The 72089-nt window shown below is 40.7% G+C and overlaps 1 protein-coding gene across 1 annotated transcript; it reads left to right on the top strand.

Moving 5' to 3' along the window:
- Nucleotides 1–24169: 24169 nt before the first annotated feature.
- On the top strand, nucleotides 24170–60764 carry ELOVL4 (ELOVL fatty acid elongase 4). Its single transcript, XM_005153153.3, has 6 exons — nucleotides 24170–24377; nucleotides 43809–43996; nucleotides 47296–47376; nucleotides 52884–53055; nucleotides 55293–55420; nucleotides 55901–60764. The coding sequence occupies exons 1-6, from the start codon at nucleotides 24230–24232 to the stop codon at nucleotides 56174–56176; spliced, it is 993 nt and encodes a 330-aa protein (XP_005153210.2). The 5' UTR covers nucleotides 24170–24229; the 3' UTR covers nucleotides 56177–60764.
- The last annotated feature ends 11325 nt before the right edge of the window (nucleotides 60765–72089 follow it).

Genomic DNA, 72089 nt, shown 5'->3' with positions numbered 1-72089 from the left:
AATTGCGATTCAAGATGACACAATGAAGCAAAGCTGGTGGAAACTGTTACTTAGGCAGGTTGCCCAGAAGGGAGCCTCGGGAGATACTTAGAAGAAAAAAGGGATCTAAGCCTGCCAAACATGAGGTGAATTTTAAGATCTTATAACTCGGAATAAATATGTAACTGATTTTTATCATAGCTGTAAATAGCAGCACAAGAGCCAAAAGATCCACCTCAGGACATCCTCTTTAGAGTTCTTAATTTTAGCTCATCATGAATTAGCTAACCTGGTTATTGAAAGCAGTCCAAGAGGAGCAACAGAGAATAATGTGGGCTCCCATAAATTCCTGAGCACTGTTGCACTGAGAAGCCATGCTGTATTCTGCACAGTTCTTCATGCTTCCACTGTTGCTTCTGGTACTCAAAAAGCAACTTTTAAGGAATAACTGTGATATATAGTATATTACAGACTACTGCCTGATACAAGGTATTGCTTGCTCCGTAAGAATTTGACTTTAATTTAAGAGATGATCATGATTTTGTACAGAGCCATAGTCTGTATTCTGTCCTGACAGGTTTGCAAGAAGGTTGATAATGAAAAATCAAGTTACCACCCAGGAATCAGATCTTGCATGCTGAGCTGCAGTCCTCTCTATTTGATGGGGTAAGAAAGCCATAGAAAATTAGGAAAAGAAACATGGCTTGGGTAGCAAACTGTACTAGTATTAACTTACTGCAGCAGCACCTCCTCCCAAGGTTTCTCAAGGAAGGAAGTTACTCAGAAAGTAACCCATAAATTAGTGGCACAAAAGACCCAACCACCAAGAGTGATTTAATCAAAGGTATGAGAACTGAAATTAGCACTTAGCAAATATCCAGACAAATGATATTGATAAAAAGAGATTAGAAGGCTTTGTCCACCCTGCTTTCCATTGGGTGTGTCAGCAGCATAAATAGACATGCACATGTTACTTTAATCCAGTAAGCAGAGGTAACATAGCAGTCAAGACATAGCAGCATGTGGGCCAGTAACCAATTTATTCTGTATTTATTGTAAGGCTCTGGCTACTGCTGATGTCGTGATTATCAGCGCTGTTGTTAACTGAGCTACGCAGATTACAGCCCACATAGTGGTAATTACCAATGCTGTTGCTGTGTATCCCATCTGTAGATGGATGTGTGGAGAGGCCAGTGGAGACAGTGCGGTATGCTACCCAGAGGGCTAAACTTGGCAAGGCAACTCCAGACTCAGTGGAAGGGCTGATCTACTTGCTGGAGTCCTGCAGTAACCCTTGTTTTCACAGTGCATGAAATAGGTACCCAGAGGTAAGACAAACAAATCTATTTGAAAGGAAAGATATGAGGATAACCAGTTATTCCATACTTGAAGTGTATCACAGAGCACTTGTCCCCAGGGAGAAAAATAGAATAAAACAAGGGGAGTCATCATGGCAGTGCACATTTCTGATGCTGTCTAGGGAAGAAGCCACAGCAGTTGTCCAGTTTATTACCTTATTCCTTTGGAAAGTTTGAATTCAAAGTTGATGACACCTTAGATGACCTTAATACCACTGTTGTGAGCAAATGATCTTAATATTGCTGATATTAAATCCTGCAAAACTGAAGGACAGTCACAGGCAGGCAAAAGTTTTGACATTTCAACCCTACCTGTGCTAACATTTCATATAAAGTAGGAAAATTTTACTATTAGCTACAGTAATCACTTGGCAGGACCTTGGCACTTTCAGCCTCATTCTCAGCGAAGAGGTTCCTTATGCTCATATAGCCGAAGGGTGCTCCGGTGTATGCTTCTGTACACTCTCTGTCAAAACTGGTTTGAAATACAGTATCTTGATTGCCAAAAAGCTATTAATACATTAATACCTGAAGGATTTCAGGTATTAATAAATGTATGAAGTACTAAAGATGTTGAAGATGGCCTGAGCATTAAGCAAAGTAGCAGCAAAGATCAAGGACTGAGCATGCATAAAGGAGAAGTATGAAGAGATGACTAGGATATATTTGAATTAGCAATTAATCTGACCTATTAATGAGCAATGCAAAGGAAGACTACCCTACAGATGTTGACAGTGGTTTCAGCAGATTATCATTTCTGTAAAGAGAACAGAGATAAAGCCTGCATCCGAGTGTTTGCAGGTATTCCTACCTACCCAGCCACTAATACAGACATGTCTTATTTCTCAGTACAGTACTTTCATGCAAAAATGTAAAATAATACTTTCAAGAAGACTTAGAAAAGAAGATTACAAATAAAAGTTGTTTATTCAACAGTGTTATTCCTTCCAAAAATAAATCGTAACTTAAGGTAATAGATACTAAATTTTTAAAACTGATCAGAGCAGGAGTAGTGAATTGTTCACTGTAGCAATGCAAATCTGACATAATCAAAGTGGATAAGGAGGAAAATCTGCCGAGTTTTCAGCTAATGTTAGACATAGGAAAATTTTCTCACATACCAAACTGTTACACTCCATGTTGACTGTTTCACTGGAATCTGACTTCCCATGTCTAAAAATCCCACAGTGTTTTATACTAGGAGGCCTGAAGACTGGCAGAGCAACCAGTAACACCACATGTGGTTTTGCCCTAGCCTTTATCTTACATGTCTTCTGAGAAGAAACCATGTGTGGTCTCATATTAATACCAGTAAACTGCAGAGATAAATGCATCAGCCATTAACTGCAGGCTAAAGTAGGGTATGAAATTACAATGCATCAGGTCTCCCGTAATTGCCAGTGTTACCATGGTTTAATCTCCACAGAATGTGGCAAATAGATCACCCCTCACTGAACTCACTTTTACCACAAGGTGAGAATAGGCAGATACTCATTAGTGGCTGACATGTGGGGACTTCAGATCCCTAGATTACTGCCTAGCAGTCTGTCTACTTGCTGTTCTCCTAAGTCTTATTGCTTATGGGGCAGGAACAGTAATTGCACTTGAGAGGAGTAATTATTTTCATTCAGAAAACCTGCAGAATGTACCTTGAAACAGGAAGGTGCATTTCAAGACTCATCCACAAAGCAAAACCCTTCCCTGTTTATTTACAGAGATAGCATATTAGCCTGTGATTTTATAAATGTAGCTACATATTAATGATTGCAGAATCAAATGACTTTAAATGAAATACTTTCTAACACTATCTATGGAAAGATTTTCAGGTTGATCTTTTTATATAAAGTACACTTTTTCTGGGAAAATGTGTTACAGGATGCTGTGGAAAAGCCAGCAAAGACATGTTCTTGGAGTGCTTGGATGTTTGCAGAGATAATAATTCTATTTTCTCTTTTTTTGGCTATGCAAGACTTCCTTAACCCATCAGGTCTACCAAGTAGTAGTTCTATAAGTAGTTTTGCAACTTGGAAGCAGGATCAAGATATTGCCAGTTTTTCACTGCCCAACCAAGGACACAAATGTAAAAACCAAGAGAATACAGGAATCTTTCTGAAAATTTATGCCCTGATATGGCCACACTGTTGGTTTGACCTGGTGTCATGGTTTAAACCAAGTCCCCCAACTCCCGGAGAGTTAGGAAGGAGAATCCAAGGAATGTAGCCCTCACAGATTGAGATAAGAACGGTTTAATAGCTAAGGCATAACACAATAATAATGATACAGCCAATAACAAGCGAAAAGAATACAACACCCCACCAGCCACCGACCCATAACTCACTCCACCCTGCCCGGCCGAGCACCGCGTGCTCCCTCCTCCATTTCCCTCCAGAGCTCCACCCCTCCAGCCCTCTCTTTCCCGGTATGCATCCTGGGCATCACGTGCTATGGTATGGAATACCTCATTGGCTAGCCTGGGTCAGGTGTCCTGTCTCTCCTTCCTCCCGGACTCCCCTCCTCCACCTGGCTGGAAAAAACCTTGCACAAAAACACCCTCAAAACATGCTCAAACCATGACACCTGGATAAAAATGGAAAACCAAGCCAAGAAATTAAATTTCAGTATATGGAAAAAAATCTAAAATCACAGAATCATAGAATCATAGAATAGTTAGGATTGGAAAGGACCTCAAGATCATCTAGTTCCAACCCCCCTGACATGGGCAGGGACTCCCCACAGTAAACCATATCACCCAAGGCTTCATCCAACCTGGTCTTGAACACTGCCAGGGATGGAGCATTCACTACCTCCCTGGGCAACCCATTCCAGTACCTCACCACCCTCACAGTAAAGAATTTCTTCCTTATATCCAGTCTAAACCTCTGCTGTTTAAGTTTCAACCCGTTACCCCTTGTCCTATCACTGACCCTAATGTGTCCTATTCACAGTCCCTAATGAATAGTCCCTCCCCAGCATCCCTGTAGGTCCCCTTCAGATACTGGAAGGCTGCTATGAGGTCTCCACGCAGCCTTCTCCAGGCTAAACAGCCCCAACTTTCTCAGCCTGTCTTCATACAGGAGGTGCTCCAGTCCCCCGATCATCCTCGTGGCCCTCCTCTGGACTTGTTCTAACAGTTCTATGTCCTTTTTATGTTGAGGACACCAGAACTGTACACAATACTCCAAGTGAGGACTCAAGAGAGCAGAGTAGAGGGGCAGGATCACCTCCTTTGACCTTCTGGTCACGCTCCTTTTGATGCAGCCCAGAATACAATTGGCTTTCTGGGCTGCGAGTGCACACTGAAGCTGGCTCATGTTAATTTTCTCATTGACCAACACCCCCAAGTCCTTCTCTGCAGGGCTGCTCTGAATTTCCTTTTTGCCCAACCTATAGCTGTACCTGGGATTGCTCCGACCCAGGTGTAGGACCTTGCACTTGGCATGGTTAAACTTCATGAGGTTGGCATCAGTCCACCTCACAAGCATGTCAAGGTCCCTCTGAATGGCATTCCTTCCCTCTAGCGTATCAACAGAACCACACAGCTTGGTGTCACCGGCAAACTTGCTGAGGGCACACTCAATTCCATTGTCCATGTCACTGACAAAGATATTAAACAAGGCCGGTCCCAACACCGATCCCTGAGGGACACCACTCGTTACTGATCTCCAGCTAGACATTGAACCGTTGACCACAACTCTTTGAGTGCAGCCATCCAGCCAGTTCTTTATCCACTGAGTGGTCCACCTATCAAATTGATGTCTCTCCAATTTAGAGACAAGGATGTCATGTGGGACAGTGTTGAACGCTTTGCACAAGTCCAAGTAGATGACGTCAACTGCTCCACCCCTGTCCATCACTTTTATATCCCCGTCATAGAAGGCCACCCAATTGGTCAGGCAGGATTTTCCCCTTAGTGAAGCCATGCTGGCTGTCACCAAGCACCTTGTTGTTTTTCATGTGCTCTAGCATGCCTTCCAGAAGAATCTGCTCCCAGATTTTTCCAGGCACAGAGGTGAGACTGACTGATCTGTAATTTCCCGGGTCATCCATTTTCCCCTTCTTGAAAATGGGGGTTATATTTCCCTTTTTCCAGTCATCAGGAACTTCACATGACCGCCATGATTTTTCAAATATGATGGCCAGTGGCTTTGCAACTTCATTCGCCAGCTCCTTCAGGACCCGCGGATGGATTTCATCAGGTCCCATGGACTTGTGTACATTCAGGTTCTTAAGATGGTCTCGAACCAGATCCTCTCCTACAGTGGGCCCAAGGTCTAGGTTTTCGCAGTCCCTGCGTCCGCCTTCCAAGACTTGGGTGCTGTGGTCAGAGCCTTTGCCAGTGAAGACCGAGGCAAAGAAGCCATTCAGAACCTCAAGTATTTAAAGCTATTGAAGGTAGTGGCATACCAAAGAACAGAGAAAATAATTAGGTTTATGAGGTACTTGCTTCACTAGACCCCAAGGAGTACTAATGTATTGTACTGTAGAGAGACAGCCATGCTAACCTGGAGCTGCACTAACAAACATGGTAGCAGCAGAACCACTTGGCCCTGACACCATTCATAACCCCCTTTACAACCAAGTTACAGCTCATCACTATTCATTTGCCCACAGCTTCCCACTGGCAAGTCAGACGAATCTGAAATAGGTTGGACTTTTCATATTTTTATTTCAAAATGTGGTTATCTGTGAATTTTAAGTGTAAGTGTGCAGTTTATAAATAATGTGTCTAGTGCCTCACGGCATTATTGTGAAGCTGCAGTGTCTTACTGAAATGCCAGCAATAATCAGCTGTCCTCAATAACACCAAGACTCAATAACACAGGAAGAATGGCTGAAACATCTTGAGTGAATACATTTTGTTTCCTACATGATTCAAATAGGCAAATTTCTTCAATGAAGAGGTCCTTTCCTGTAAAAATATTTTCCAGCTGGCTGGTTCTCAGCACTTGTGGATGCAGTCCATCAGGTCCTGAGCTTATGTCCAGTTTATTTAATTAGTCCCTACATGATCCTCGTCCACCAATGGAAAGTATTCCTTGCCCCAGAACCTTGATGTATCTTGGAAATCTCCAAGATTTATACGTATTTTAAGGACAGCAAATGTAAAAATATTGCATAAGAAAATTATTCCATCCTTGTGTATAAAAAGCAGGTAATTAGTAAGTAGAAGCTGCAAGGCAATTTTATTTTCAGATATGGTTCTGGTGAGTCTCATATTAGTCAACAGCGAAGAATCCTCATTTTAAAAAGTGAGTCATTAACATGCACAAAAGAGCCACACTGGACATATCTGAACTGGAGACAGCATAGTGCCGCGGAAAGGACTCAGTCAGAGACCAATATGATCAGACAAAAAGCCATTTATTGCAAAGCATTAACCCCTTATATACTATTGCTTACACACACCTACAGCAATTTGGCATATCATGATTGGATACTTGTCTTGAAGACCCTTAGTAACTAACATATAATTGGTTAAGCACAGGTGTGAGAACTCGACCTCGAACGCTTGCCAAAAGTCCACAGTTCTCATAAGTCAGTGAATTATAGCTTCTTCTTATCTTGCTTGCTTAGGCTTCCTCGGGCCTCCCACGGCCTTGCTGTATCCCTCGGAGTTATTCAGAGCTCATGTACCAAATATCCATTCTCCTGTGAGAACACTGTCTCCACAGCATAGCGCTGAGCATAACTACTGAAATAAAGCTTTAAAGGGGTTTTATGAATAACCATCTTTGAATCAAATTTGTTTCTTTCTAAAAGAAAGATTTTGTCAAAAATGGCTCAGTAAAAAGTTAATGCAGTGAAATGCAGTGAGTCGTGATATTTCAGCACAGATGTGTATTTTACAATCCTGTCTAACTTAAAAGGCTATGAAATAATTAATTTCAGAGGTCCCGGCAGTGAGTTTGAAAGCCAAAAGCAGTTTAGGTTTCAAAACGTACTGTCTGTGCTGATTAGTTGATGTTGTACACCTCAGGAATGGCAGTCAGGCTTAAGTATCTAATTGCTGTAGAGGCACAAACAGCACAGTTAGATGGGAATTCAAAATATGCAGTGCATGAAAGATAGACGGGGGGGAATCTAGTAAAACGTGTGTTCACTTTATCAAAAGAGATCCCACTAAACATTGAACATTTTGAAACGCCTACTCAACAGTGTTTCAATCAGATTTTTGTACTAACAAAGATACCATGGAACTATGTCAATTTTTTGTCATTGTTGGCTGGTTATTTGTGCATGTACATTTGTCCTGGTTTGAGCAGTAGCAGTCACTTTTCTCCTTCTTGATAGCTGGTGCAGTGCTGTGTTTTGACTTTCGGGCTGAGAACGGTTGCTGATAGCAAGTACGTTTTGAGTTACTGCTCAAATGCTTGGTTTGTCCAAGGCCTTTTCTGAGCTCATGCTCTGCCAGGGAGGAGGGAGGCCAGGAGGAAGGAGAGACAGGACACCTGACCCAGGCTAGCCAAAGAGGTATTCCATACCATAGCACGTCATACCCAGGATGTAACTGGGAGAGACCCGGAAGGGCTGGAGTTCTGTGGGGATGGAGGAGGTATCGGTCGGTGCTCGGTCGGGCAGGGTGGGGTGAGTTATGGGTTGGTGGCTGGTGAGATGTTGTATTCTCTTCACTTGTTATTGGCTGTATCATTATTATTTGTAGTAGTAGTAGCAGTAGTGATTTGTGTTATACCTTAGAAATTAAACTGTGCTTACCTCAACCCGTGGGGGCTACATTCTTTGGATTCTCCTTCCTAACTCTCCAGAAGCCGGGGGAGCAAAGGGGGAGTGAGTGAACGAGCTGTGTGTGGACTTGGTTTAAACCATGACAACATTACTCTGCATTCTTAACAATGTAGATGGACTATGAGTCTTATTTTGTTCTAAATAAATTTTTCAGAACTATAAAATGCATTGTCATGTTTATTAGCTTTTTTTTTTTGCTTCCTAAACTACTTGCCATATGCTGTATAGGGACTGTAATTCATATGACCCTAATATTTTGGGGAAACAGTCCTGTTTCTACCACTATGCACCTTAGTCCTATCTCTTCTCTAGTCTGTTTGTTGAAATGATGAATTTGCTAAAGACAACTTTAAAATGAGACCGTTTTCTCGTAAGCATCCATTCAGTTGAACAGTTAATGTATAATTGTTGCAAGACCTACACAAAATTTTGTATCATAAGGAGCAAAACCAAAGAATAAACTAAGCTATGTTACAAAATTACTCAAAGAGCTTGAAGAACTCCAGAATAGTTCTAAATGAATAAACTGCATATTCAGCTATAGTTCCCTTTTAATGTATTTCTAAGAAAGGTAGTTGTATTGCACTCGTAGAAGAGTAATAGAATGGTTTGGGTTGGAAGGGACCTTAAAAATCATCCATTTCCACCCCCGCTTCCATGGACAGGGACACTTCCAGTAGACCAGGTTGCTCCAAGCCCTATCCAACCCGGTCTTGAACACATCTGGGGATGGGACAGCCACAGCTTCTCTGGGTAACCTGTGCCAGGGCCTCAGCACCCTCACAGAGAAGTGCTTCTTAAAAAGCTACAGTTCAGCTTTACCCATGCCTTACCTCTTTGATGACAGAACAGCTCAAAAGGGCACAGCTCTGGTGAGTGGTGAATAACGCTGAAGAGACTCAACATCAGAGACATATATGCAAATGGTTTTGGTTGTTTAACAAGATTCTGAAAGTTATAATAATGGAAGTGTAATAGCATACCTTTTTCCTTCCTTCAGGAAAACAACGTGTACTTCTCTGTAACAACACTTGTTATCCTGGTGCCTGGTCCAATAACTTCCCCACCAGTTAACCTTTTTTTCCTTTTTTCATACTAAATTCTCATCAGTTTTCCACGCACACTCTTACCTGATGCCTCTATCTCTTGGCATTATTTTGATAATATTCATAATCTTCTTGAACAATCCCATCCTCTTTGGGAGAATTCCTTCCCAGTTCCACATAGCAAAATTATTTTTGTCTTCACATAATTTTTCCCAAACAGAAGGTCCATCCATTTCCTCACCTGCATCAAGGTGCAGCTCTTGGCCACATGCATCACTCCTCTTCCCTTTCCTAATGAATTTGTGAGAGCAGCACCATACAAAGTCAGGCACTGAAATGACACCTCTGGGTTATAGGACAACTCTTCAAATATCCCTGAAATAGCAGCTGTCTGTAAGTGGATTTACCAAGTGTCAGTAGTCATCAGTGGTACTCAAATGCACATTATTTGCCCATCATATGAACACATGGAAAATGAATTTCTGAGGCTACTATTCCATTAGTCTCAAGTGGTACTCAACATGTGTATGTGTTTATATAGGAAGTAGCAGCAAAGATATATTGCCACATGGTTGAAGAGATGTTTACCTTTTGGGACAACAGAGACTTTACTCTCTTACTGACAAAGTAATCAATAATGCATGTGACTTCACTGTTGGAATCCCATTGACCTGCTCCTATCACGATGTGAAATCTAATGATTGCAGGATGATGGAAGAACGTGCAGGCTACAGTGAAATTGTCACTGTATGGAGAACACCAGGATGCAGCCCTGGCCATGTCTCTGTAGTATGCCGCAGTTTACGTAGTGAACATTTACATACTTTTTATGTTATCATCTCATTATCTGAGAAGATAATGGCAGGCTCTGCTCGCATACATTATCCCAGTACACACTCAGCTTGTAAATCTGACATGCACAGACAGAAATCCTATCTCCTCCCTTTGAGGCTAATGGGAGGCAACCTGGGAAAATGAGGAATTCCTCCCGCTCCCACATCTCTTATTGCAGGGTGATATGGCTTAGGAATGAAGGAATGCCAGGTGACCAGGGGTCATGCTGTGTGTTGTGTACTGTTGTGCTATGCATATCCATATCCTGTTATGGACTGATATGATGTCGTGTAACAAAGACTTTTGGTTTTACAGAATTTTAAAAGACTCTACTGACAATAAAAGTTGTGGGTGAAACAGCATGTTTCACCTTCATTTTCTAAGAATATAACCCCATTTTTAGGGTACTCTGCCAATATAACAATGAAATCAGATATATGTGCAAGAACAAAAGTACATGAAGAACAACTGAAAATATTTTTAACAGAAGACGGAAATAATGTCCTCCTCTTGTCTAGTCAAAAATTAAAGCCTGGTTAGGATTTGTTATCAACATGACATGCTTTTATTCCCATCTGAAATAGTGAGCATTTGGAAGTCTTTAAAGCTAAAGTAATCTGGGCCAAAATAAACAGAAACTATGTTAAGAATTTATTTTTCTTTATTAACTAGTAAAAATGTTTAGTAACTGGGAAACTGAAGGAGAATTAACTAGGGAAAATAGTAATACAACATAGTATGTCATCATGATCTTGTTACCAGAAATCGTTTCACTATTTCTTCATCCTCGTGATGAATGGTCCTGGAATACATTACTATTGGAGACTGAAAAAAAAAGACAAACTATGGAAAGATAAGCATAATTCCACCTATTAATGCCAAGGATATTTCTTCATTACTTGGTGACTCAACAGCTTATTATCAACTGTAACACTGAAAACATGAACTCGTTGACCACCTGCAATTCCACCCATATGAAGTGTTCTGAGGTGTTGCTTGCTAACTAAAGGGAAAATTCAGGTAAACATGAAAAGAAACTGAACTATAAGAGGAATTCCAACAAGCAAATTGTATCATACACCTTTCTCCATCCTGTCAGTCAGAAAAAGCTTGCTAAGAAATTACATGATCCAAAGACTGTAACTGTACTGGGTTCTTCAATCCATTCATTTGGGACAATTTTTCAGTGTTAGTTAATCTGTCTCAGCTTACTGCTAGGATAGAGCTACAGAAATACTGGAAGAGATGGGTACCCTTCCTTACTACAGCTGCATCTCTTGTATCTCTGCAAATTGCAAAAACAATTTAAAAGAGGCCTTAGTTGTATGTTTAAACCACTTCCCTTCCATCCTCTGTAGATTACCAGATTAAGGTAAAAAAGAAGTGTTGCAAGAGAAATACTTATTTCTCACATCTTTACACAATGCCAAATACAATTCCTAGCTGTAAAACAGTAATAAATCCAGTGCATAAAGCTGGATACTGGAGTCAAATTCAGGAGTCTCTTCCTGTTTTGTGACAATTCACCCATGACAAGAGTAAAAAGGATCCATGGACCTTCTTCTGGCCACAGATCATTCTCCAAGATATGTCCACAGCTTTTACTTTGTCCAGCATTTGCAGCATTCAGCAGAACACCTTCCAGTGCAGCCACTTCCAGAGGCTGACCTTGAGACCCATGGTCATTGTGTTCTGTTCTCCTCCCTCTTTGCCCTTAACATGCTACCTCTCAGTTACTTTCACCTGTCTCTTCCAGGAAAAGGGTGAGAAAACTTCTGTTCATAGTTATGTCACCGTAGGTGATGGTGGCTGAAGGAGTTGGCTGTTAGTTGCTCACACCAGCAGTTAACTCAAACCATAGCATGGCCCACATAGCAGCAGAAAAGTGACCTGGCATTTTGTTGGCTGTCATATTAGCAATGAACTGTGTAGGAGATGGGGAGGGCCATATGGAGATGGAGAGTGAAACATCATACAAATTGACAACACATCAGGAAGTTATTCATCCATGGGAGAGTGACAAGAAAAAGGAGAGAGAATAGAAGCATAAAAGGAATTGTGTGAATAATACTTTGAGATTACTTCAGCAGCATTTGAAGTATCCATGTGTTTGCTGCTTCCATATGGCAAAGCAGGGAGGTAACCTCACCACACGATCTGTCCTGCAGCTCTGGCAATGCACACAATGATGATAGTAGGTTTAGACATGAAACCTACTCATGGTGTGAACAAAACCTGGCATCAGTAGAAGCCTACTTGCCCACTAATAAATTGGCATCAGGGAATGTTCCACAATGCTGAACTGAAATAATCTATACTAGCAAGCTTCTAAAATGTTCCCTGTCCTACTTTCAGCCTGAACCAACTAACCTTCCCAGCTGTTGTCCAGGGTGTAGGACCTCAACACTCTAAGCCCTTCTTCATAGCAGAGGTGCTCCAGCCAGGTGCTCTGGTCATCTTCGTGACCCTCCTCTGGACTCACTCCAACAGATCCATGTGCCTCTTGTGTTGGGGGCCCCAGAGCTGGGTGCAGTACTGCAGGTAGGGTCTCACGAGAGCAGAGTAGAGGGGAGAATTACCTCCCTTGACCTGCTGGTCACACTCCTTTTGATGCAGCCCAGCATATGGTTGGCTTTCTGGGCTGCAAGAGCACTTGCCAGATCATGTCCAATATTTCGTCCACCAGCACTCCCAAGTCCTTCTCCACACGGTTTCCCTCAGACTGTGATTCTTTGCTGAAAGGTTGGATTCTGTAGAATCAAAATACATGAATCGTACAGACAAATGTCTCAGGTATGTAGAAAAGGTATTCGATCTTGCCCTGCTGTTCTGTCCTTAGTCTAGCCTATGTCTGTACCAAGTTTAATGTACAACTGATGTGAACACATTGGGAATTACCCTGTGCACACCATACCTCAGCCTATTTACTTTGAATAAGGTGGCAGCAAGCACCATATTGATTTGGGAGCCACACCTTATGATTACCTTATCTTTGGGCTACAACAGTAAGGCAGCCTCTGGTATTTACATTTATGTGGCTGATTTTCTGTGCAACCTGGGACAACTTATTTAAGCATGCTAAAACTGCATTTCTTTATCTCTAAATAGGGCACAATTCTTTCCTCAGGGGATTGTTAAGAAGTCACATTCATTAATGGTTATAAGAAGAGGAGATCCGGGGGTGAATGAGATGGATACATGAAAAGCATTCTTATTATTCATAATAGGACAGCACATTCTGTTTATATGTATGCAGAGAATATACACACTGGCTCAAAACAGATGAAGTTTACCTAAACTATATATAGGGTGGGATTAATATTCTTCAGTCATTTAACACTTAGATATTTCACCTAGTCACTGTTTTAGGCTCTTTGTATTATCGGTAGAGACAGAAAACCTCAGGCAATGCCTTGTTTTATCTAAGGGTGTTCGGATGTGTCTTCCTCTCCAAGTGTCTATATTCCTCCCCACTGGTGATGAAACCTAAAGCAGTTCATAGAAGACATGCAGGTGCACAAAGTAGTGAGATTAAGCACAGATTTACCATTTTGCTCAATCAACTGCTGCTATGTATTATTTATTCATAAGAATGTTAAGGCTAAAATATCAGACATATAAGATTATAATATACGTTGTACACATCATATCCTTTAAGTTGGACAGCCAGATAACAAAAGTTCTGTAAGCTATTATTGCCCATGTGGGTTGTTATTACACTGTGCTATTAGAGTACAGATACAACACAGGAGAACCACCTGGAAACTCCAAGTCCTGCAGGCATGAGCTCATGTTTCTTCATTGAAGGCATGGCAAGCCTTAACCACAGAAATCGAATACGCAGCAAGAATCTATTTAAACTTAACATCAAAACTGAGCTCATGTTTGCAAAAAGGAAAGGAGAAGTAGGAAGAGGTAAAAAAGGTGGAATCACCTCAGATACCTATTTAAACAGCAGTAAGATCAACGTTTCATTATTACAGATCACTGTACCTACACAGGAATATTTTCTTGGCAGTCTCTATGTATAACATGGACCAGATGCCATTTTCTCTAGCCTCACCTCTCATGTAAATGGAAGTTCAGCTACTTCTTGACATGATAACAAGTAGGTCTAAGGACCATGTCCTCTGTGCTGCAGGCACTGAACAGTTATGGGCTGGCATTGTGTTATGCATGGACCTGCACCTTGGCAAAATTATCTGGTGTTCTCCCTTACCCCTGCATCAACAAAAGAGAGGAGACAGCCTTTGTAATAAGATACTGTCCTAAGGGGCATTGTTCTTTAGATAACAATACTGTACTGTGTACTACCATTACTGTGTTGTGTAAAATTGTAAAAAAATTAGAAATATGATTTCCTTTCTGCAGTTAAATAGCCCCTGTGGCATTTGAATACACCCTGGAGCTAGACCTATACCTACAGGTACCCTTTCTAGACCATGGTGGTAGAATGAATGCTACTATATACCACATGTACCTCTATTAACTTTTGGTTATATGATAGCCATTTTCATGTTCAGAGTTAACTCTTCATTATTACTAGGTATTTTTTCTTACCCAGTATCTGATGTATGTTGTTATATTGCATTATATCAACTTCTTTTTCTTTCTTTAAAACACTTTAACAACTGATCTTTTAGAAAGATTGTAGAAAATACAGATAAACTGAGTCATCTGTAGTTTCTCTGACATACTAAAAATTTTGAATATCAAAGAAACTATTTTTCTTCCCCAGAATGTTATGCCTGTAAGTAGCTACAGTCTGAAAATATTCCACACTTTTTTTAATTCCCTTTTTAATGTTTCAGACAGGGTTCTTTGGTGCTGAAACAGGCAGATTGTTCTGTCATTTGGGGAGTGCCCCTAAAACTCATTTAAATGATAGATCAAATGGTCACAGATTTCTAGCAGCTAGGGAAGTCTATTGGAGAATTACCAGTCATTGGCTTCTCCTGTTGTTACTTTCTGTTCTGCTGTTGATTTCTATCAGACACAGACTACCTTTTCTTGAACATTTTCACATTCTTACAATAAATACAATGTTTAATCTTGTTCCAGGAGGTGCAGATTCCATTCCCTTTCATTAGCTGTAAATCTAAATGGGACATACAGGCAGTTTATTTAGAACAGAGTAGAATGGAATAGAATAGAGTAGAAGAATCTTCTCCCTTGTCCTTCTGGCTACACTCTTGCTATCACAGCTCAGTATGTATTTGACCACCTTTGCTGCAAAGGCACACTGCTGACTCATATCCAGCTTGCTGTGCAGAACGACCCCCAGGCCTATTTTTGCAAAGCTGCTTTCTGGCTCAGTCCCCACCCTGTACTGTGACATTCCATCACAGATGCAGGACTGCATTTTCCCCTGTTGAATTTCATAGAATGTTTGCCAGCCCATTCCTCTAGCTTGTCAAGGTAACTCCAACGGCAGCCGTATCATCCAGCACAATGACTTCTCCCCCAGACTGGGTGTCATCTGTGAATCTGTGCAGGGCACATGCTGTTCCACTGTCAAAGCCATGAATAGAGATGTTAAACAATATTGGTCCCAATAAGAATGCCAAATGAATACCACCTACAAACAGCACCATGACACTTCCAGCCTGTTATTCCAGCCTTTGTTTTACTCACTTTGTAATTCATGAAGCTAGTCTCTATCTCTCCAAAGATGCCGCAAGAGCCAGAGTAAAAAGCTTGCAAAAGTGAAGGTAAATGACATCCACTGCTCTGCCCTAATCTTCAAATCCAGTCATTACATTGTAGAAGGCAATTAGGTTTTGGTCAAGCACAATTTGCACTTGTCGTTTTTTCCTCTATCACTTTCTTCTCTCTCATGTGCCTGAATATGGTTTACAGAAGGATTTACTTCATAATCTTCACAAGGACTGAAGAAAATTGGCCTGTATTTCCGCAGCTTTTCTCCCTTGGCTTTCTGAAAGATGGGTGTGACATTTGCTTCTGCAGCCATTGGGAACTTCTGATCATTGCAATCTTTTGAACAGATAAAGATCAGCTTTGCAGGGATATCAGCCATGCACTTTGCTTGGCTATGTGTTCAGATTGCTTAAGTAACCCCTTAAGTCTTCCTCTTGGTTGTATTCCTTGGTTGTATTCCTCCAAACACATGGGAAGCCTGAGAACAGACCTAGCAACAAAAGACTGGAGCACGGAGACCTCAGCCTATCTCCTTCATCATTAGGTCACTTGTCCACTTGGCCTTAGTCTTCCTCTTGCTGCTTTTTTTCCAATAGAAGTCCTTCTTGTACCCCTTCATGTCCTTCATCAGATTTTACTGTGGCTAAGCTTTTTCTTTCCTAGTTTAACCTCTGCATGCCTGTGCATTCCTTCCTTATTCTCTTGAGCAGCCTATTCCTGCTTCTATCTCCTGTAGGCTTCCTTTTTCCACCTAAACCCAGTCAAAAGTTCCCCATTCAGCTAGTTTGGTCTCCTCATACCTCCACCATGCCCTGCATACAGAAGTGGATGCTTCTCACGCTTACAGGAAGTTATCCCTAAATATCAATAAATACACCCACTCTCTCCCAGGCTCCTTTGTCTTTGAAAGCAGCAGCTCCTGGGAACCAGAGTACCACGAGTCTCCCTGAAGTACTCTCTGTTTAGGCTCAGAGTCATTATTGCCACTCTTCTCTTTTGGTTTTGATCTTTAAACCCTATGGCTTTTAGTAGGACTACAGCAAAGAAGACCAGTTCTTTTATTGTTAGAATCAGCTAGGCAGAAATAAAAGAAAAAAATGATTATTCAACAAGTTTATTAAAAAAATTAAAGATTGTTTTCATGTTGACATTTATTAATAAATTTATCCTTAATAATAATTATTAATAATTATTAAGTTAATATAATATTAATTAATATAATTATGAATATTTTATTGTGCTCTTTTAGGGCAACATCTTTTTCTTCCCTCTCATTTTCAGTTGCTACTTTCTCAATGCAAAGGCAAGTATTATATTTCTGTTAGTGTTTCTGCCTGCAAATGGCATAAAATAGGTGTCTATAAAGACTCCATGGAAGTCCAAAGACTTCTGTTCATTTATACTGAGCTGAGGGTCTTTTCAGACTGTAGCTTCATGAATTGTTGACATAATACAGATATAGAACTATTGTTCTGTGTCCATGAAAGCCTCCATTCCTATGATTTTCGGACAGGTATTACAGTACCTGGTTGGGGTTTGTCATTCAGGCATACTTTAATATTGCCTCTAATAGATCTTCCAGTGTCAAGGCTTCTCAGGTTTTGGTTTTAAGAATCCTGTTCCATTATATAGATAAGACCTAAAATTTTTAGACGAGAACTGAGGCAAAATAAGGACTTGTGGCTAGCTTGGGGTTGATGAAATGTGCATGGCAGAAAAAATGTGCATATTTTGTGCACCTACTCATATGCAATAGCTGCCTTTTAAAAAGGACAACAGTTTAGGGTGTCACCTTCCCTTCTGGGAGTCCATTCAGCTGCCATGTAGATCTGTGACTCCTACCTGGATGACAGGTACCTTCATTCCCACTGGAGCTTTGCAATCCTGGCAAAAATCTTGAGTATTAATTGCCTCTTACAGTAAGAATGGATGTCTCACAGGCTAACACCAAGCCCAGCATCACAACACCCTGCAATGGGCAGTGCAAACCCCAGCAGGAAGCACAGTGCACCTGTACAGCAGCCCTCCCTGGGGATTTCCCTGCCTTTTCCAAGTCTGGAGAGAGGGATTTATGGCAACTTGGCCTGAGTATGGACAGGAGCTTGTAGAAGACAGTTTCAAAGTCCTTTACAACATAATGGCTGTTTTTCTGATTTCAACATATTCTTGGTATCAGCTTCTTCTCTAGTTCTGTTCTTTTAAATCACCATTGTGTTATACACACACAACTACTACAAAATTTTCTGTTGAGAACCCTGTCAAGTAAAAAGCTTTGAAGCAGCCACTGACTGCAAATGTACAAGAAAACTCCCATGCATTTTGTGAGAAATTTGGAGTTTCACTGTTCCCAGTGTAGGAAATGTTATTTTTTAGAAGTAGTATCTGTCTTGCTTACAACTCCCTAGTGGATCTTCAGATTCTTTCCAAGTAGGGTCCCGAGGATTCTGCCTTAGCTAGTCATGCCTGAATATGGCACTGGAAAGATCAGTGAATGAAGGGTTTATACCAGTGAGTGGACAAGACTTGGTTAACTTAACGGAGATCCCAACACTTCTCTATTCCATTCCAGAGAGCTGGAACTGGCATTGCATTTCTCTAGGCTTGATTTCACGATACATAAAATGAACTGAATAATACCCATTTATCTCAGCAGGGTGTTATTATGGCTAACCTGTTGTGTATAAATATATAACTCTGTGGCAAATTCTTCCACACGATCTTCTGAGGACAGGACAACATGAGCTTCTTGTAAGGACTGGCACTCAGGCCCTGTCCATAGAGGGCATCCAGATCTACAGAATATCCCACTGGCAGAGCGAAAGGCAGTGTGTGGCTGAAAGGCTCACACTGTTTCAGAGGCTCAGAAAGTTACACAGCCTTTATGTAACTCCTTTACCACAGTTTTGTCCTCCACACATCACACAGATAAAGGGTATGCCCAGCACCATTGTTACCACCCATACTTGCACAGTTACAGCCGGAGACAGCATAATAGCACAGAGCTTGCAAAATCAATGCCCTTCCACCTTACTATATTGCTATAAGTGGCTTCTGCAGGGGACAATGCCCTACATTTCAGGCCATTACTAGCGCAGAAGCAAAGGTGCAAAATCATCCCTACAAACAGCTACACGCCTTCTGGAGGCTGACACACCCAGTGAAGTGGGTGCAGTAGCAGTGACACACACCTATGGAAAAGGCTGGATTTGGTAGTTAGCGACATGCTGCAGATCTGACTATACATGTTGCTGTCATTTCAACATAGTGCCCTCAAAACATCAGCTGATAGTTTGGCATAGCTGTTCTCCAAGAATGTACACATATGAAGCCCTCATTGCAAAAGCGTGCTTACCACACCTCACAAATGATAGATGCTGTGACAGATATCACTGCAGATAAAAATCTTAGCTGTGTAAAAGCATGAGAAACCATGTAAGAAAAGTATCAGTAAAGCAGAATGAGATAGTATGCATACAGGTTTTTATCATCCTTGTGTCCACGAAATGCTCATTTTTAGAAGGAAGGTGAAACACAGATAAAGCTATGAATGTGTACCTGCTGGGTACACAACACATCTCATATACTGCATATACACATCAGCTTCTTGCTTAGGGTGAAACCTCCCACAGAGGAATTACTTATAAATGAGTGGGGCTGGGAAGCACAGGATTAATGGCTCCTCTTCTGGACCACCACAGAACAGCAGCAGCTTAAGTTGGATGCAGCCCTGCACTGCAGGCCAACACTGCCTCCAGTTGCCGTCCAGATTTGCAGTAAATGGGGATAGTTCTACAGTTTAAAACCTGTAAACAAAATGATCTGGAGTCAAATCATAGTTATATTTACTTGGGAATAAAACAATGTAGTCTGGGAGGAAGTGGTCTACCACTCCTCTGGTCTTCTTCTCAGGACCAAATTTTGGGGTAGAAAGATGGAGAGGAAATGTGAATATGTATGTAGAGTCCTGTGGAAACAGAAGTTGTGTTTACTTCACTAGGAATTCTCTCTGCTGGACCTCTCTCCCTTGAGCATTTAAACTCAAGGGATCTTAAATATATTTTAATTCTCGTATTTCAGATAAAACCACAGCAAAAATGGCTGATGTTCAAAACATGAAGTTGGTACAGACCAGAAATCAAATTCAGTGCTGGTGCTGGCAGATTCAAGTGAAGTAACACCTAGTGGGAACTTACAGCAAAGGTATGTTTTGGCTAAAGCCTGCACTGGCTATTAACATCTCTGAATACTTTCTGATGCACCATTTGGTGCACTTGCATTTGCAACTATTATGTTTGGTTTGGAAAAAAACTGTTTCAATGCAGTTGAATGTATGAAAGGACAGATGGCATCTAGCAGATGGTTTAGAAGACAAAAGAGCTGGATCTGTTTCAGATCCTAAGGAAGCCTCCCTGTGCAAAAGCTGTGTAATCCCTGTGTGCCTGAGTTACCCCACCTCAAATTATGGAGTTAACAACATGTTACGTAATAAACAAAAAAAAAAATTAATCAGTGCTGAAAGACACATTGTTGGTTGCAATGTTATTATTTTTAGAAAATTATGGTTGAAAACAGCTTCTTTTAAGCATGTATGGTATAAGGATGTCTTAAACCACTCTCTGTACTGAAGCAGACAGCATCTGTACTATTGCATATGCATACACTTAAGCCTGTACTTGTTGATTCAAAGATCAGACAGGCTTCTTTGGCACAGCCAGCAGTCTTTATAAAGCATATCAGCTAGAAAGCTTCAGTGCAAGGAGGATATAAATTTGACAAGCTGTGAAAGAAAATCCCATGCGCTGCAAATTGATGTAACTTATTTCATCATTTTCCCTCTTCAAACATTAATGGAACAAAATGAAAAAAAAAAGTTAAAGTAATAAAAATATTTCTAAAGTTAAGTGCTACTGAACAGTCTAGATTTGGTCATGCTTAATGCATGTATGTAATACTTTGTATGCCTTCTTTACTGGTAAGTGAACAGGTTGCCCTTTACCAAAGGGCACCTTTTTTTACCACAAAAAGTGGTAACCAACACCTTTTTGCATGGTTTAACATTAACAACTTCTGTCAAACACACTTTACGGTTTCCCACCAGCAAAGTGTCTGGTTGTGGTGATTCTCTTTGTAGCAAGGCAAAGTTCTTTTACTGCTGTTTTTGTCTTATAGTGAGCTGCCTGGAGGGATCACTGGTGGCAGGATACAGACTCAAGCAGCTCAGACTGCTTTCTTTCTACCACACTTCACAGGTATTATCCAACATACCCATATTTCATTTTTCCCCTCAGAACAATCTCATTATTAACCTGAAGCAAAACCTGAGTGGGAATATTTTCAATTAGTGCAGAAGCATCTGCTTATTCATCAAACATTATAGCAGAAAATGCTTCACCAAAATTCATTAACTAATGATTTTTCACATGCATCACTAAATGCACTGATCATTTGGATTTTGTAACATTTCTATTGCTATTTATTTGTGTCATGAAGAAGTAGGAAATGGCTTCAGAAATAGTTCTGAAATGAGATATCTCACTGTTGTTTGGTTTGTTGTTTTTTTTTAAGAAACATCTGAAAGGAATACGAAGAGATAGTATCTGGAATGGGAACTGGGAGGAGACCTTCTTTGGGGCAGACTGCCCACAGCTTCCTGTTACCTTCTGCACCTTTCCTGAAGCACACAGACTTGCCTGCTGCCAGCACAAGCACCTTGGAGCACCAGAATGGCCAGAGCACAGCTGGGAAGTTATGGGTTCCTCTGGTATCACTGCCTTTTCCAAGCAGGAATTTGCCTATCTGAGATGGCCAGGTGTTAGAAACATGGAGATTACCAAGCAGAAGATGACAACATTAGCTAATTAATGACATTTAAGCATCATATTTTTCTGACTATTATGCTGCAGATTTCCTTGGAGGCTGCATCAGTGGATGCCTTCCACCTGCTCTCTTTAAGCAGAAGACATGGGTTTCAGCTTCCCTAGAGCCAGCACATCCTGCTGCATGCACAGACATAGCAAATTCTTGAGATGTCTTTGGAAGCCTGCAGACAAGGACCTAATTTTAAAAGCACGTCTGCATACTTGCAGGCTGAAAGTTAAACTAATGACAATAGTTTGTCATAAACTTCAGATTTTTTAAAGCCAGTATCAAAGTACAGATGTTACTCTGGTTAGATTGTTCATCTTCTCCCTGTTCTCCAAGTTTGCAGCTTTGCTGCGGCTCATTTCAAGCATTAATTGCTTTGTAAAATTATCTGTGTACAATCATATTGCCAATATAAAGGAATTAATTGCAATCAAGAAAAGTTATCTAATCTGAAATAGATGAAAGAGTAAACCTGCTCATACATATATTTTATAAACCAGAATTGTTGGTGTTAATTGTTCAAAAAATAATTCCATAGAATAAATAAATAATAATTTTAATAAAGTAGTAAGCATATCTAGGCTATAATATAAATGATTATTATGAATATGTGTTAATATTGCTAATATGTCTTGTTCCTTTTGCTCTTTGGTAGACTATGGCTCTTTACTCCTTGGGTTGACAATACTTTGCTTATCTCACATCTTGCCTGACTTCAGGGATGGCAGGGTAGTGAGATCCTTTGTCGCACTGATTCATTCAGGACCCCATTCCATTTCAAATAGGTGGCTATGGAAAACAGACATATACTAGTTTGAGGACTATGGCTTATTCTTCTGGTTTCCTTTTGATTTAAGTGATAATGTTGAAGTTCGGAAGCTGTGCTTTAGAAATGACAACCACGCAGCAAGTTTCTAACTGCCCAACAATATGCTGTCACGGTTTCATCCAAAGGAGGCACAGGAACCACAGGTAACACTATGCTGTCTGCCTGCAAACCTTGGGAAGGAAGTTGGTGTTTGCCTTGCCATACCCAGCGACAGATTGTGTCAGAGCTCTCACCAGACCTCCCCCCATGATCAGTGCCATTGAAATAAAATGTAATTCAAATCTATAATTCATGCAGAGTTCTGATTGATTCTTCTCTTGCGAGAGTAGAAGCTGTCCACACATCAGCCTGTGGTAACCTTGCTTCAGCTCTGACTTTCAGGTAGCTTTGGAATAATTTGGGCTTTTCTGTCCATCCAGGCCTCCAGAGGTTGACATAGCTCCTCTTCCTTTTCCCAGTGGAGATGATCCTTCCTCTGGAATACCTGCTGGTTTCCAAGCACCAGATGCAGCATCTCTGCTCACTGCAGAGTAACTATCAATGGCCAGCGTGCCTCTCATGTTCATAGGGCTGGGATCGCAGCAGCCAGGACAGTCCAGGAGCTGAATGGAGGGCAACACCCAGGAGCTGTGATCACGAAGACCAAGTGACAACAGGCGACACAGGTGCTGGTGCACTGTGGGAGGGAGAGGTAGGTACTGTCTGATCTGCTGTCTGCAGGAAGAAAGCCTACATCCATGTGGAGCAGCTCCCCTCCTGTCCCTCAGTGGCAAAACTGATCCCAAGAGTGTCTGCAGCCATCCACACTATGTGGATCATGGGCAGGGATGAGAGACAGGCTGGCAGGAGGAGATAAGAGGCAAAGGGTGTGAGGAGCAGCTGGTGCACCTGCATCAGGCAGAGGGTTTACTGGGGTTGAAAGGGAGGGTGCAGAATGGTTGAGCCAGAACTGCACCAAAGGCCCTGCTAGCCATTGCCACAGAACCCACTTCCCCTGCAACCCCCAGCAACAGCCTGGGTGGGCGAACCTCCCTGCTTCATGAAGAGATCATAAAGGCTTTGGCCCAGGAGGTGGAGGGGATAGTGTGCGAAAGACACCTTGGTGGCACCGGGAGAAGGCTGGGTAAGTTGCTGGTGAGGGAAACGCCACCATCCGTTTCTGGTGGGGTTGGGAGACTGCGAGATCCCGTTGCCATTGCGGGTTTTATCAGTGGTGAGAGGGGATTTTAGCAGGGAGTCAGCTGAAGGGCCGACACCTCAGCAGGACCGCTTAAGGTAAAGTGAGCGCTACTCACGCCGGTGCCTCGGCCGGTCCACCAAGGGGGAGTGACAGGGGGAGCAGAGAAGAAGAAAAATACAAGCTGCTAAGAAGAGGAAAGGAATAAAGGAAATAAAAGATGACTGAAATTTTTATCCCCCGCCCGGTAAAAACATATCTCCTTTAAAGCAAAAGGCACACTAAGACATTAAGCACCTCTTTCCCACCCCAGCCGCCCACTGAGGGAGGAGAAAGCTCTCCCAGCGAGCGCCCGAAGCCTCCCCGCACCTGCTTCCCTCGCCCTCCCGCACTGCGCCTGCGCGGTCTCGCCGGGCCACGCGCACCCGGCGGGCAGCTGCCGGCGGGCAGCGAGGGGGCAGTCACGTGACGCGAGCGCACCGCACCGGACCGCGCACAGTGCTGCGGAGCCGCGGCCGCTGCCTCCTGCCTTTCTTTCCCTCCCTCCATCCATCCATCCATCCCTCCCTTCCCCGCCTCCGCGCCCTCCTCCCTGCCCGCGGGGCGCGGGAGCCGGTGACGGGAGCGAGGCGGAGTCTGGAGGGAAGATACCGAGAGATAGAGATTTAAATCACATCCCCAGCTGTAGAAGGGCAGCAGCAGCAGCAGCCCCGGCGCAGAGGCACGGACGCACGCGCCAATGACAGGTCTGCCGGCTTCGCCGCTGCTGCTGCTGCTCACCATGGGTGCCGGTGCCGCCGCCGCAGAACCCCCCCGCGCCATCGGCCTGATGTCCAGCGTAGTGAACGACACCCTCGAGTTCTACCGCTGGACCTGGAGCATCCGAGGTAACGCGCCAGTGCGGCCTCGCCGTCATCGCCATCGCCGTACCTGGCGCCCCCCACCCCGCTGTCACTGAGGCGCTGCGGTTCAAAATGGCTCCGTCTCCCGGGAGACGCGGCGCGCTCCGAGGGGGGCTGAGGCGGCGGGCGGGCCCCGGCCCGGGGCTGCGGCGGGCGCCCGGGCCCCTTCGGGCCGGCCTCTCGTCCTTGTGGTAGTGCTCTGGTGCTTTGTGTGTTTTATCTCCTTAATCCCGTGTAACGGCCCGGGGTGCTCGGGGCATCTCTTCATGGCAAGGTGAGGGTGTCCCCTCGGGCCCCTGCGGGCTGGACTTGGCGAAGTCGGCTTCCCGCAGCCGTCGCTCCTCGGTTTTCCCTCTTTGCAGAGTGTCTTGGGGTGCTCATACTGGAGTCTCATGTCGGGGGTAAGGGAGGCCCTCTGATAATTCCCGCTGGAGCTCAGACAGCCTTTGGCTTCTGTAGCAGGTGGGAGTCCTGTGACAGCATCGCGTGGAGCTCAGCAAACTAAATGAGGAAACGGTTGTTACCGCTAATGCTGACGCCTTTCTTTTATATTAAGTGTGGTTGGGTCGGTTCTGCTGTTTTCCGTTTTTAATATGCTCCGTTTATGTATTGGCACCCTACGGCTGCAGTTTGGAAGATGCTGGAGGAATGTCTTGGAATATGGAGAAATGTGAAAAAGCAGCTCTCAGTGCTGGGACAGCAAATGAGATACTAACTTGCTACGATGACCAATAGCTCTGGAAGTATTGGTCAGCATGAATGGCTCTCTCCCTAGTCAAATGAAACAAGTGCGGTAGAGTCGCAGCTTTCGTTGTCACTGTTGTGACTAGCCATGGGCAATTGACAGAAGAATCGCTTCTCTGGATGTGTTCTTAGCTTTTCAGTTGCCCACACAGTGATGAGGTCTAGGCTCTTTTGATTTAAACCTAGAAGTACATGGAGCAGAACTCTGGAGGGAATGTAACTGTGAACGTATTTTGTGGTAGTATGATAAGTGAGAATGTAGGGCCTTAGATACAGACAGGAATCTCACTGCATCGGCAGTCTTTTCCACCCCCCTCCCTTCTGCCATCTGTCAGATAATAAATTAATCGTATGGTATAGATGGAGTTCACTTTTCTCCACAATTTACCTTCCCAGTTTATCTCCTAGTTTTTGCCATATTAGAAAAAATACGCCTGTGTGCGTATTTTTTCTTCTGTATTTCAAACCTGCCAGGATATGAGATGAAATAAAAATGCTTGCAGCAGCACTGCAATGTAATCTACCAGTGTTTTCTCTCTTTCCCTGCCTCTTGCAACATACGATTGGTCATAGACTGACAGGTAATGTGTGAAAAGATGCTGTTGTATTCAGTCAGTAGCATTTTCAGATGGATATAAAAATAGGTGTGTGTACAGAGTTGATATCCTTATGTATTACTTGATTTGTGTGGAAAAAGACTTCAAGTTCTGATATATTTCCAGAACTTCAAATGTGTTATTTACGTTTGTGTATAGACAGCATTTGTTGTAGGCAAAAATGATTAGAGAAGAAAAAGAGTGATGAAAAGGCAAGTTTATGTAAGGAATGTAAAGATACGTAAGTTACATTAGTACTACATATAGAACAAACTTATTTCTTCATCCTGCTTCTTTGGAGAATGTTACACAATAGTAGGATGATACTGTGATGGCATCTAAAATATGCTCAAGTCTTTTACTAATATACTTATGCATAGTTTTAAACTTTTCCTCTAAGTTAAGTAGTGTTGCTGTTCACTTCATTACAGTGGAATCCTCTGTTATCAGTTGCATTTTGCATAAGAGGTGAAGAGTTTCTTGTTCAGGTTCTGAATTTCAGCAGGTCCCTGCAAGGATAGTTTTGGGTAGAGTCTAAGTTGCATCAAAAGCATGTTACTATTCTTATTTATACCCAGTAGTATGTAAAACAAGGTCCTCCTGTAGTTGTTACAGTCAAGTACAGATATGGAAAACATCACACAAAGAAGTTACAAGGTAGATTTCTGAGGCAGTGCTGCATTGCTATCTAATGAAATCATATCTCAAGTTCTAAGTTCTGCTTAAATACTTGCTCAGTTTACTGCATTTCTGCATGTGTCTTCATTCAGAAAAAGATAGTCTGTTTGCCATCTCTGAGTAAATATATGTTAAAATTCTGAACTCATGCAATTCAGCTTTGTGTCAAGAACTATGGCAGTGATGTTGCTCAACAGAAAACACAAATTATGGTGTGCAATACCATTGCCTAATGTTCAATATCATTAAATAAAAAACTATACCACGCAGCAAAGTTACTCAACAAATGATGCCATGCAATAGCATTACACAATAAATCATACTGAAAGACTACTACACAGCAAAATTACACAATAAAATGTGAAGAAATTTTATTCCCACTTCAACTCCTACACAAAACCTTCTCATTCATATAAACCCAAATTTACTCATTCTCTCCAGTTCTCCCTTCAATTTTTATTGGACACCCATGTCTGTGTTTAGCCCTGTTCTCCATATTCAGCAGGATGGTCCTGCCAGTAGGTGTCTTCTATTGCTCCCCTGTGCTCCTATGATGAGACTTGTGTAGAACTGTACCAGAACGTCCCACTGAGTCTTGTGATGGTTTATTTTGGTTCTGTAAAGATTCGGTCTTTTTCCTCCCCTGCTTTGTGCTGTTTAAGAAGCAACTGACCTTTTCTGAGACCAAACAGAACCCCAAAAGACTTGAGTATCTGGTGAGCCTAACTGAGTTGTTTGGTTGGGTTTTTTTAATGATATCACAATTTTTGTATCATTAAGCATACTATCTAAAGCTGATATGTTTGTTTTGTTTTATTTTTAACTTTTGAATTTGGGTATAATAACGGTATTCCATTACTTTTTCTGCATATGTATTATCAAATATATTCTCAGCCTTAGCTTAATATTTTATGTGTTAATTTGTTGAAAAATTACTTTTTTTCCTCTATCCTTCCTTGACTACCTTTTTTGACTACCCCTTTCATGAAAGCCTGAAATCCATTGTAACCATATATTCACCTGAAATGGCTGAAGGAAAGCATTTAGGAATCCATACATTTCAAGGAGAGACAGAAAGACAAAAATATGGTGTTAGTGGTGATCAGGAGAACAAAAGGTGGTGGATGGAACAGTTCCTATGAGATAACATGATCAAGGAATTCCATGCCATTATTTCTATAAGGGCACAGGACTGCTTACATGTAATAGGTAGGGCAGTGCTTCCTTCTTTCTCTCAGCTCGCGTAGCTGATTGGGGTTAGATCTGCCAGAAAGGATTAAGGGCATGATTAGATGACTGAGCAGGTGACTTAAAGGGAGGTTCCAGGCTGAGTCCAGGGGAACTATTAAGATGAATAACTCAGGATACAATCCAGGAAAGAAGAATGTGGAAATCTCAAAACATGGGGGTGAAGAGACATTTGCAATTGGGGAGGGGAACTAGGAGGCTGTGGCTTTAAAAGGAAAGGTTTGTGAAACGCTGTATTGAAAAGAGTTATTGTAGAGGAACTAGTTAATTTGAATGCATTGAGCTAAAAAAAAAAAAAAGGCTTTACAGACTTCGGGTGAGAATGGGTGTTCTTGGACCTCCAAGTTGAAAGGAGGTGGGGCCATCCCCATCCACGTGGGACTGCTTTGGAACAGCAACTATTTACAGCTGTTGCAGTTAATAAGATTACGGACTTTTTCCATCAGGAGGAGAGAGGAGAAAGATGCAAACTTTCACTTTAGTGGTAGAATATTCTTCGAAGTAGCATTTTGTTTAGGAGCCATGTCAATCACAGCTTTTATCAGTTGGGTCAGAAGTATAAGGCAGTGAGGATGGGGAAGAGGGGAAACTTACATCTGCTCTCTAAAAGTGAATCAGTGGAGCAGCTTCCTTGAGAATTCAAATTGCCATAAAAGTTTTTGCCCAGAAGATCTTGAGACTAAGTTAAAAATGGTTAGGAAATTTAGGTTCAGTTTCTTTTTCAGTCCAGGATACAGAAGTAGGAGCAGACACATGGTTTCTGCATGGGAAAACAAAGGAGAGAAGAAGAAACAAAATGTGGCCAAAGGATCCTGAATTTTTATCCTTGAAGAAAGTTCATTGGGGTGGTTAGCAGAACAGTCTAAGTGCAAGTACTACCTTGTATTTGAGGATTTGTGCCAAAGCTGGAGGCAAACTAAATCCATATGAAAGTTCTTCTGAGAGTGATGATGGGGAGAGAGAGCGAAAGGTGAGACAAAGGTTCATGAAGTCTATTTCACAGAAACAAATCAGAATGTGTTCCTAAGCTTCCAGAGAGCTGGCTGAACATCAGACTTGATTATTTGGCATGATACCTGTCTTTCAGATAAACTGGTCCCTCGAGAAGAAAATTGGTTTTGATCTGCTTTTATCTGACCACATCTGGGTAAAGCACAAGGATTAGACAGGCAGAAACACACCAGAAAATGGGGAAGCTAGTGTACCTGGGTTAGGCTGTCTTGTGGCAGAAAACCCATGGCAGAAGCAGCACTTTGAGAAACTGATTACAGAAGAATGTTAAAGGCTAGATTATGAGTCTACTCTCAATCACACAGAGCACTAGGAGCATCCAACTTCACTTGTTTCATTGAGCATCCCACTTAACTGCCTGCCAGTGGAGATAGGGACTTTATTGGTGAAGAAGAAACAGCTGTTGGTATTGAAGACAGTTTGCTGAGTGTTTAAGGGAAATTCTACCCACATTTTATCACCACAAGATTTTTATCAGACTGTGGAACTCAAAACACATAATCAGAACAAAACAAATACCAAGCACCTTTGGCAATGAAGACATTGTTTGGAAAGTACAGTACTGAAGGAGAAATGTCTACTTAGAGATTTTTTTTTTGATCATCAGGCTTCAAGAACTCAAGCCTGAGAGAGAAGCCTGAAGCAAAGTTAACGCTACAGACAAGGAGCTGAGTTGTGAATGGATGACTTTTCTAAAATGATGGAGTTGTAGGTGATCACGTGCAACTCTCATCATGGAAATTCTTCAAAGAGCACCAGCAAGAATGTGATAATGAACTTATATGTGAACATTAATCAGCATGTTCCAGAAGCAAAAGGAAATGTTTGGACAACATGACAAGAACATAGCTTCTGAAAATTCTTTCTAAGGCTGTGTAGATACCATGTCTTGAAATCTTTGGAGAAAGTAAGATATTACTAATGTTCTTAAGGCAGATTCCATGGAGCAAGGTTACAAAACTGCTTGGTACAGAATTTAACCCAGCTGATTGCTTTGCTCTACTACCTACTGCAGAAGGCCAAATTAATAGATGTTTAAAATTTCTGTAGTAGAGTTCTTGCAGATCATGTTTCTCAGCTCAGGCTGCATGCCATTAGTGAGGTGCAGATCAGCATGTGGTCTTGGAGCCACATCCTACAACAAAAGGTGAAGGGTTCTTGAGCAGTTGGAATATTTGTGGCATGAAGCAGATGCATTCTTCCTGGGGACTGCACTGGTTATGGTAAATTGTTTGAGCACAGTGGTTTAACAGCTGTTCTTAGATCTCTAGTTGGAGAAACATGGCTAGAAGTTGATCGTGGTAGTCATTCTGTATTTATGCTGTACTTGGGGTGAAGAGTCATGTAGCAGGGCTGTGGTTATAGCTATGGAAGACAAGAAGAGGTTGCATTCAGTTTATTTACTGGTTACTATCCTGTGCAACCAGGAAAGGTTATCAAAGTTTTCATAAGGACAGTTGGTAGAGGAAGATGTAGGGAACACAGAATGTAGTTCCTTTTAAAGTCTTCTAGAACAGGAGCCATGAGGAGTGGGTGAAGCTTGACTTCGCTTTTTCCTTTGCCAGTCCAGACAGGTTTTTGGAGTTACGCTATTCACAAGGAAAGGATTAAGGGAGCACTTAATGAAAGGTGAGTGAATGAAGAGGCTTCAATTGTGAGAGAACTTTTGGAGGAAGAATTTGCTAGGATGCAGGACTGGGAGTTGGGGGGAAGGCTGTTGTGTGTATTGGAGGGTTTTTGAGGTAAGGCAAATGGGGCTAAACATGAATGTCCTGAAAAAGTGGAGGTAAATGAGAGTCTGTTTAGCTGAAAGTAATTGGCCATAAGAAGAATGAGTTTTTGCTTTTTTAAAGAGTGTTGGTGTGAGTGAAGTGTGGCTGGAGCACAGAAGTTGGGACAGTGGGCTTTTGAGGGCAGATCAGATCCATGAAGTAGGGCTACTCTGATAGTTAACTGTTATATGACAAGGCTTTGCTTTCTCAGGCTGTATTCAAAAACAAGCTTGAAGCTACCATTCCATTTCATAAGGAGCTCTTGTGTGGGGGGCTATCTTGGCTGACCCCTCGTTTAGGAAGATGTAGATGTGGAATACATAGCTTTTGGGTCTTGCTTAGGTGGCAGGTGAGTACAGCTGCTCAGTGTTGTAAAGACTCAAGTACTTTTTAGTGTATGGACTTCCAGGTCTTGTGGCATTTTAAGGGCATAAATTAAGGCAGCTCTGAAACCAAGGTCTGCTGAGACTTAGGTGTCAACTCTGTGGGGATTTTCAGGACTGCACCCTAGACTGTAGGTAAAGCAGTAAGAAGCTCCAAGGCAAGCCTAGAGATTAATAGAATGCAACATGTTCTGTATTAACTTCCATTGTGTGTGCTTGGATCTCAAGCATGAGCTAGTTTGCCTTTGTCTCATGGAAGGTGAGAGGGAATAAGTTACATAAATTTGGTTTGCATTTGATGAAAGATAATGGCACATCTGTGGGCATTAACTGCTCTTGGTCATGTCAGGTTAACTCGTTTATGTGACTGCAATTCAAATCCTTTCTTCATGTACTTGAATAATTTCAGTGGTTTGATTATTAACTCCTGCCCCAGAGTGTTCTGTCTCTCTGTGGCATTGTATCTGCTTGTACCATGAGATTCTTCCCTAGTTTCACTCCATCTATTCACCTTCCACACATACTCCTCAGTTTCAGTATAATTGTGGACTTCTAATTGTTTTATTTCCACTTTCTTATTCCTCTTATCACTTTGTGCAGTATCTCAAAAGTATCTTCTTCCTGCTCTTGTAGTTATGCTTCAGATTGCATGCTTCTCCATGGTGGTTTTATTTATCATCTCCTTGTTCCCTCTCCCAGTTATAGCAAGTATGAGAGATTGTGAGCATTCAGAAACCAATAAAACAGAGTGTTGCTGGAAGAAGGGAATTTGTAACCCATTTCTTTCACCTTTTGTGTTAAGATTTTATGTCCTTCTATCCCTAGAGCATCTTTGTAACACCTTGTCTTTAAATGGTTTAAGATACTCTAAATGGGAAAGAAAGAAAAAAGAAGGAAATACAAGTGATAAATTGGCTAGCTGTGCTGTAAATATGAGACTTAATATTGTCTGGGTTTGCATTTAATATTTAGTGGTTTACCAAGAACAGGTGTGTCCAATAGAAATACTTACACATAGAGTACCCCAAAATGTTTTCATATTTAGGTCAGTTTTTCTTCTGTTCTGTCTAACTTGGTTTCAGCGATCCATGAGTTTTCACTCAAGAGTGAGAATGCAGAAACCATTGGAGAAGCATAGGCATGGGAGCTGTATGTTACCATGAAAGGTAACACGACCGTAGAAGTGAAGAGATGCAATTGTAGCATTCATTAGGGTATGGCATTATCTAGCTGCCAAACTGATGATTTTGCTTCTGTATACCTAATGAGTGAAAGATTCAGGCAGTGATCATTCTGGTCATCTTTGGGGGCTAAGAACATTTTCTCATTCAGTTCATGTTTTAAAAATTGACATTTCAAAAGTAGGTGGTTTGGGGTTTTTTTGTCTGTTTTGGGGTTTTTTTGTGGTGTTTGTTTTTTGTCATCCTCTCTACCCCACCAGATTTGCCATTTGTTATGATGTTGAAGGCCCATTGAGGAATTAAATTCTAAGTGTTTTGTGGTTTTTTTGTTTATTTTTCTTAGGAGACTTTGTCTGATATACTGGTGTTAAGCTACCAGAAGACCTAATGTACCTTACAACTGTAAATTTTACTTCTGCCTCTGAACCTTACGCAGGAGCAAATATATTTCAATAACTCCTTTTGTAGTTTTCACTGGAAACAGAAGTAACAGAAATCGGACTTCATCTTTCTGTAAAACCAAATTGATGAGCAGCATCCTCATGCTGATGCAATCAGAAAAAAGCAGGTAGTTTGTCAGAGATTTCTGTGTAGCTCCTTGCAGATGTTCTCAAGTAACTGTTTGGTATATTATTTTTAGGTGGATTTCAGTTTTCATTGCTGGTTTTTATACATGTTTAATCACTTATCTAGGAGTCTCTAAATGTTCATCTTCAACCTCAAATCATCCTGTTAGAACAACAGCAATACAAGTGGTTTACACTTGCTGTGTAGTTAAGCATTGGTATCCTTCAGCTGTGTTAGCACATTAGGAAGACATGTATCTGTGCTGAACTTGCTGTTCCATGTATGCTGAGTATGTAACATGTCTCTACAGTGAATAAGACCTTGCAGGTATTATTAAACTTATTAATAATCCTCCGCATTTTTCAAGAATATTAGCTTTGGGATTTATTTTGTGGTCACCTGCTTCAACATTATAGAACCCTGAATGGTACTAAATGGCCAGTAGTCTGATCTGTTATTGCACTGTTGAATGTGCATAAATCTTGTGTTTTCATTACTCCTTACTGATACCCCTACAATTATTTTCATAATAACAAAACCCTCTGCTTTTTTGGGAAGTAATGAAGTCTCCAGTCTGAGCTCACAAATACAGTTTTGGCTATGACCACAAAAGTTTCAATGAAGAAAAAACTATAGGAGAAATTTTGTTTAAGTGTATTTTATGGAGCACTTTTCTTTCTAAAGAAATACAAAGACATGGGCTGGATCACATATTACTGCAACTAGTTCATAGAAGTGCATGCCATGGCTTTGGGTTTTTTTTTGCTTGTTTATCTGTTCTGCTTACCTGTTTACTCCATAACTTGTAACATTTAAGAAAAGGCATGTAGGTTTCACTGGACTGGGAATTCATCTTGCTTCTGTGCTGCTTGCAAAAGTAAGATCTGACAAATGGAAGAATGCTACAAGCCTGAAGGGCGTATTACCTCGCAAATCTTGTGTAAGCTTCAATGAGGATTATATTTTTATTATTCCTTGAAGCAGTCTTTGCATTGTCCTCACAAATAAATATGATTAACAGAGGAGGGAAATAAAAAATAACTTGAACGAACTGATCTCTTAGACTTGAAAATCCTGAGACTAGATGGTGAATTGAAATGGCTCCTGAACTTCATAATAATTTCCTTATTATCCTTGTCTTGAAACAAGCGTATTCTGAGTTGCTATATACAGGCACAAAGACAATATAGTATCGGTGACTGAATGATGTGAGTCCCAAGAAGACTGGAATGCTAGTTAGAATAATGAGAATACTAGTTAAAATAAATCAGACCTCTTAATGGCAAATTGGGATTAGGCATTCCCGTTACTGTAATGGGAGTTTATGAAACACATGCATACTACACAGGTGTTTATTAGCTGTAGGGGATGTTCTTAGCTGTGTGGTATTTTGATTTTATGTTGCATATGTTGTTTAGTCAATAAACAGCCAATTACAAAGCCCTGACATTTAAAACAAAGCCACAGTTGTTTATAGGCGGTACCTGTTAATCTTGTCTGTAGTTCTTTGGAGCTGGCATCTCATTTCTGAGTGCAACAGGGTCTGTTCAGCTTCATCTGCAAACTTTTAAAATCTGTAGGGTTACTTCTGTTTTTCAGAGTACATGCTTTCATTATTCACTGTGCTGGAGACCAAATATTGCATCTTAGCTTGGTGTTTCGTAACTTGTTAAAATGACAATGCTTTGTCATAAAATTTTGATGTCTCCTGTTACTCGTCCAAACAAATCAGTTTGTTCTTGGCTAGTTAAAGCTTGAGGATTGACAAAACACTTAACTCAGGTATTTCCATTCATTCCTGAAGGTCAAAGTAAACGTGTTTTCCTTGTGCTGTTCTGTATTAAAAAAAAAAAATGCTTAGATCAGGCCATCTCTTGTGCTTTTCTGTGCTAGATTTTGGAAACATTTGTGCATATAGCATCATGTGCATAGCTTTACCCATAATATTACCACCTCTTTCTGATCTTGCCAGTCATAACTACCACTGATGATATGACATCATTGTGGTAATACAGATTTTTTCTGTGAGGGAAATTGTCAGGTACTTGATTGCTATAGTTAATTTCCTTGTCAAAGAAGTTCAAGGCTGATTTAATTGTTTGTAGAATATCTAGAGAAAAAAAATAAGATAAAAGATAGGTCTTCAGTCTAGCAGAGAAAATTATCACAAATTGGTTAAAGCTTAATACTTATTCCTTGATTTAGGGAGCAAATTTATCCAGTAGGTCCAGGTAACACTTTACAGCAAGCTGTTATGTGTTCTACTGAGTTTTCTGCCTCTGAAAATATGTGTCCTGTAGCAAAATGGGAAATTCTTGTAAGGAAGATCTCTTAGCTAGAACTGGTTAAGGGAAGTTCCATGGCCTTTGTTTTGTAGATTATTTCAATGTTTCTGAGTTAGGTATGGGAATCATTGACCCTGTCAGACTCCTTAGAAATACTCGTAGACTGCAGACATTGCCAAGTATGATAGAAGAGATAAAGGTGAGAAAGAAGCATACACTGGCCATTCTTTATGTACCAATCCTTTTGCTTTCCTGCAGCAATCTATCTGCACAGTCCCTCCTAGGAAGACACAGACTTCTGACTGAAACAGAAGTGAGGTTATAGGCCTGTTATTTTAGCTGATGCTGTAACTTCAGTCTTCTATTGTAAGATTTCTCATAAACTTGATAAACTGTGATAATGGAGGATTAGAGTGCAATATGTGCAATGAATAATCAAAGTGCAATGAAACATCAAAGCAAACAAGTTAATTCAAATACTGGAGACCTTTAGAAGTATAATTCATTTTGGCCATATAAACCACTCTAGTAAAATTGTAATAAGTGAATAGAAAACTTAAAAATCTGTTGGTATTCAATTCAAAGATGTATGGCCTTTCAATGTTGACTCTGCAATGGTACTGCTCAAAATCTTCAGTTGCAAGTTGTGCAGCCCATGTAACTACTTGCATACTAGTTTATAGGTTCTGCTTTTGTTCTATTTGTATGTTCTGAGCATTCAATTGGTCAATGGCTGATTTTTTTCTTGGAATCTACAAACTGGTAGCAAATTCTCTGCATTATTTTATTTAGTTTAAAAGCCTACAGTCTAATGGAGATGTTTATTCGCATTTGTTTTCAACTGACCCAGTCTGCAGTGGTGGTATAGCCACAGTGGACCTTATGCACCTGTAAATATTTACAGGACTGAGCCAGTATTTCTGATAAAAATGCAGAAAGAGAAGTGCGTTGTATAGAATATTAATCCATAACCAGAAAGAGAAAGGGCAGGGGGAGGCACTAAAATACTGCAAAGAAATCTGATACGAAGCTTTGTAAACATTTAAAGTGTGTGATGTTGTTTCTCACACATTTTCTTCTATGATGCATGTTTTCATTTTATAATATCCTTCCATTGTAGTGCTAGTGGAACTAACAAGATGTAGGAGATTCTTAGACAATTAAAATAGTGTAGTTCTGCTATGCACTACACCAGCTACTAGGAAGGAGAAAAATAACTGTTACAGCTGAACCCAGAACAGGTTCATAAAACAGTCTTCCAGTTAGATAGCACTGGTCTGCATTCCTTATATTTTGGAATTAAACTTTCTCTCACTTAAAAAAAATCTTTCTTAAGGTGAGATGAGGCTTTGAGAGCACTTATTTTTAAAGTAAACAGCGTGATCTGCAGAGAGCTCTCGCTGTTAACCACTTTTAAACAGTCACCATCATTTCTGCAGTCTTTAGAAATGTAATTGGACAGATGGATGTGCTGGATTGGCACTGTAAGTGTCTTTGCGCTGAGAATAGTATCAATAGCTATTAATAACTTTGGAAGGCTCTCCAGATAAATTAGTGAGTAGCGACTTTATAGCCAAGGAATACATATGTTGTTAAAGTAAAAATAAAGACCACGTACTGATTTTGAATCTGATCTTGATCCGAAATGCAGGTAATTTCACAAGTCATATATTTTAGTTATGTAATGTTTTCTTTAAAACTAATCTTAAAAGCAGTGATCATCACCATTATACTGTTTCAGGATTTCTTCTGATGAATATAGGAACTGTGCTGTGCATCTGTTTGCTTATTTTTTAAGTTTGTACTTGAGGAAATTACAAAAAAATCATAGGCTCAGTAATACATAGGAAGTGTAACATCTCAGATCCTCTCTGCTGGAAAGAAAATGCTGAACCACATTCAACAGAAGTATTTGCATATTAATACATGGTATGTTTCACAGAAGTTTATTGTGGGTTTTAACTATAGATCACCGTCAGTGCAGCCTTACTTACCAAAATTTATCTTATTTGCCTTCCATATTTCAGTGTAGGTTAATTATGTCCTCTTTGGACATTACAAGATGGGATATTCAGTCCTTTTCACTGGTCCTGCTCTTGTTTCTTTGGAAGAAGAAATCTGAGGCATTCATGTGTTTCCTGTTAAATGCCCCACGTGAGGAATTAAATCCTGCAAGGGCAGGTGCTTCAGGGCATTTAAAATTATTTCTTATTTATATACATATATAAAATAAAGGTGGTTTTCTCTTTCCTGAATTTGCAATGTGAAGCTTTAAAATGTATATACACAAAACGGCAGGAAAACCTTGTGTATATAAATATTTCATATTCTTCCCTTACATAACAGTAATTTCCTAGCAGGAGCATGTTAGCAGATGCCTTATTCTGCTTTGGATTTCTGTTTACTATTGACTGCAACCTCAAATGTTTGTTGTGAAACTTCTCTCACCTTATCAAAAAAGAAAACACTGTACTGCAGTTTGTGCTATCACAACAGGCCTTTTTCTTTGTGATTGAATTAGAATCTGGGTCTTAGGATTTGAAAGACAAACACATTAATCTCCTGAAAGATTCAGTCAGTCTCTGTCAATTCTAATCAGGTAAAGGCACTGGTCATTTTGCTTCAAAGCAGTTGGAGGGATTTTGTAATTCGAGGATTGGGTCTTTTTATTTCAAGCTTATTTCACCTTTCAAGTAATAATGTACCTGTTACATGCAAAGTACTGCAGGATTTGATACACTCGTATGTCTCCTTGAGCTATCACAGTTTTCTGTAATCTGTAGAAATCATTTGTGTTCGTCAATTCCAGCTAGTAAAGAGAACACATAAGTATGCTGGTTTTGCTGGAACAGGGCTGAGGGTGGCAGGAATGAGGGTATTGGAGTAGCCTGGTTGGTTTGCAACTTAAGAAGATGACTTGAGAGTGAATTTAGCTTGGTTCGAAAGAGGGTATCTGAAAAGAAGTTTGGAACGAGGGTCTGCATTTAACTGTGTTTTCTGTGTACAACATGGACAAGCAGGCTTGCGTAGTAAGCTGAAATGAAATTAGTTTTGTAATGCTTTCTGTGCAGTAAAAAATAGTGAATGACACTGATTTGAAACTGAGTAAGTTACTTTGCATTATGCAGGTGAAATCTTGTGATGAACAAGTTTCTAAATCTAGCAAATTTTGGGACGAATAACAGCATGTTTTCTGGTGCCGCACTATTAATAAAAAGTAATCATGTGTAGAGTCTAAGTGTCCTTAAAATATATGCAAGGTGTTGTTTTTAGCACAGTAGGAATTAGAATAAACTTTTGACTACTGATAATGCTTTTTTGCCAGGATGTACTCCAGAACTGAATTCCCTTATACAGGCATTCTGTGTTCAAAGTGTAATTAATTGCCCTAGGAGGTGTCAGGTCCCCCAAGTCCCCATCAGATAATTTCCCTGGGCAGTGTTATGTGCTCTGTATCGGTAAGCTGTGCTTTTCTTGCAAATGATTAGAATCCTAGAATCATAGAACAGTTAGTGTTGGAAAGGACCTTAAGATCATCTAGTTGCAACCCTCCTGCCATGGGCAAGGATACCTCACACTTAAACCATGTCACCCAAGGCTTCATCCAACCTGGTCTTGAACACTGCCAGGGATGGAGCATTCACTACCTCCCTGGGCAACCCATTCCAGTGCCTCACCACCCTAACAGTAAAGAATTTCTTTCTTATATCCAGTCTAAACCTCTGCTGTTTAAGTTTCAACCCGTTACCCCTTGTCCTATCACTACAGTCCCTAATGAATAGTCCCTCCCCAGCATCCCTGTAGGCCCCCTTCAGATACTGGAAGGCTGCCATGAGGTCTCCACGCAGCCTTCTCTTCTCCAAGCTGAACAGCCCCAACTTTCTCAGCCTGTCTTCATATGGGAGGTGCTCCAGTCCCCTGATCATCCTCGTGGCCCTCCTCTGGACTTGTTCCAACAGTTCCATGTCCCTTTTATGTTGAGGACACCAGAACTGCACACAATACTCCAAGTGAGGTCTCACGAGAGCAGAGTAGAGGGGCAGGATCACCTCCTTCAACCTGCTGGTCACACTCCTTTTGATGCAGCCCAGGATATGGTTGGCTTTCTGGGCTGTGAGTGCACAGTGCTGGCTCATGTTCATTTTCTCATTGACTAACACCCCCCAGTCCTTCTCCACAGGACTACAATGAATTTCCTTTTTGCCCAGCCTGTAGCTGTGCCTGGGATTGCTCCGACCCAGGTGTAGGACCTTGCACTTGTCATGGTTAAACTTCATGAGGTTGGCATCAGCCCACCTCACAAGTGAGTCAAGGTCCCTCTGGATGACATTCCTTCCCTCCAGCAGATCAACCGAACCACACAGCTTGGTGTCATCGGCAAACTTGCTGAGGGCACACTCAATTCCATTGTCCATGTCACCGACAAAGATGTTAAACAAGACCGGTCCCAACACCAATCCCTGAGGGACACCACTCATTACTGGTCTCCAGCTGGACATTGAGCCATTGACCACAACTCTTTGCATACGCCCATTCAGCCAGTTCTTTATCCACCGAGTGGTCCACCTATCAAATTGATGACACTCCAATTTAGAGACAAGGATGTCATGTGGGACAGTATCGAATGCTTTGCACAAGTCCAAGTAGATGACATCAACTGCTCTATCCCTGTCCATCACTTCTGTAGCCCCGTCATAGAAGGCCACCAAATGGTTCAGGCAGGATTTCCCCTTAGTGAAGCCATGCTGGCTGTCACCTACCACCTTGTTGTTTTTCATGTGCCCTAGCATGCCTTCCAGGAGAATCTCCCAGATTTTGCCCGGCACAGAGGTGAGACTGACTGGTCTGTAATTCCCTGGGTCATCCATTTTCCCCTTCTTGAAAATGGGGGTTATATTTCCCTTTTTCCAGTCATCAGGAACTTCACCTGACTGCCATAATTTTTCAAATATGATGGCCAATGGCTTTGCAACTTCATTTGCCAGCTCCTTCGGGATCTCCTTTGCCTGATCCTTTGGGATCCCCAGATGGTTTTCATCAGTACCCATGGACTTGTGTCCATTCAGGTTTTTAAGATGGTCTTGAACCAGATCCTCTCCTACAGTGAGCACAATGTCTTCATTCTTCCAGTCCCTGCGTCCACCTTCCAAGACTTGGGTGGTGTGGTCAGAGCCTTTGCCAGTGAAGACCGAAGCAAAGAAGTCATTCAGAGCCTCAACCTTTTCCAAATCTAGGGTAGCCAGTTCTCCTGATAGCTTCCGGAGGGCGCCTACATTGTCCCTACTCTGTTTTTTATCTGCTATATACCTACAGAATCCCTTCCTCTTACTGTTAACATCCCTAGCCAAGTTTAATGCCAGGTGGGCCTTAGCTTTCCTAACCTGGTCCCTAAGCTTCCCAGACAGCATCCCTGTATTCATCCCAGGCCACCTGTCCTTGCTTCCACCTTTTATAAGCCTCTTTTTTTCCTGTGAATTTTTCTCAGCAGCTTTAAGATTTGTCTCTTAGATGTGGTGGCTCACTGTCCTAAACCCTGTGCAGAGGGAAAGTAACAGGCTGTGAAACCATGTTACAGGTATAGAAGTGCAATGGCAGCTGCTCAGATGCTCTTGTTGTCAATTAAATACATCTCTTGGTTTTCCCCAGTTCTTCTATTTGTTTTATTTGTGGAAAGTAGGTGAATTAATTGTTTACAGTGCTGATGAAGTGTGAGCAAAGCCCACTTGTAGCTGGGCTTTTATAAAAGTTGTCCCTTTGTTTTTTCTTTCACCTGCTAGTGGTTTTTCTTTCTTCCCTCCAGAAATCTTTGTCTCCTGCCACTAAAAGAAGTCTGAAATAGGTCATAGCTTCCTACTTTCAGCAGTGGGTGGTAACATTCAGCTACTGGGAAAAATACTAATGTTCTTCCCTTTTCATGTTTTTCATATTGTCACTTTAGCATTCAGGATACCATGAAACACTGGGTTAGAAAATAGAAGGTAGATTCTTTCGTATATCCTTGCCTCTTTATACTGTTTAGTGGAAGAGTGTTTGGGAAAGTAAATGTGTCTCTTGCCTCACATACTCTTAACTCTTTGCACACTACAGTGTCTGAAGTGACACCATTCTGCTTGTTTAGTGTAGATGAGTCTTTGCCCATTACTTCATTTCAGGTGGATGATAAGGTTCTCCAGTTCTCTTGCCTCCCAAGTGGTGTATTATTTTCAAATTCAGATTGGTAAAGCTAAAAGCAGCAAGGAACTAAAGTATAAGGAAGATAATAGTGCAATGACTGCAGTGCAGCAGTGTGATTTCAGGTTCTATAGTAGTATTCTGTGATGTCTGGAAAATTGGGCTGTTCCTTTACATCCCAAGACACGGTACTGTAGCATAAAGTGCATGTTCTCATAATTTACAGGCAGTATGTTAAATTGTAATAGAAGTGTTTGTTCCAGGTACTTCTTGAAAAGTAAGAGGTAACTGTCTTTCTTCTGTTCTGTTTCAATGCCTGTGTTTCTACAGCCAATCTATCTGACTTACTTTGCTGCTTCTCTCTGATTCTTGCCCTATCTTGCCCTTGGTTTCTGCTGGTGGCTGTGGTTGCAAGGGTTACTCCTGTCATCCTGGCTGCATAAGCCTTTATGGAGGTTTCCATGCGTTAGGATGACTTCTCTCTTCTGATATTAATAGCCATAATGGAAGCAGCTAGGCTGATTTCTCTTTCTCCTTTTTCAGTTCTTTTTAGGCCTCCTAGCATCTTGCTTGCAGTTTGCAGATCAAGTGTCTGAGCAAGAAGAGTTAGTGCCTTGCACGCTGTATTTCTGTATATAGTGATATGTGCTGTTCATTAGAAATAGAGTCTCATGAAATCTGCTTCTAAACTGAGGTTCTAATTTATGACCTTAACGGCAACTAAGGAAACAAGAAAGAAGTGTAGGAGGAGTAATGGCAGTGCTGTTTTGTACTTTCCTTATTGCAACAGAGTTACTTATTTTGTAGATAAAAAGGGCTTTCTAACCTGTTAGTATATCTGGGAACAGGAATTAATTTATGGTAGAGGGGTTTATTTCACTGACTTTGGATTACAGTTCTCCAGAAGAATGTTTTCCTCTGGATAAGTCTTTGGGCAACTGCACTGCTATTTGTGAATTTGCCCACAAATGACTGAAGCAGATGTTCTAGATGTCTGAGGTTCCCAATGAGCCCTGTGGTGCAATTTCCATCTGAACTTCTCTGGAAAATAATCCTGTTAGTATCCTACTAACTAACTAACAATACTAACTAATCCTGATAGTATAATACAGCTGTGCAGTATCTTAAGTATTGATAGTTATGGGTTAGTTACTTTTTTGTCTCTAACTACACATTAGCCTTCATATGGAGGGGGGGGAGGAAACACTGAGTAAGGAGGTGTCACTATAGTCACTCCCTTCCCTCTTCCGTAGCAGAGACATCTTCTAATCTTAGATGTGACTGGTTCATCAGGCTGAAAGTGGTTTTTTTTTTTGTTGGTTTTTTTTGGTACAGATCTAGAACTTAATACAGCATGTTCTGAGTCGTAGAATATGTGTAACTGGATCCTGTGAGTGACAAGAGTCTGGAGGTAAAAATCTTTGTGTCCCATATGGCACCACAGATTACTCTAACTGGAACTATCCCTTTAAACTCTTAGTTGTGTTCCAGTAATATTGTTAGTATTCTTTCTGAAACTGGAGGCTGACCTACATCATATAGCTAAGGTGCTTGGTTAGCATCATACAATCCGTATAAAATTAATAGAAGGCTTTCTAGTGCCAAATTTTAAACTAATAAAAGGTATTAATTTTATCAGCTTTGCCAGATTTGTGTATCTTTCATTTGCAGTGGTGTTGAATATGTGGTTGCATTACTGCTGCAGTCACTGTTTGTCATAAGCAAAATCAGATTTTAGGGAATTAGATCCCATGTACCAGTACAGGTTGGGGGTTGACCTGCTGGAAAGGAGTGAAGGGGAAAGGGACCTGGGGGTCCTGGTGCACAGGAGGATGACCATGAGCCAGCAATGTGCCCAAGAAGGGGGCCAAGAAGGCAAATGGCATCCTAGGATGCATTAGAAAGTGTGTGGTTAGTAGGGCAAAAGAGGTTCTCCTCCCCCTCTACTCTGCCTTGGTGAGGCCGCATCTGGAATATTGCAACCAGTTCTGGGCCTCTCAGTTCAAGAAGGACAGGGAATTGCTTGAAAGAGTCCAGCGCAGAGCCAGAAAGATGATGAAGGGAGTGGAACACCTCCCTTATGAGGAGCGGCTGAGGGAGCTGGGTCTCTTTAGCTTGGAGAAGAGCAGACTGAGGGGTGACCTCATCAGTGTTTACAAATATGTAAAGGGTGGGTGTCAGGATGATGGAGCTAGGCTTTTTTCAGTGATATCCAGTGACAGGACAAGGGGCAATGGGTGTAAACTGGAGCATAGGAGGTTCCACGTTAACATCAGGAAGAACTTCTTTACTGTGAGAGTGACAGAGCACTGGCACAGGTTGCCCAGGGAGGTTGTGGAGTCTCCTACGTTGGAGATATTCAAGGGCCGCCTGGACAAGTTCCTGTGTGATGTACTCTAGGTTACCCTGCTCTTGCAGGGGTGTTGGACTAGATGATCTTTCGAGGTCCCTTCCAGCCCTTAGGGTTCTGTGATTAGTGGGTTAGGTTGTAATTGGGCTCATGTGATTCTGTTTGCTTTGTTGTTTTGGATTGTAAAACTGGGCAACAGAATTTGCATGACATTATGAACCTCTGTGTCAGCTAATGTGATATAGTGTTGTGTTGTTTTGTTTTGAATTGTTTTCTTTAACCTTCCTAGAAAGAGTGCATGTATTGGTTTTCTACTGTCTCATGCAGCTATTCCAGGAGAGAATAATATTTGACAAATGCAATGCATAAAATGATGGTGAAATATGTTTTGTTCAGCCCTTGCTGACTCCTGTTTGCTTCACCCCCCCAGACAAACGTGTTGATGATTGGCCCTTGATGCAGTCTCCATTTCCAACGCTGACTATAAGCACTATTTATCTCCTCACTGTCTGGCTGGGCCCCAAATGGATGAAGACAAGAGAGCCCTTCCAGTTACGTTTCCTGTTGGTTGTTTACAACTTTGGAATGGTTCTACTCAACTTCTTCATTTTCAAAGAGGTGTGTATATCCTTTCACAGGGGGGAATTCCTGTTTAAGTCTGAGGGTGTCTACAGATTGCAATATGAAAATAATCTTACATATTTAGGATTATTGACAGGGAATGTTTTGCACAGATTTCTATAAAGTTAGTTTGCCTTTGATGTGAGTACTTCTGTAGCTAGGTACATCTGTTTGAGAATAAATGCACTAAATGAGTCCATAGAGAAAATTTGTGTAGTAGCTATTCCAAGACCTATTTAGGTTTATGTTAGTGTAAATACTAGACAGATTAACTAAAACACGTAGAGATTTAATGCTTGCAACTGATTTTTTTTTTCAACTTTTTAGTAATCCTAAAGGGTGTCAGAATGTATCTTGTTAGAAATTGAGCTGTTTGTTGATGCCTTCAATGTGTTGATAAATTTTAGAAAATCAGACATCTGTTGTAGTGAGGAAAAGTAGTATCTCACCTATAAGTTATGTTTTAGAATTAGAATAAAAATGAAGTATATCTTTAAAAGTAAAATAATCCAGTCTTCTAATTTGTTTTGCAACACTCTGGGTGTTTTAATAAATTGCAATGTTGCTGCATTTTTCCTTTGTTAAATTTTTTGTGCAGAGGAAATGACTAGTAACAGTGCAGTGGATCAGCTCTTTAGCAGTAGCTAAATGGGCTTACTTAACAGTTCAGTAATCATTATTCAAGGATTGCTCCCCAAAATATAGCTGATGCTAAGGAGTGCTACTGTGACTTTGCTTATGTGAATTGTGATTCTTCTTCCTGAAAGACCTCAGATCATAAATTTGAAAATCCATTTCCAGAAGTAACCAAATTAATGGAGCAGTTAAAATTACAGCATTGCAGAGCTCTTTCTGGCTAGTCTGTTCTATACTTTGGCAGGAAAGCATGGCAAAATATGATGATCTGCATATTGACCTTTCCCCAGAGCTTCTATAATAAAATTTCTGATAAAATAACTGATTTCAGCCTTTTTTTAAGACATGGATCAGTAAAATATTAGCCATCCCACCTCAGTCATCATTTTGTCTAAATTGTTTCCTTGCACTACTCGACTAAGTGATAAAATACTACAGGAACAACAGAAACTATCCTGACACCCAAGGATAGTTGTGGGAATGGATGAAATCCATTAATCTTCACAGATTAAAACTGAAACTCCTCTGAAATGAACTCTGCAGTTTTTGCCATGCCTGTACTTTTCACATACTCTTTTAATCTGGTTTGTTTTATCCAGAAGCTAAATTATACCAGATTTAAGATCAGTTAATTTTCAAGCCTTTGTTCCTTATAGTGTAACACTTGAGTTTGTATGACATTTCCAAATCTCTGAATTAACATAAAAATGAATGCGACTGCAAATAAGTGTTTGCTGCTGATAGGCTGAAAGCTTTTAATTTTAGACACAGACAGGTTCTAGCTTCCTGCTATTTAAAATAGTAGGTGGTTGTTCCATGGATGTTAAGGCTATGGATACAACAGTTACAGGAAATGTCTTTTCGTGATCTTAGAGATTGATAGGAGGAAAGTGTTGGAGTTTCAACTGTTCCCTTCAACCAGGCATCTTCTGATTCAGTCAACATGAGGTTTACAATACCGGTGTGCCACTGTTGTAATTCACATGAGCTAAATGATATGCAGTTTGTATTTTGTGAATGATTGTAAAGTTTCCAGCTATTGCTGAGAAGAGAATTTGAATGTGAAATGCCTTAAAATGTTATTCAAATAAGTATCCTGAAGGTAAGCTGTTTTGTTTGTCTGTAAGAATTAATATTAAAAAGTAAATAAAACACTGCTAGGTTGTCTAGTCCAAGACTCCCGTATGTTGGACTCAAATTCAGATTAAAATTAGAAGCAAACCCTGCTTAGAACATGCAGAAGTCCCAGATGTGTAGTACCTGTTTTGCCACAAAATCTTTAATTTCTTGTTTTACTTTGAGGCAGTCTAGTGAAGTCAATTTACTGCCTTTTGCCAAATGAACCTTGGTCAAATTACCCTGTAGTTAACAGTAGAGATTGGTTAGTTTCTGTAACAATGCGGACTGAACTGTTTCCTGCTCTCCTTTGGTCCTACACATGTGCCTGCTTCTGACCACACTGGAAGGCAGTAGTATTACAGCAGTTTGCAGATGGGCTCAAATGATGCAGAAGTAGTTCATTGTCTTTCTTGGGGTTATTTCTTTGGACCATTCTTTCACTTCTCTAATTTAACAGACATACAAAAAATAAGTCTAGAGTTTCCCAAGGTTTTGTACATTGGTTTTCTCTGGATAACACTTATCTCTGCATCTGAATGAAGAAAAGGTTCCCTACTGCACCCCTACTGTTGTCTACAAGATGAGATACTGAAGTAAACTCAAGTTTAAATAAGAAGGAAGTCAGGTTAGTGGTAAGAATAGTCTATGCTGACCCATGTTTATTTTGAAGATTCTTTTTTTTTATTATCCTTCTTCACTTTCACAGCTTACAATTTACAGGTTATGTCTGCCCCACTTCTGTCTTTAACAGAAATATTCAAGGATGACAGGGTGGGATTATGTGTCTTTAAACAGTCTTGGAACATAACATTCGTGAATGTCAAGATTAGAAGTATTACTTGTACAGTTCTAGGCAAGTGCTGTTCTTTCCAATGGGACCTTGCTCAAATATCAAGCTTGTCTTCTGTTCAGGTTATTGCAATGCACTTTATTTGGAGTGGCCCTACAGGAGCACTTCATGTGCTTTAGGCCATTTCTGTTGGCACGAAAATGGAACCTTTTCTTCATTCAGTTTCTCTCAATATATTTTATGGGTGCTGAGAACTGGCTGTTCAGGCTTAGTTTTTTTTTCTGGGGGTATACTCTTTTATATATATATATATACACGCATAATATATAAGAATAGTAAAACCAAATTATCTAATCCTTGTCTCTTGGAGACACTTGTCTCAAATCCATCACAGGAATAGTGGTTCTGTCATTCATAGTGAAAATATTAAGATATTTTATATCTGCAAAGCTAGAGTTATCAGAAAGAATGCTCAGGTTTGAGTATCTTAAGGTCATACTGGAATTTGTACAAATTTGTACAGAGCTCTGAGCAGATAACATGCAGGGAAAAGTGAGTACTTTCTTTTTAATTTACAAGAAAAAAATAGGCCCTGTCTCAAAACAGGTTGTTAGAACTTCAGTAGTATTCTCAGGATTGAGAAGGATATTTTCTGTTCAGGTAAGTTTGATGTAGCAAGAAATTTGCTGATAATTGTTATGAGTGTTTTATGTAGCATCTTTCCTCTCATGTATGACTTTAATATTTTCAGCTGTTTTTGTCATCAAGAGCTCGAGGATACAGCTATGTCTGCCAGAGTGTGGATTATTCAGATAATGTTTATGAAGTTAGGGTAAGTATATCTTTTTTGTATTTGTATATGAATGTGTGTAATGTATAGCACTACATGATGGTTTAAGTCTTGTCTGAAAATAGTCCTTCTGAAGTTCTGCTGTCAGCCCATGACTGTATTTCATTATATTCTCACAGGCCACCTCAGGTATGACTACATTGCACATAGCAAGTATAAGCAAAGTTCATTAAGTGTATCTGCATTAACTTTCATCTGACTGCTAGAAGCAAGGGTGGCCTTAAAGATACCATCCTTGGCTTCATCTGAAGTTGTACAATCCAGAATGAGCTTTGTATACATACCTTGGTTCCTAGACCATGTTGAAGTTTACAATACCAGACTAACCACAGTAAAGGTGTGGTGTTCTAGCTTGATCAAAGCAAGTAAGATTTGTCAGCATGTACCGTGGTTGCATTTCACTCATACTGTTGAGGCAACTTTTTGTCTCCTTTACCCATGTTTGGCTTCCTGAGGTTTTGCTGGCTTTTGGCAAGTGTATTATCAGTATGTTTCATTGTAGAAGCTTGGATTTCAAATGTGTGGCTTTTGGAAAGCATTCAAATTAAAATCAAAGTGCAGATGCTTGATAATTTCCACAGCGCTGTTGATTAGCTCATGTACTAAACCTTATCTTTCAACAGAGCTGACACTTGAAAATCTCTCAGCTGTTCTTGCAAGTTTCACCTACAGATTAGAACATGTTATTGAAAATGCAATGAAAGCGTCTTATAGTCTAAATACATTTAATATTTATAGCACATTTCAAAATGGTGTTCATGGGTAGTATTACTCAAAACTCATGCATGTGGCAGGGGTGGTGGTGAGAATAGATTTGATTCTTACACATTATGTATAATGTCTGATATTGCAGAAAAACTGTGTCTAGATTTTTTTGCCTCATGGTAGTCAGCTGTATTTCACCTTCATCAATACTGTGCACTCACTATTTCTGTCATTAGAATACTTCTGTTAATAATTTTGTTTAAAAACAAAACCTATCCAGGTGTAACCCTCAAGAGGGGTTTTTTTTTTTTCAATAGATGAGCAAAATAAAATGTCCTTGTAGTCAGCTGGATGACTGGTGTGACGTATATTGAAGGAATTTTTATATTAGTGAAGCATCAGATGTAATAACATTTAATACGCGAAAATTCTGTTTCACAGACTCACTTTTAGGTGCACTTGTTTGTGGGATGCTGTGGAGGGTTCAGACCTGTTCAAAATAATTATCTCCTGTTTTGTTCATTATGACCAACAAAGTACTATTATACAATGAAATAAAGTAAAAATGACCTGCATAATGTACTTATTGCCTGTGGTATGCCCAGAAAAGAAAGGTTGCTCTAGCAATGTCTACTCTTCAGACTTCCTGACTTTTTTCAGTTTTTTGCAAACTTGTGGATCTGCATAAACTATGTTTATAAAATTTTAAGTTGTAACATGTCAAGTTTGCATCTGAGAGAATTGAGGAAGGGGGGAAAATTGAAATCTCTCAAGATGTTGGAGGAACTTTATAGTATGTTATACATACTATGTCATATATACCTATATTATCTGCATACTACATCATACATATAGATGGGTATATATCATATATATACCCACCTCCCCTGGTAGTTCTTTGGAATGACTCCCAAGTTAGGTAAGTTGCAAGTAGAAAAGAGCACCTTGTACCTTGTCTGACTAAAGAGTCTGGGATACATTTCTGGTATGTGTTACAGTGTATCATGCCCCGTTGTTGAGTTTTGGTACTGTAGGACTGAAAAAAAAACCCCAAACCTGCTCAATATTCCTTTACCATAATTTTTTAAATATAAACCTGCAAAAGCAATTTTAAAATGCTTTGTAATACTCCTTTGGAAATTCCAGTATTTGGAGTGAACAATTTCCTGACTCTCTAACTTAAAGCATGTTAGTATCTGTGAGTAGTTACTTTTCCACTCTGCTCATGTTTGTGTGTCTTTGTTTCTCAGATCAAGATTCATCTAGTGTTTCTGGAGAACTGAGAATTAGGAATTTGGAACTGTATGAATTAGTTCCTGCTTTTAAGAGTACTGATTGCAATCATAAAGCTGAGCTATGGTTGCCTTCTGTATTGTAATTGTAGTCTGTATTGTTTGTATTTGTCTAGGGCATGAGTTGTTCCTTTTTTATGAAATAAATAATAATTTACTTCTGTGAAAAGGGAACTTGACTTAACAAAGTAGACTTCATGGTCCTGTAAGCAAAATTTTTAACTGAAGCGTGGAAAAGAGTTCCTTTTAAAAGCCACTTAGTTTTCATTTAACAGTTAGCTCCTAAGTAGTACCTGTCCCCTCAAATACCTTCCAACCTGAAATGAGGAAGGAGGATGCAGGAAGGGAGGCCTATCTTAAAACAAGCCTCTGTTCAAAAACCCTGCAGCAGGGAGAGGTCATGGAATTGGAAGTCTTATTGACCCCCCTTAATCCTAGGTTGTAATGTAATCTTTCTGTGCCATCTGGTGTTTTAACAGACTTAGATTGGCAGCTATGAAAATTGCCAGAAAAGGTATGGTTGTGACTAGCATTATTCATTTCAGGAATATGCCTTTCAATGTATACTTTCTTTTAAGCTAAATCTTTTTCTTTCATGCTTTGTCCAAAGAAGGGCTACAGGTTAGGTCTTCTGATGCTTTGCAGAAGCTTAATAGTAACATCTGCTCCTGACATATTTTACATAGTGGTGTATTTTCTGTTTTTTTTTCTGCTGTCTGCCAGTGATTACATGCATGACCTCAGGCAAATGACCTAACATCTGTTTCATTTTTTTCAGCATCTATAAGCTAATGATCAAAACATCTGCATAAGTCATTGGGAATACTGAAATAGATCATCAGTGCACAAAACCTATCAAGTTTGAGAATAAATGACAGTAACACTGGATTATAGGAAGACAGCAAAAGAGCTATCAGGCAAAAAAATGTACAGAAACACAAAAATCAATTGATATAATCCTGCAAAGAGAGGCAGACTATTTTTAAATGATGGGAAGCATTTTAATCAAAAGTTCAGCTGATTTTAATCCATGGGCTGTAATTGCATTCTGTGAAAAGCAGATAGAATTCAAAAGAGGAGGAAATGTATGAAATTACTTGTCCAGGAGCATACTGTAGCGATATGAGAAGGGGTAATGAGTTCAAACTTAAACAGGGGAAGTTCAGGTTAGAAATAAGGGAGAAGCTCTTTACTGTGAGGGTGGTGAGGCACTGGAACAGGCTGAAGTAGTAAACCCCTGGCAGTGTTCAAGGCCAGGTTGGACAGAGCCTTGAGTGACATGGTGAAGCATCCCTGCAAATGGCAGGGAGTTGGAACTAGATGATCTTAAGGTCGTTTCCAACCCTAACCATTCTATGATTCTGTGATATAGTGAACCTGTGGCAGCTTGGGCATAAAACATATGGGATTTTGTTGGATTTTTCTCCACTTACATTTTTGCTATATGTTGTACAGTAAATTGGCTATTTGCTTATTGGCTATTTGGCTCATTGTTCCACTTTAACAAAATGCATATCAGCTTTATGAGAGATTTTATGAAAGTTTTCTTGTAAATGACCTATTCATTCTTTAAATGTTTCTCAGAAGGAAGGACCTCCAAAGAGCTTTGGTACTGTAGTACTGGCTTGTCGTTTAATGGATACAGTCAGGAGTGTTTATTGTTAGCTCATGAGAGGAAAAGGTGCTTATCTTAATTTAAGAGAGGCAGCTTTAGCAGTGATCTGTAAAAGATGCTGGGCTGTTATGCTAATCCATGGGTGTGAGACAAAGTCTTGATGTGGGTGTTATTGAATACCTGAGTACCTGTCCCAGAGGCAGAACTGCATTGGATATTGAGCAACATTATATATATGGTCTTTGCAGATTGCCTGTGTCTTGGGAACTCCAAGATCTGTGGGAGTCACTTTTCTCTCATGAAGCCTCTCTCCAATTTTGACACATAATTAGTATCTTTATATAAAAAAAAGTCAGAATCTGCCTCTTCTCCCTGAAACCTGAAGTAGGATAAATCATATCCAGAGAGCGAGAAGAGTATTCATTAATGGATACATAAAACTCTGCAGTTTGGCAACAGTAAGTTGTGCAGTCCCTTTGGGAAACTGCAGAGTCTGCAATGCAGATCTGCAGTGTTCTTCTGCTCCTGTGCTGCTTTTTTGCTTCTGCTGTAATCTATCTTAAAACATTCACCAGTCCAGATATGACTGTGACAGACTTACTCTGAGGTGGGACGCATTCATTTCTCACTAGTTTAGAAAGGTGGAGGAAAACACCATGCAGGGCTGTAGCATTACTCTATACTGTTTGTTCTCTCGATTCCCCTTTCTCTTACTTGCCTAACAGTACGTAGGAAGTTACTGTCTCCCCTGAGGACTGAGGGGGTGGCAGGGTTACTTCACCCCATGTTAAGGTAAGGAAGTCTGTTTTGCCATCAGATGAGTCCTGAAAGACCAGGTAAACTTCTTACAAATAAGTGTGTTGTGACATTGCCTGCTGTCCTTGTCCTTTTTCTCTCTTTCATTCACTGTATGAGTCATGTAGGATATGTTCTGGTCCCACCCTTGTATAACAAGCTAGATGACTTATAATGCCAGGAACTAGACTACTTGTTATGCTTTGGGACCTGAAAGGGAGTCCCTACCATCACCATACCCCCATATCATAGTATTAACAAATTGCTATGCGGAGCTTCTGGGCTTTACCTGGTACAACAATATCCTGATTTCAGCAGTAAGTGTGTTTATGTTTCATCTTGGGCAAGATTCACTGTGGTGGGTGGATTAGGAAAAGAATTTTGGGTGTGTAGCATTACCATGTTGGGTAGATGTGTTATATCTCTGCAGCTTGTGTGGATCCTATGGTCTCAGTTGTCCTACTCCCCAGGTGACATGGAGCCACTGGGGAATGCTGCTTTCCAGAGGGGATTACTGAGCAGGCCAAAAGCAGCTGAGGGGGAATATCATTCTAAGGGTTGTGAAATCTATGGCCATACCTAGCTTGTAAGTGATCTGGTATCTTCTCACCCATATGACTGTGGTACTGAAAGAATTTTATACAAGGTTTTAAGCCTTTGCAACTTTGTTTTATCTTAATGTTTCTGCTTTGTTGTTCTGACCGCATCAAAGTGTGGCCTCATTAGGAAGGAAAGCCCTGTGGTAGTCTTCTCCCGCAAAGCTTAGGATAGACAAGGCACACATTCTCTATTTAACTGGTAAACTGTTCGAGATGGCAAAGTTTTTAATTATGTTTACTCTTTTTTACGGTTGTGATTTGTGAGCAGTAGGTTCAGCATGATACTTCCATGTCCAGGGCGGGTGAATGGAGTATTGTTTTTGTTGTTCTCTTACTGCCATATGTTTGTTGACTCTACCTCAACCTTTACCAGGATTTGGGGAAGGAAGAGGTATCCTTCTCTTGCAGTTGTTAGGGGAGAGGACTTTATTCTGTTCAGCTTGGAATCACTAAAACTTCCATGTTGTCTTTTTCTCATTGCAGATAGCTGCTGCTTTATGGTGGTATTATGTCTCTAAAGGAATCGAATATTTGGATACAGTATTCTTCATCCTGAGGAAGAAATTTAACCAAATTAGTTTCCTTCATGTCTATCACCATTTTACCATGTTCACCTTGTGGTGGATTGGTATTAAGTGGGTTGCAGGTGGACAAGGTGAGCTCCCTTCTCCCATACCCTTTTGACTGAACACAGGGTTGAATTATGAAGTTGTTACAGACTTAACGTTATAATATACAAACCCAAGTAAATACTACTAAAGCAGTGCAGTGGCTTCAGTGTGTAGTCTTCCTCTGTGAGAAACATGGGAGAGGGAAAGATAACAGAGCAATAATCTAATGAAATACAGTATTTTGTTTAATTTTGCTTTTTTTGTTTGGTTTTTGGTTTGTTTTTTCCTCATGGGCATCAATTGCAAGCCTGAAGTTCTGTCTTCAGAATTATCCTTGTCTGTGTGAAACAGAAAGATAAACGTGTCTTGTCTAACTTTAAATTTGCAGATACAGAGACCTGCAAAATGTAATTTTGGGCCACAATCTGTGTGCAAATATAATGAAGTCATTGGAGATGTTATTTTGGCATTGTATGTCAGTTTGGGGTTTGCTTGCTTTCTCACAAAGAGGCATATATAAAATTCTGAAACCTTCCCTTGAAGGTGAACCAATCAATCTGTCAACTTTTAAAACATAATGACACAAGTCTATAATTATCAACCTTTTTCATTTCCGTGCTTCCTTTCTAAAGCGGCCATTGAAGAATTTTATTACACTGTATTTGTCACATCCTTCTGTGCCTGCATTGTACCCTTGTTTTGGTTGTTTTGCCTTGTCTCTCTCAAATTATAAGCTCTAAAGAGCTGAGAGTTCAGGAAAAATACGTGGGCCTGAGTTTGTAATGTACTTCATAGGTTTAAGACACGGAAAATAACATGTAATGAACAACACACCAAACTAATGTTTTGGGGTTTGCTTAGTTTTGGGTGTAGGTTTTTTTTTTTTTTCTCCAAAATGTACTAATACTTACTGCATAGGGGGTTATGTTTTCATTTACTACAGCTAAATTGTACTGAGTGGTCGCTGATATGCAAAAGAAGAAATATTTAAAATGAGCATCTGTGTCTATCTTTATTTTTTCCCAAGTAATCTGCAGGATGCAGGTCCTCAGCCAGATGTTTCATGATCTTTATTGACAACTACACTCATAAAATGTTTATTGGAGACTGGATGCTTACTTGTAGTCTTACTTAGAAATTCCCTCTATTTCCCGTGTTGCTTTTTCAGACATTTTATGCTAAATATCATCAGCTTTCAGTACAACAGTTGCAACTGTTTCCAAATTTATTTCAAGTTTTGTTATTCTTACACTTAGTTTTTAGCCCCTGCAAAAGAAAAGCAACTGTTGCTCTTCTGCATTTATGTAGCACTGCTGCACAAATGTGGATAGATCTATGTTCTTCTGTGTTCTAGTTGTTTACATGTTGCTTACATAGGCAGATCTATTATAAACTAGACCCTATTATAACTAACTGGGGCTAGACCACATGGGCATCTGAGCTGTCTGATGTCAGCAGCTATTGTCTGTATTGCCCTAATCTTATATGGTAGAGCCTTTTTGAGCCTCTCTGGCAGTATAAGAATAATTTAACAAGATATAATTTATTTCTGTTAAATGGCTGCTAATCTGGACAGAGTAAAGAGATCTTAATGCAAATGAGGACTGTCATCTTCATTTCCAGCATGGATAATTCTGGAAAAAGTTACACATTTATGTATTTGAGGATGCTGGATATTTTAAATCATAAATAAGGAAACCAAAGATGAGCACTTCAGCCAAACTTATTTGGCAATGCCCTTAAATGTCTTAGAACCACAAGTGAAGTTCTGCTTTGTGTGGTTTGTGGGTTGGTTTTTTTTGTTGTTTGGGGTTTTTTTTGGCCTATTTAATCAGACTTCCACATGAGTTTCTTGGCTTCTTGCTGAGACGTGGACCTTGAGCATTTAAGTTTAGTTTAAAAGATTAAAGTTCAGAACCTGATACTTTATACTTTACATTGTCAAATACAGCTTTTAATAATCCTCGAGCAAAACAATTCAGCTATGCTATAATAACTAATACGGAATCCATATGATTTATATCTGTTCAACAAAAATCTAATTAAATGCTTTTGTATAAGTAGTTCCAGGAAAGATGTGATACACTAATTGCATGAACAGCTGTTTGTCTCAGCACATGTTGGCAGTCAGGTCTATACTATACTACTGAATATTTCAAAGATGGAATCCTAGCATGTCCTGTGCTATATAACTTTTACTATCAATCAATAATACAAGAAAAGATGACTTTTTTTCTTTCCCCAAAATTATGTTGCAATCTTCCCTTCTGTTTCTGGACAGCTTTTTTCGGAGCTCAGATGAACGCGTTTATTCATGTCATTATGTACATGTATTATGGATTAGCTGCCTGTGGCCCTAAATTTCAAAAATACCTGTGGTGGAAGCGATACTTGACCATACTGCAACTGGTAAGTAAATCTTTTCCCATTATGTTAGAAGGTATTGCCTCTGAATGGACTTCCATTTGCAGAACTTTGGAACAGATGCTGCATCTTGCAGAAGTTTCTTGCTGTCTGATACTCACAGCTCAAATTAGAATACTTCCAGGAGATGGAATTATTTATTTAATTTCTCAAAAAATATTCAGCATAGAGTTGTATAAGTGAAGTCTAATATTACTCTACTGATTGTTTCAACTGAATTGCAAAGAAATTGTTCAAAAGGTAGAGAAAATCCAGATCTCTTAATGTCTTCTAATTTTCCTATTATTGAAAACTGGTGCCAGGTACTACAATAAATTTGATGTGCCTGGTCAAGCATATGTGTGTGTGCATGATGTGACAGCCAGTTTAGCAGTGTTCATAACTTAATGCATCAGCATGTATTGGTACAGTCAGACGTACAAAATATATATAAGCCTTTCTGATTCTATATTTTCTGTCTTCTAGGTGCAGTTCCATGTGACTATTGGCCACACAGCCTTGTCTATTTATATTGATTGTCCTTTCCCTAAGTGGATGCACTGGGGTGTAATTTTCTATGCTATCACCTTCATTTTCCTGTTTGGTAACTTCTACTATCGGACATATAAGATGCCCAAGGAACACGTAAAGAATGGCAAAATAGCAAATGGTGCTGTTGCGAATGGAGTAAGCAAACCAGAAAATAATGCAGTGGTGGAAAATGGAAAAAAGCAGAAAAAGGGAAAAGCAAAAGGAGAATAACTTGATCCAGGCCTTAACCGTTGTTGGCAGTGAGGAACCTCCAGTTTGGCTTGTAAAAGAAAGAAAAACACTATCTGTACCAATTAACCTTAGGTTACTGAAGAGCTAGAACACGATATTTTCCTTATTTATGAAGATTGCTTTAAGAACAACACTAAAGTTGAATTTCTATTGTAATCATGTCATTACCATGCGTACGGTCTCTTTAAACTTGTAGACTGCTGGTGTTGGTGAATGTAAGGAAGAATTGCAGTTGATTCCATGTTTAGCAGTCCAGAAGTTAATACTACCATTGATACAGGCAGTTTTGTTGGCACCCACATTTCTTTGGGGAAGGGAGGGGAAGGAAGTAGCATTTGGATACTTGTGTTTTCTTTCCAGAAAATTATTAAATTTCAAATCATGACGTATTAAATTTCAAATTATTACATATTATCTAACCAATTTTTCTTGTCCTCCTTCAAGAGTATCTTCAGACACGTTATGTTTTATGTGCTGTCAGAACAGTGTTTGACTTTTCAGACATTACTTGATTTAATTGAGTGTCACAGTTTGGTTTGTTGTTTTGGTTTTCTTTTTTTGTTCGGGGTTTTGTTTTTTTTTGGTTGTGTTTATTTCATTATTTTTTTTCTTGTGTGGAAATATACCTACCTCTTCATCTGCTGAAAAGAATATTGAGCATTAAATAACTGGTTTCTGAAATATGGAGTCCTCTCATATAAATATCAGTTAAGACTAATTCAGGAGAAAATACGGCTTCCTGTGGGGGTAAAAGGGATTTTTGGCAGTATTGATCAAGTCATCAAGAACTCTTTTCAATATAAACTTTAATTTTGTAGTGGTACTTTTAGTATAGCTAAGTGAAGAAAACATTTTAAGAATGTACAAATTTGAACCAATACATTGTTTGAAGCAAGCAGTGAAAGCAGACCTGCTGCTCCTTGTCTGTGACCTGCTGAAACATGTGGTGCTGACTGATACTGAAAATGGCAAGATAATATTGTGGTAGAGAGAAAACAACAATATGTAATTCCGTTTAGAAGTTCTGTCTGTATGTGTAGTCATGCTAACTACAAGACAGTCACTTGGGAGAGAGAATCTGGTTTAAAAGTCCTAAATAACAGCAAACAAAATGCTGAAAATGCTACTACTGCTTGATACTCATCAAAACTGTATTTGTTTAGATTTTTTGCAGACAAGGTCTTGTTAGTAGTCAGGCCACCACTTTAATGTGAGTGTCAGAGATGGGCTTCTGAAACTATTCCCAAAATATTCACAGTTCTTTTCAACCTAATTGGCAATGTAATTCTGCTAATCATTTTTTAGTCAAAACTGCTAAAATAAGTAGGAGTCTTTCAGATGGCTTTTCATCTTACATGATACATTAATGGACTTCTTACTGTTCCCTTTGTGAAGAAAATATGGAAAGAGTTATTCTTGTAAATAATGTTTTCTGAGAGATGTCTCTAGCTGCTCAGCATATAATGAGCATAAGACGGGTGGAATTGGTAAACATATCCTGAACTCCAGCGTTCCTTGCTCATCGCTCCAAGAGCTGCGTTGTTGCTGTCTAAATGCATTCTTTCCAGCTCTAGTGAAAAACACATTCAGAGTGACAAAATTCATCCATCAAGTGACACCATTGTTACAGGAAAAAAGTACATGGGGCTGTAGGTGTACAGTGTGTGACATGTTTCATAGTTTTTGCATCTTGATTATCCATTTGTCTGTTTACGATATGCAAACAGGTCACATCATCTGTCTCAGGTTTGTTTGTTGTCTCTATACAAACTCTGCCTAAACACAAAAACCAGGTCCTGGGGAAAAAAGTTTGGATATACTCTGTTGTATTCAGAAATTATTCCTAATGCTGGACTTGATTCAGCTGGAAAGTAATCACCACTACTGTGGATTTTATGGCAGAATATAGGATTGTGAAAAAATGCCTCTGCTGAACTGTAGTGCATGTGACCATTAAGTCTCCTGTCTACTCTATTTTGTGATTCTTCCAGCCTTTGTACTGATGCTTTTTGCATTTGTATAAGTCTCTATATGTGTAGTGTGGCATGGGGAAGAGGGATAGTGAGCTGCCCTTCCTTCTTCGACAAATGCCACTACCCTTAATCAAGCCAAAACACTGACTGGGTAACTTTGGAATAGCTAAAGGAGCAAATAACTACAAAACAAGCCAGCAGATGTACAGCAGTACTTGCTACTCCAAGGTAGTGTCTGGTATGAATACTCTTACCATACTGTAAATTCAAGGTAGCGTACCCCACTAATCAAAGGGGTGCTTCTTCCTATTTGCCATGGGATGTGGACAGCTAACTTGTAAATCTGTATCATTCCTTTTATTGTGTTAAATTGGTTGTTTGCTCTGCCTTCCTTTCAGTAAGCCAGATCAGATAAACTGGTACTCCTAAAGTGATCTAGCTCTGAAAGAGCAGACTGAGAAGTGTTCCAGTACAGGTTCAATTATGTCTTTGCTGCACTTTGTAAAGAAAGAATCATATCTTGCATGTTAGCAGGTATTTAAACAACTGTTAGGTCAAATCTTCTCTCCCCTCATCATGCATGGAAACTGCTTGAAGTTGGTAACAGCTTGAACCTTATTGGCAGAACTTGGATAGAATCCTACCCTCAAACTCTGGGGCACTTGGTAACTTTCAAGAAAAAAATGAAATGGCACATTGTGTTATATATGCATCATGTTTTTTGGCCCTGTGGGGAAAACCAGTTGGAGAGATTGGCATTTCATAGAAAAAGAATCAGTAGTTAAATTGCTGGGACACTGCTGGTTTGAATCCATCTCTGCAATATAGCTTTTCTAGGTCTATTTATGATATATTTGATTGTTCACATGACCTGAGTCCCATTTTGATCTTGAATATTATGGCCTTATTAAATATGCTTTTTTGTAGGCATGGTCTTGAGTGCAATATTTCTGTTTCTGACTATGCAGATAGACACAGAATACAGGGCTGAACTTGTACAGGTTTTTTTGTTTTCCAAAATTTGAGGCAATGATGTATGTGAGAGATGCTGCCAGATTCATCAAAGTCATCACTGAGTCCAAGGCACCTCAGGATTTTGCCATGAAAATAATAGGATATGAGTAAAAATGTTTGCTATACACAGAGCTGAGATTTAAATAAAAAAAAAATCTACTTTGCATGGGCTTTTTTGTTTTGCTTTCCAAAATTATTCCAGTTTCTTTAAAACTGAAATTCAAACTATTTGGAACTTTTCTCTCTTTGCCAATGAAAGATAATTTTTTGCTGACAGTTCTGAAGCTCTTTCACCAGAGTCTTGTAATTATTTGATGCCATATAAGTAGTAGCATTTCATTTAGCCTCATCTCTAGCACAGAGAGTTGTTCGGTTCTTCTAGCACTTTGTAAGTGTAAAATAAATACAAATACATATGTGTATATATATGTGTACACATACTTTGTGTGTGTATATAATATATGGATTCTTAGCAGATTCTTTCAATATGTGCAGTAAATTATATTTATTTAATGTGAAGTTGGCAGGAGCTGATAGAACAGTTCCTACAGCTAGACCAGTAAAATGAAGCAGTTTTCATTGATCCATAGATCAAATATCAGTCTTGCAGACATAAATAGTATCTGTCAGTCATTTTAGACATAGGATAGCAAACAAACCATAGCCTTTTCTCCCAGTGTAATAAATACTTTGAGGCATCAGTTGTAAATTCTGAGGTAACTCAGAGGATCTGAGGAGTTAGGCTGTTTTATAGTAGTGATCATTTTAGGAAACAGTATGAGTAAATATGCTTCAGGTAGGTCTTTGCAGTCATTGCAATCAAATTCTCTGACCAGAGCGCTTTTTAAATAACTATTTCTCTGTAGGTTCAAGGGCATGGCCTATTTGATCACATGACCCTTAACCACCTCCAGCTCTAAATCAGGAGAAAAGGGTGAAAGCAAAATAAAAGATGCTGCACATTTTTTCTTTTTCAGGTTAACCTTAGGGTATGATTCTTCAGAGTAAGCACTTGGCCTCCATCTGCTGGGGAGGCAGGTAAGAAAGGAGTAAATAGCTGTTACGCTGAAAGATCTCATTCCTGATACAGACTATGAACACACTTGCTATCTCTCGAAAACTTGAGTAAAATTGTTCATGGTGCATAACGTTAAACCTTGCATGAAGTTAGTGGGGAATGAGTGTCATAATGTTTAAACAGGCATTTAAAATGAGATTTGTTTCTGTTGAAACTAAAGAAAATGGGGAGCTTGTGAAGTATCTGGGTAGTCTATTTATCTTGCCTAGAAGCACAAACTAACACAACTTTGCACCTAAAACAAGTCACCCATTTGACATCTCATTGCTTTGCAGTCTGATAAGTCAGCCTCTTTGCTAGCGTAAGCAGTTGGAGCTCCATGGAAATCAGTGGGGTGGTTCCCACTTACCTCAGCAGAGTATGTTTAACTCTAAAGAACAGAGAAAATACTTGCTCTCTGCCAATATCCCAGGGGGATGAGGGAAATGTATGGTTCAGGATGCTGCTTTTGCATAAGGTGTTCATGCTTTTGTAAACAATAAAAATAAACATTACTTTTTTTCATGCTGTTTGAGTTTGGTTTTATACGTTCCATAGAATGTCTTTTGTGTACCATCTTGCTTCAATATGTTTACTGATTTTTACAGTGTTGAGGAGGTTGTGTTGATGTAATCTGTTATGTAGCCCAAAGGTTTGAGGGGAAAAACAAAAAGGTTTTGTGGCATATTCTCCCATTTTAAGGTCATGGGAACTTTCTAATTTTGGTTATTGCCCCAGAATGGTAGTCCAGTGAATTTGAAGTCACCCTTAGGGAATTGACTGAAAATAAGATGTCCTCTTAAAAAAACAAGTCTCCTGGAATATATTCTGGCTGTATAGTGCATGTATTGGCATCAGATTTGGTCCAAATGCAATATTAAGGCTGGAATATCCTGAAAGTGTTGAATGGAGCTGGCTTTTGCTTCTATCCTAGTATGGCTTGCGCCTTGGAGATGTGGGAGAGGGAGGGAAGGATCAACAAAGTGAAAAATAAATGTAATGCCTGAATATTATACTTTCAGCTAAGAAACCTTCGCAGTCAATCTTCTATTTTGGAAAGACTGTGGCAAGAGACTCTGCGTGCTGTAGTCAAGGCCACACATAGTTTGGTGCTAACAGTAGAAATACATTTAGCTTTTGCTGGACACCATGTTGTGTTAAGGTGATGTCTCTCATCCCCGAGAATCTGGAGCACTTTAGGCAGTAGGTGCAATTCATGATTACATATTACTGTGTACAGTAAGTTTGTTCATAGCTCATCCGCCAAGTGTGATCTCTGTAATCAGCCTTATAATATTGAGCTGCACCCATGTTACACTCCTAGCACCTAAGTGCAAGTAGCTACACCAGATGTCAAGTGGTAGAGAATCAAGTCTGCTGTCATAGCAAAGTATGGTGTGGTTAATTATCTCTTGCATAATTTACAGCTGTTGCTTCAATCTGTTGCTTACACCCACTCTGGAGTTAGAAAATACACTAAGTGTTCAGAGCAGGATTTGCCCTTGGATGGTCAACCGGTGGTAGGCATGCTGTCCATAATATATATTCCACATCAGTAACTAAAAATAAAGACTTGCAACAGGGACATAACCAGAGTAACTGTGACTCCTGTTAATAAGACAAAGACTATCAAGAACAAGGATAGACATGAGGGCTAGAGAGGGTGGTGACCAGCAACTTTCTTAAATATTTATAAAAACATCATATTTCCAAACAGGTCTGGTTAGATGAGGCTTTGAGCAACCTGATCTAGTGGAAGATGTTGTCGTGTGTCCCCCCCCCCCCCCCCCCACAGGGAGGTTGGGACTAGATGAGCTTTGAAGGTCCCTTCCAATCCAAACCATTCTGTGATGAAGTTAGATTCATCAGGTGGTTGGGTAGAGTTAAGACTGGATCCTGTTTTTCATCTTCAGTTTTATTTATTGTATTACCTGCTTGTTAAAATACAGGAATTTCAGTAGGAGAAAGGCTTTGTTACCTGTTTGTTTGCTCAGCTCAAAGCACTGGAGTTATTGTATGAGAGTGGATGAATGTAAGCTTTATTCTTAGATGCAGTTGAAGCATGTACTCAAAGACTGTTTTGATAGCAGTACTTTCTATGGACTCATGCCTTTTGGTGTCTTTTTATGCTTGAGGCTTCTGGGTAGCCTCATGAGTGCACACACATTTTTATATGGATTGCCTGATGCAGTGACCAATCAGTGACTTTGTGTTTGATTTAATAAGAAAGATATTTATCAGTGGACAGGATTATTGCTCCTGTGGTCATCATGGTGCCAATTGTCCAGGGCCTGATAAGTGCATGCTGGTCTGATAGTACTGAAACAGTGCTGGCAGTTCCTGCCAGAGCACCAGGCAGTCGGTGCCACTTTGAGGGGGAAAAAGCTCTTTGCATTTTTATTCAATATGTTGCAATTGATCTGAGCTCCTGCGATGTGGCTGCTATCTGCCAAATCAATGTCAGGTAGGTTTTAGTCTGCTAAATGAGAAGAAATTTTTGGTTCTTGAAATGATTCAAAGATAAATGTTGTCTGTCCCTATCTTTAGAATGAGGGCTGTTATTCTTACAGTGGTATCATCTTCTTTAGTGAGAAAACCACCTTTATGCGGTTGTGAATGCTTCATCCCTGGCGGTGTTCAAGGCCAGGTTGGATGAAGCCTTGGGTGATATGGTTTAGTGTGAAGTGTCCCTGCCCATGGCAGGGGGTTGGAACTAGATCATCTTAAGGTCCCTTCTAACCCTAACTATTCCATGATTCTGTGATCCTGTGGAGTGTGTTTATCAAAGAAAACTAAAGAAATAAAAGAAGTAATTGGGAAAAAAAGCTAGAGAGCATGGAGTATGTGTTCCTCTAGTTTTTGCCCTTGCCTCTAGATGTTGCAGGAGTTAAATGACTATAACTTACTGCCATTTATTTATTATTTATAGATTCTGTAACAGTATGCAAGTAGTGTACTTGTGCATAAGTACATTCTGAAGTACATAAAAATTGCTTTGTCTTAGATTACATTAGAGAACTGTTTATTTAACAACAAATGCTTGTAGTGGAAGTAATGACAAGCATCATGGTCCTGCATTGGCAGGACCCAAATAATTAATATATACGCTCTATTATCTGATTAATAATCTCCAGAGCTTCTGTGCAACTTCTTACGTAACCCAGCCCTGTGAAGATGAAAATTGCTGTGTAACTGCTAAAACCTCCATTTTGCAAAGCTCCTCTTACTGCTTTGTTTGTTCCTTTTTTGTAAAAGTGTCTTCAGGTCAGGTGCTTGCTTCGTAAATTATTCCAGAGTGAGGTTTACTTCACACGAAGATCCTGTACTAGTTGCAAGTGAGTAAAATGTTAAAATGGGCTCTGTGGTGTTATATAGTCAAGGGTTTCAAGTCCATGGCATCACTTGGTACACTGGCTTTCCTTCAAATGCGTTCTGGACTTAGGGCACAGCAGCCTGTGTCCATCCAGCCCATTCCTTGCTGGACAGCAGATTCTCACCTGGTATCTCTTATCTGACCTGGTTTCCACACATTTGGCAGAAGAAGTGGTAGAAGTGCTTGGGTCAAAAAGGAAAATTTTTCTGCAGTTCTGCGTACTCTGAGAACACCAGACTTGGCAGCGGGTGTTGTAAGTTTTTCTGCTGACAGCCTAAGGTATAGAGCTTGAAGAAAATATGGCTCTGGATTCAGTACTTGGAGAGAGCCTAGCATGCTTTTCAGTCTTCTTAGTTGCTTGACATAAACCAAATGTGCTGGAAATATGAAATACTCCAGTTAAATGGTGAGGGGTTGGAGAAACCCTAACTTCTAGGGTTTATTCAGAAAATGGGGTTTTATGTAGCAGCTGTTCTTTTACTGAGAAATTCCCTTTCTTTCCCCCTTACACTAACCACTCTTCGTGCCTTTCTGCTCTGCTAGGGTGGCTCCTTGGATGAAGATTGCCATGTGTGTTCAGGAAATAATTTACTGCTGTGCTTTGTCAGTGGGGCATTTGAAGTGCCTTCTTTTACAGTCAAATGCTAAAGAGCAGCCGCACAGTCTGAGCAGGCTGGATAGTAACTATATTTGGTCTCAAAGCAGCTCTACAAGACTGGATGTTCAGGATACAATCAGCTAGAAGAAGGAACAGCTTTTAGTACATTTTGTCTTCCTGCTTAACAAATACAGAGCCACAAGGACAAACTCTGGTTTTGTATTCTATGACATGAAGGCATATTATACACAGAGCTTACAGCTGCAAGAGATGGGTTACTGTGCTATAAAGTCACATTGTTAGGGATTTTATGCTGACCTATTATCTTCTGTGATCAGAGTTTAATAAAAAAACCTGCAGATTTTCATTTAAATCTGACTTTTTGGGGATTTTATTTCAAAGTCAGGTACAAATATTTTTCTTGGGTAAAAGTCCTTATCCTAACTTTTTAATGCTTTTTGGTGTTCTCTAGGTGCAGTTTCACTTATTTCAGTAAGAGTTTTCAGTAGGTAAGGACACTCCACAATGTTAACAGACTTTGTAAAAGCTCATGTACCATCTAGACCTCACAGTGCACATAAAGCTATTCAGAGAATAATAGGAAAAAAATAAAGTATCAAAATTTATTTTTTTAAACTTTATAATGAAGGTTTAATTACTTTAGTAAGACACTAGGAGAGGTGGCAATGTATTTTTCATGGGGGCTAAGGACATATGCCATGTTACAAACAGATGCACAAAACATTAGTGGTTTGCTTACTTTTGAGTTGCAAGGATGCTGAAGATGCCGCATTTTAGCCAGAAAAGTGATTTCGAGCTCTGTTCTCAGCTTAAGTTTTGGTGTAGTGGTTTTGACAGCGTAACATCTTGAGGCGACATGGTTCTTTTGTTTGTTCAAACAGCCACAGAGTGCTGTACAGTACCTCCTTCACTGAGCAACACTCCTTTGTAAGCATAATGCTAGACACCAAGGTTAGCATCAGCACTGTTATCAACAGCTGAGCAGTGTATTCTGATCTGAACTATAAATTTATCAACACAAACCGGTCAGAAAGTAGATACAGTCAACAGCTTTTTCTCCAGCTCTAGCTAGGCCAGGGTATAGAGATATGTGACGTTGTTAGCTGCAAAAACTAGGGTTAGGAACCAGGAATTTGGAGGGGAAAAAAAAGCAAAAAACAAAACCACAGCTTTTTTTATGTCCTAAATCCTTGATTTAAATAAATATTTTTATTTTTTTTTAAGTTGCTGCATTCAACACAACTTTGTCATCTCTTCAGCATTGAGGACTAGAGTGAAGAAAAATCCCTGTAGGGTGCTCACTGAGGCTATTACTTCCTGCTCTTTTTCCACCCTCTGCTATTTCAGTAGCAGAAGCCAAGTTAAGAAATGTCCTCATTACTGCTTACTAATGCTATTTATTGTAAGAGAAGCAGTATCAGGTTTTAAAGCCCCAGCTGAAATCTAGTTCTCTTTGTTGCCTTTAGGGTTGTGAAGAATGCTTTAGAAAAGAGATTAATGATACACTCAAACTGAGATGGGGGCTGAGCCGATTGTATTTCTTGATTCCTTTTTTTTCAACTGTTATAATGCAGATTTAACATTTGGGCCAGAATTTCAGTTCCTGAAGCTGGAAATTTTGGAGCAGCACCAGCATTTTTTGTTAGCTAGGAGGAATCCATAAGCACACGGCAGGATGACCCTGGCATGCTGTGGAAGGGGAAAGAATTAGGAGCCATAGTAATTGTTGGTCCTGACTCCCTGTTAAAATCACACCATTCTCACCACTGGCCATTCCAATTTCTTGGGACTGGCTTACCTCTGGGGATTTACTGGATTGACTGAGCAGCAATTTAAATAAGAAAATAAAAATAGCAGGTTCTGAATTTCTGCTCCAGGTGGTTTAGTGGGGATGGTAAAAACTCCCATAGCTGGAAACTGCCTCCACTTGCACAGTGTTTTCTCAGTGGCACTTGGATTTAGCAGGTTTCATGCAACCTGTGAACTGTTTTCAGATTATGCTGCATGGGGATGGATACCGGTGAGTGGTGTTGAAGGCACAGCCAGCTGGATGACACATTTCACTGCAGTATTTCTTTGGGAAACCTTGGAGCCTTTCCTAGCTGCTGAAGTTTTCTAAGGAAGAGCTAAATAATGTTTTGGCATCAATAGTTAGGGCGTTCCTGCAGCTCCACCTCCTTGGCTTTAAAAACTTAACTGATGGGCAATCTTAAAATGGCTTTTCTGGTGTCCAGCTGCCACCAAAAGCAAAAGCTGCTCTTTCAGGAGCTTCTCAACATCAGTAAAAGGCCACTCTCAGCTGGAAAGGAGACCCCAAGACAAGGGCTATAGTTTACCTGGAATGGCTACTGTGCTGTTTAACTGCAGAAGGTTTGTACGTTTTCCAGTGGCTACAGGCAACGATGAGAGAGGACTGAACAAGTTTTTTCTGCAGTGTGGTGTCATACCTTAACAATAGCATTATCCCTCCTGGCAGCGCTATAAAGTAAGGAGTTGATTTATTCCGAAAGAAAAAGTGGAGTACGTAATTTGTGCCAGTGCTAGCTCTTTGTTAATAGTTTTTTTACAATTAAAAAAGAAGACATTTACAAAGTGGTTGGAATACTTGGTAAATAACCTGAAACAAGACTTGCAAGGACTTGGGTAGGGATGACTCTCTCCTTTGATCCTGTTATTTCCACAGCCACAGCACACTAACACAAGGCTGCTGCTGCTACCGCATCTGCAAGCTCTGTACAGGACTTGTTATATTGAGGGGCTGGAAGTGAGATCCCCTGCCACTGTGTCCTCCCTGAGCATCATGGCACAGAGAAACACTAGGAACTGGCAGAGCTCTTGCTTTCCTGCCCACCCCCAGAGCAGGCTGAATCTTCTCGTGCAATGAATGAATATCTTGCAAGGCGTGACTTGTACTGTCACAGCTTTCGTTGTTTCTGGTCTGGGATAAGAGACCAAATTCGTTTGCGCAGCATTACATAGGAGTTTTGCTGAATGCAAATCCCAGTATCTTATCATTAATAATAAAATCTTTTTCATTTGGGATGTAATTTGCTTACATCATAAAAAAATCTAGATAAGTGTTTTCTAACAGCTGAAAAGCAGTGATGTGGAAATATTCGTAATTGCTTGAAATGGAGCTAAAATGATTTTGCATTAAAGCCTTATACCACAACAGTTGTGTTAACCACACCATCAGAAAGTGTTTACTTTTGCTACATGTGTCTGCATCTACCCACCCAGACACCCATGTTATTGAAATTAGAATGTTGTGCTTTTCACTTTCATTTTGAAGGTGCATGCATTTTCACTTATGCTGAGTCTATACAGGCTGTGTTCTATATTTCTGAGGTTAAAATAAAACTGATCAGTCGCTGCTGGGTTTTTCTGCAGCTCTCACAAAGGAAACTGTAAAGCCCCCAACATCTTTCTGCTGTTACTCATGAGCAGTCCCAGATTCCTCGGTTTAGCTGTTTGTACACAAGCCCTGAAGTCTTTGTCAGCCACACAAGACCAACTCTTCCTTAGCTTTTACTACCTCTGAGCCACAAGAGGGAGATTATTGTATCCTGGAACTGCTTGGTCTTGTGTCTCCAGAGCACAGTGCCGGTGATCAGCTGGTTTTATAGGGGTATTACATTCGTATTTTATCCCCCTCTTATGAAGACCAATGTTGTGACTGTAGCCAGCAGCAAAAAAAATTGCTACAACTAGAAACCAGCCCAGTGCTTGAAATGCAACAGCTCAGGGATGAGGGTGATGCTTTCCTGAAAGGCTCATCCCTGCAGTGAGGTCTGACCCCTTCCCCTCATACCGAGGCTGAATGTCCCCATGCTGGTAGCAGTCACCTCTGTGCTCCACTCTTGTTGTTTCCCAGTTCCCAGCCTAACCCTACCCTTGTGCCTATTGCTTATGGAAAGGGTTGACCAATCTGGCTCCCATCGCAGAATTGCTGGCTAAGGCAGGAAAACATGCCAAAACTTCACCAAGCAACAAGGAAACATGAGCAGGTTCAGTCTTGGTGTCGTGCAGGCTGCCTCTGAAGAGTGCTGGCTGTGCAAGGCAGGCCTGCCTCTCACCTGCTGACAGCCTTACGTTATCTCCCTGCCATCCTTCCCATCGGCTCATTTTGCTTGGCTCTACCTGTGACTCAGTCTATTAAATAGGCGTCTTATTTCATTGCACACCTGAGCTGATTAATTGCATGTAGGTAGGAAAAAAAAATGCAGGGCAGCTGTAGAAGGGAGTGGTGATGCAATGGAGACGCAAACAGAAAAGTTGTCACTTCTGAAAAGGAAAAGGATTAAGGAGCAAAACGTAACCAGACGAGCTGCTCTGCCTAGTGAATCAGTCACCAGAGGCATTGGGAAAGCGTGGCTGCACAAGCCCGCACTGTGGGAAGTGCCGCCCACCCAGCCTCCCAGTGCCCTAGAGCTCCTCTCGCAGGGATGCCGGGATGCAGAGCTCCGTGTTCCACTTAAAAAGTAATCACTGCCGCCTGTGCTAATGAAAAAATATATTGTGATTCCGTTTAGGAAAGGTTTTAAAGGCTCTTTGAAGTGGCGAGTGGCTAGGCTGGTGCAGTGGATCCAGCGGGCAAAAAGGGCAGGGAGGGTATAGAAGCCTGGTGCTTCCTCCCCCTGCCCAGTAGTAAAGCAGGGGGAGGAGGTGCCCGCACATCCTGGCTTTCTGTTTAAGTCAGCATCATCACTCTGCAGCCTAATCAGGAAAGGGCAAAGCAGCCCTTGCTGGGGGGAGCCGGAAGAGTTCCCGGTGGCTTGGTGCCTCAACTCGCCCGTGGGGAGGGAGGACACAGCTCCATCCCTGTGCGGGAGCAATCGCGGGGGAAAGCATGAGGCATGAGTGTGGTGAGTAAGGCAGGGGAGGAGAGCGACTTCCCACTGCCAGCCCTGTCTGTCAGGGCACAGGGCTGGGAACGCCTCTCTGTCAACAGAAGGCTCTGAGAACACACACACAGAGAAAAAGCCTTTTAAAAGCCATATGAACATTTTGGGTCCAAGACAAAGAGCGAGTGGTGTGGTTTAAGACACTGGGAACATCAGTAGACAAGCATGCAAATCATTTGCATGGCCTTTTGCAAAGGGGAAAACAAGAGGTGTCACACTGAAATTGTTCATGTCCTTTGAAGAGCTGGCTAAGCCAAATTACATTTTGCTATATGTGTTTGTTGCTTGTGTTTGAAATCATGCAGAAAAACCCACTTCTGTTTGCTCAGTAAAGCCGCTGCCTCTTCAGTGCTTGAGCTGGCATATCTCTCTGTGGTGGGTTGACCTTGGTCGGACACCAGGCACCCACCAAACCCCCTCTTCAACTGGACAAGGGCAAAGAAAATATAACAGAAGTCTCATGGGTCCAGATAAAGGCAGGAGGAGATCATTCACCACTTAACATCAAAGACAGATGACAAAAGAGACGCCACTCAGGGAAATTAATTTATTTCCAGTTAGCACCAAAGTAGGATAATGAGAAATAAAATGAAATCTTAAAACACCCACACACACACCTTCTTCCCAGGCTCACCTTCACTCGCAATTTCCTCTACCTCCTCTCCAGTAAGTGGTGCAGGGGAATAGGGAATGGGCATCACTGTCAGTTTATCAGACATTGCTTCTGAAGCAGCTTTTCCTCACTCTCTTTCCCTGCTCCAGCATGGTGCCCCTTCCATGGGAGAGAGACTGCATGAACTTCTCAAGTGTGAGTCCTTCCTACAGGGTGCAGTTCTTCAGGAACAGCCTGCTCCAGCATGGGCTCCTCTCTCCACAGGGCCACAGGTCCTGCCTGGAGCCTGCTCCATTGTGGGCTTCCCACGGGGTCACAGCCTCCTTTGGGCACATCTCCCTGCTCTTGCAGGGGGTCCTCCATGGGCTGCAGATGGAGATCTGCTTCACCATGGACCTCCATGTGCTGCAGGGGACAGCCTGCCTCACCATGGGCTGCACCATGGGCTGCAGGGGAATCTCTGCTCCAGTGTCTCAAGCAGCTACTGCCCTCCTTCTGCACTGACCTTGGTGTCTGCAGAGGAGTTTCTCTCACATATTTACACTCCTCTCTTCAGCTGCAGTCACACATGGGTTTTTCCCCCCTTCTTAAACATATTATCCCAGAGGCTCCACCACCATCATCGATGGTCACTAGCATCACACCATGCCCAGCAGCAGGTCTGTCTTGGAGCTGACTGGAATGGGCTCTATCGTGGGGCAGCTTCTGGTGGCACCTTTTACAGAAGGACCCTGGTAGACCGCTGCTACCAAAACTTTGCCAGGCAAACCCAATTCACTCTGTTTTCTAGTGCCATAGGAAACTCTCTGAAGCCTAGTCAGTAAGGGGGAAAGGGGAAAATCTCCTTTCTTATCCACCACTAAACTCTAAGGGCCAAGCCCATAGACTAGCTAATTCTAGAGAGGCCACACAAGCCTTCTGTGTGGCAGATGCGTACTCACAGAGTGTGTTTGAAAAGCCAAGGCTGTGTGTGCCGCAGTGGCCCATTCATCATAAAATCACTTTTAGCATTTGCTGATGCTCTTCGTGCTGCCTCACACTGTTTGGTGCGTGTCCCAGAGCCCTGGCTAAACCACATCCAGAGATGATACAGATTTTGAATGCATTATTAGTAAACCAAGGTGACTCACCACTTGCAAAACAGCAGTGCTATCACTGTCTCGTTCAGCAGAGAGCACAGGCTCTTTGTAACAGAGGAGCCAGCAAGGAAAATGTACATCATCAGGTGCTGGGTGCATCCCTCAGGGGCATCCCTCAGCCTGGCATCATGGAGAAGCTTCAAAGCAATTAGAAAATCAGTGGATTAGGGACTGTAAAACTAGATAAATGGTTACACACTTCCTGCAGTTTTTACTTCAGGGTTTTTTTATTATATATTTTTTTTAATAATTTTTTTCAGTAATGTAGTTGAGCTGTATCTTGTACCTCATCCTATAGCTTGCCCTTGCCTCTTTTTAATGCTTTCACCTATCTTACTGTGTGGTATACCATAGTTTTACATACAATTATAGAACAATGTAGCCTGGGAGGCCTCTCTGGGGACTTCCTGGTCCAATCCCCTGCTCAGGTCAGGACCAATTCCCAACCACTGAGAAGCTCCTCAGATAACCCCTGCTCATTACTGAATATATGTCCTCACCAAACGCTCACCCTTCAGAAACCGTGAAAAGGGACGGGGCAGAGAGTGACTGAAGGTGTCTCAGCACGTACAGGGGAGAGGGTAGGCTATGGAGAATCTGAACTAAGAAGTTAGAGAGAGGGTCCAAGGCTCAACTGGCCCATCTTTTACCTACATGTATATAGAGAGAGTTTGGTTTTCTCTTAAACTGTGACAAATAGACAGACAGCTGCTTACTGGAAATAATGGTGAGTCCCAGCAAAAACCTTAGAAACCCACCTATCAGGGTGGTTTTGGAAATTGAACCTTGAACTGTGGCCAACATTTGGAATAAGAGCAATGTGTGAGGTCAAGCTCCAGGAGCCATGGCCAAAAGCGCCATTGAAAAGACATTGAAAAAGGAGGTCCAGAAGTCTTCTAATCTGGCAGAGGTGCTCTATTTTTTATGGCATATCCAGCAGACCAGCATGGAGCTTGTGCTCATGGAGAGAGATGAGATGTGCAAAAGCAAAGGCTGAAGACAGGCTGAGAAATTTGGGGCTGTTCAGGCTGGAGATGAGAAGGCTGCGTGGAGACCTCATAGCAGCCTTCCAGCATCTGAAGGGGGCCTACAGGGTTGCTGGGGAGGGACTATTCATTAGGGACTGTAGTGATAGGACAAGGGGTAACAGGTTGAAACTTAAACAGCAGAGGTTGAGACTGGATATAAGAAAGAAATTCT

Source organism: Melopsittacus undulatus, chromosome 3 (assembly GCF_012275295.1).
Source record: "Melopsittacus undulatus isolate bMelUnd1 chromosome 3, bMelUnd1.mat.Z, whole genome shotgun sequence".
NCBI lineage: Eukaryota > Metazoa > Chordata > Aves > Psittaciformes > Psittaculidae > Melopsittacus > Melopsittacus undulatus.
This window is presented reverse-complemented; position numbering and strand designations above follow the sequence as displayed.

What these genes read in the sequence shown, in the direction of transcription:
- ELOVL4 (XM_005153153.3), top strand. Translation starts at nt 24,230, where the DNA reads ATGACAGGTCTGCCGGCTTCGCCGCTGCTGCTGCTGCTCACCATGGGT. An exon ending in ATAATGTTTATGAAGTTAGG is followed by an intron (nt 47,377 to 52,883) that starts GTAAGTATATCT and finishes TTCTCATTGCAG; the next exon opens with ATAGCTGCTGCTTTATGGTG. An exon ending in GTGGGTTGCAGGTGGACAAG is followed by an intron (nt 53,056 to 55,292) that starts GTGAGCTCCCTT and finishes GTTTCTGGACAG; the next exon opens with CTTTTTTCGGAGCTCAGATG.